At 42.0% G+C, this 71851-nt stretch overlaps 3 protein-coding genes across 6 annotated transcripts in view; 1 reads left to right on the forward strand and 2 right to left on the reverse strand.

Moving 5' to 3' along the window:
- Positions 1–773: 773 nt before the first annotated feature.
- Positions 774–37456, reverse strand: SUCLA2 (succinate-CoA ligase ADP-forming subunit beta). Its single transcript, XM_075919034.1, has 11 exons — positions 37298–37456; positions 33643–33826; positions 23116–23215; positions 22725–22887; positions 18512–18640; positions 17942–18080; positions 12530–12691; positions 12299–12441; positions 5361–5481; positions 3082–3170; positions 774–1572 (listed from the first exon to the last, which is right to left on the reverse strand). The coding sequence occupies exons 1-11, from the start codon at positions 37439–37441 to the stop codon at positions 1498–1500; spliced, it is 1449 nt and encodes a 482-aa protein (XP_075775149.1). The 5' UTR covers positions 37442–37456; the 3' UTR covers positions 774–1497.
- A 6448-nt stretch (positions 37457–43904) lies between these two features.
- Positions 43905–46799, forward strand: NUDT15 (nudix hydrolase 15). 4 transcript variants are annotated; one of them, XM_014573584.3, is made up of 3 exons: positions 43905–44180; positions 44361–44716; positions 45357–45496. In XM_014573584.3, exons 1-2 carry the CDS (start codon positions 44029–44031, stop codon positions 44707–44709), a joined length of 501 nt encoding a protein of 166 aa, XP_014429070.1. In that variant the 5' UTR covers positions 43905–44028; the 3' UTR covers positions 44710–44716; positions 45357–45496. The 4 variants fall into 4 exon arrangements, 3 of the variants coding, with proteins under 3 accessions (XP_014429070.1, XP_025040376.1, XP_014429071.1); XR_012900666.1 differs by having other exon boundaries at positions 43908–44180; positions 44361–45121; positions 45357–45490; XM_014573585.3 differs by having other exon boundaries at positions 43917–44180; positions 44361–44557; positions 45357–46799.
- A 13251-nt stretch (positions 46800–60050) lies between these two features.
- Positions 60051–71851, reverse strand: part of MED4 (mediator complex subunit 4) — a 21511-nt gene continuing 9710 nt past the window's right edge. The window contains exons 3-7 of the mRNA XM_075919036.1: positions 67808–67978; positions 66422–66479; positions 63518–63604; positions 62223–62354; positions 60051–60800 (exon numbers count right to left, since the gene is read on the reverse strand). Of these exons, the coding sequence (XP_075775151.1) occupies positions 60628–60800; positions 62223–62354; positions 63518–63604; positions 66422–66479; positions 67808–67978 (621 nt within the window). The 3' untranslated portion in view covers positions 60051–60627. The remainder of the gene's footprint in view (positions 60801–62222; positions 62355–63517; positions 63605–66421; positions 66480–67807; positions 67979–71851) is intronic.

Consider the following 71851-nt stretch of genomic DNA (forward strand, 5'->3'; position numbering starts at 1 on the left):
TAACTTCCAACCCACATAACACACATTTAATTGAGTTTAAGGATATTTTTTCAGTATTTTTATGCACCATAAAGTGGAATATATTTAAAGTGTAATGATGTAACAAACAGTAGCACAAGTGAATCTGCACAGCACAATCTCAGTAGGGGCTTCTGGACTCTACTGTAATAAAAAAAGCTTCCCCAGACAGTAAACCCAACCTCACTGAATACTGTATATTAAACCATCAAATGAAGATAGCAAGATACTAACTTATCTTGTCATTGTTCCAGATAACAAGTTAAAACAAACAAGATGAAAATTAGATTTTTAAATATATCAATTCAATGTGTGTTAGCAGCAGAGACAAAGGAATTATTTGCCCAAGTTCCGTTAGCTTTGTCACTTAAAACTGAAAAATGCCATTTTGCAAGGTAAGCAAATTGGCAAAAAACATGATATCCCATTGGTAGTTGTGTCCCATTTATCTTAAAAACAAATGCTTTCTAGTGCCTTCTTATCGTAGTGCCTTTCCTTAGAAGAAAAGCCAGACTGGGAAGAGCTGTATGTTCACTTTCAGTACAATACCATACACAAGATGATATGAAAACATCACCAAGTTCCCATAATCCTATATGCTGCAAAGCAATTACATGAAGGAGTACCAGAACGGAGTCAGACACACTATTTTATGGATTTGCAAAACTTTTGAGTATTAGTTTAAATCCTACTAATTCCTGCATGGGCTTACTTACTTTGGTGACTTATTAATCAAAATAGACAAAGGAAAAAGGTAATACTGATCTCTTGGAAGAGTTTATTAACTTACAACTGACATTCTAATTCTCTGTATGTCACTTTCGGAAAAATACTTTATTGTCCATATACAAAGCTGCATGATGCTTTTCAAGAAGCACCAGAAACCATGAAGATTTAAGTGCTACAGTATATTTTGTAGTGATTGTTCCAATGTCCCAATATTTAACTGGTCAGATCCAGAAAGTACTTCTAGAATATTGCTGGGTTTGTTCAAATGTATTTATGAATTACGCTAAAATCCATTCTTTATGTCTCAGTGTATAAAGGTCTCCAATAAAAACACCATTTCAATACATTCCTCCACATTATGAATGCTAGGGAATCTAGTCATGTTTATCTTGACAGAAGCCAATGTGAATATACAGCTAAAGTAACTTCATATTTTATTCAGTAGAAACGGTTTTCCAACAAAAAACTTTTGTTTTTGACAATAATGAATGAGTATATTTCAAGTGACATTCTGCAGCAGAAGCTGGAGGGCTGGGAGTGCAACTAAGAGATTACATATCAGCAATAGACACTTTAACATGAATTCTGACCATTCTGAATATTAACATGAAAGACCAGGTACTTTAAAGTTTGTGCACCTGTCAAACAATTAAATTCTCCACACACACACACACACAAAGAGGAAAAAAATCCACAGAACACAGTATTTCAGAGAATATAACACATTAGACACTTCCATGACACTTCAGATCAGATTGGCAACTGAAACTTAACGTCCACCTGAGCTTGCTTTGCTAAGGTCACTATTTCTGAAAGTTTCACAACCTGGGGGGGGGGGGGGGGGAGAAAGAGAGAGAGAGAAAGAAATATTAACACAGTTTAACAAATGACATTACTAAATTTTAGGAGTTCAACTAGACAGTCTGTTTTAGAAAGCAATGTCAGAAAGAGCTTGCCATAAAGAAAAAAATAGATTAACAGATTTAAGGCCAGATGAGACCATTGTAATTATATAGTATTTGTGAGAGACCACAGGAGTTTTCTGAATTTAATTCCTGTTTCAAGTCCAATACCTTTGGTGGAACTAAAGCATGTTTTTGGAAAAATATTTAAGATTCCAGATTTAAGAAATTTCCTGTCAGAGAATGCAACATAGTCTTTGCTAAATTGTTCCAATTGTTAATCGCTTCCTAGTTAAAATATGCAACTTACTTTTAGTCCACGTTTCTCGCTAAGATGTCAGGTGACGAGCATGGATTACTAATACATCTTGTTTATTTGTAGTTTTATAACTCTGTACAATCATGTGATCCTATTACTATCACCCTCATTTTCCCTCTTCCATTTGTTTGTTGCACCTACTTGCTGCATGTCCCAAGACAAAGTTCTTCAGAGAGCTAGGGATTTGTCTACAAAGAGTTGTGCCTGACAGTAGTATGTTCGGAACTCTTGTTCTGGAACAGAAGTGCTCTGTTAACAGTTTAGTTTAAACCATGTTGAAAGTGGATTAGGAAAAAAAGCCACTCCCATTGCAGAACAACAGAAAAACCACATATTGCACTTGAAAATTAATGCCCTTTGTTAATCCATGTGAATGGCTCAGAACAATAGGCCTCAATTCAACTGGATGCTTTAACACAAGTAAATATTCCACTGACAGACCTATTTCTGTTTATAAAATGGCACCAATCGCTGTGGATGGTGGATGTTTTACACAAATGCCATGCAGGTCTAAAACCCAAATTACCTGCTGCAGAAGTATTCTAGTGACAAACCATGGACTTGACCATCTTAACATTTCCACTGTGCCCTTAAACTCAGTGTTTTATGGATGTGGGTAACCAGTTTCTTCTCTCCAGAACTAGACTCATTCAGTAGTTCAACAGCAGAGGCTAACTCTAGAAATGATTCAGATTATACACTGATAGCTTCAAGGCTTTAAATATTTTATCCTAAGGTGGGTCTAGACAGCACCCTCTCTCTCGGAATAAGCTACGCAATTTCTAAATTGAAAAGAGCTTATTTTGAAATTTGGCACTGTGTACACAGTGCCAAATTTCAAAATAAAGCACTATTCCAACAAATCCCTTAGCCCTCATGGAACGAGGGATGCCAGAATAGCATGCCTGCTATTTCAGGAAATAGCGGGTACTTTTAAAGATGTGGCGTTGCTATTTCAGGATACTTTCAGTATCCCAAAGTAGCGCCGCAGTCTAGATGTACCCCTGGTCTACTGTTTGAAGGTGACTGGGGGAAGATAACTTTATGAAGACTTCATGTTAAACCATAGCATCTGTTTAGAAGAGTTATGCAAAAAAACTCTTTCTTGCTCACCATTTTAGCAGCTTCATCCAAGTCATCACAGGCAAGGATTTTGAGGCCACTAGCTGTTATTAAAGCTTTGGCATCATCAACTCGCGTACCTGAAGAAAGAGTAGTAGTTTTAAACATAATTCAGTACAGGTTGTACATCCCTTAACTGGGATTCCCTGGTCCTGCATGGATCAGAAAGCCCTGGAACAGGGAGGTCTGGTGGCAGGGCAGGAGCACTGTGGGGGCACCAGAAACTCAGCTGGGAGCCCCGTGGAGATGAGGGGAGGACAAGAAGCCTGGCAGGGAGTTTTGGCCCCAGCAGCCCTCTTTGGCCCCAGCAGCCAGGGAGCTCTAGTTTAACAGCATGCATGGAGCTCTGACCCCAGCAGCAACCAGGGAACTCTCGCCTCGGCCCCGGCCACAGCAGAGCTCCAGCCACTTTCTGGCTCTAGCCGCCAGGGAGCTCTGGCCCCTGCCACGGAGCCAAGTGGCTGCAAAGCTCTGTGCAGATGGCGCAGCTGTGACTCTGGTGCTCTGGCATCTAGAGAGCCCCAGGGGGGCCTCAGGCAGTAGTGAGGACAGGCTGGAGCCCTTGCCCGGTGACAGCATGGGTCATGAGGTGAGAGACCTTCCCTGGTCCAGCAAATCCCCTCATTCAGCACTAGTCATGTCCCGAGAGTGCCAGAACAGCGAGGTCCAACCTGTACAGATTATCAATTTCAACCAGAGATAATGTGTGCAGGTGGTGATCAAGTTCTCCAGGACCGATCTACCAAGATCTCAAAATTGAGATAATTCAGTATATATAAGGCGGCATTTTCAGTAGTAGCAAGTTAGATTTGTTTTTCTAAAATGTCAACTAAATACTTATAAAAAACCCAATAAGGTAAACAATGGGGATATAAGAAGTTGTTTAAAAAGATAACCATGTAACTGCTTTAAAAAACACTTTAGCTTAGCTTTATACTGCAGAGCCCATAGCAAAGCCTCCTTACTGAGAGCGAGGGCTGGCAAGGGCTGCCAGCCCCCTGGGAGGCGAAGGGAAGGCTTTGATGCAGACTCAGCAGCCACAGTGTGTAACCTATGGCAGGAGGCCTGGGGCTAGGCTGGGGCCAGGGCCACTCTCCCTCCCCGCAGAAAGGAACCCTGCCTGCAATGGGCCCTGCAGGGCTGGAGCGGCTCTCTGCCCAAAGTGGGCGGGGAGCTGCTCCATCCGCTATGGGTTAACTGCCACTGGTAAGTCTCACCCTTTAAGGTGAAGGTTACCAGTTAACCTTTTGCATCCCTAGTAAATGGGTAATATTTAATAGCGTCAATAAGAAAAACAGTGGATTTTAGTTAATACATATTATTTCTATTTACAAAATAGTCTTCTTTTACAAGCAATTTGGCTATGCGTTAACTGAACTGCTAAACACTGCGATTAAGTATTTCTCCAGTATCTAGAAGAATGGATGTAAGCGACTAGTCAACTATCCAATAAGTGTAAGCTTTTCAGATTGTCGAGTAGTGACTTGATTAGTCACTTCCCTCCCCCTTTCTGCCTCTGATAGCACCATCTACGCAGAGGGTAGGGGAGGTAGAGGCACAGCAGGGACTGAAGTGGATCCCCACTCATGCCGGTTCCCAGTGTGGCACTTCACCCTTTGAAATATAGTAAGAGCCCCACGTCTTGCTACATCTCAAAGATTGAAGTGCCGCAGTGGGAACACAGGGAGAGCAGGACTGCTTGAGTCCCCGCTCGCCCCATGCTCCCTGCGGCACCCCCTTGCTGCTTCAGCAGCACGGGGGTTGGACACGAGCCAGTGCTGGGGGGAGCCAGGCTTAAAAGCTGGTTCCCTCCAACCCCAGCTCCAGACTGCCACCCACCCCAGCCGTTCTCTACCCAAGGCAGAAGAGGAGGGATAGGGGAGGCTGCTGTAAAGCAGACCATGTCGGTAGGGGTCCCAGTGGGGAGCTGTGCTCCCCCTCCCCCACAGACAGGGGCTGCTGCCACCAAGTAGCCCCTGTTTGCAGTGACCAGGGCTGGCCACGAGTAGGGGCTGCTGGATTCAGCACAAGCCAGGACTGAGCAGTCCTGGCTCGTGCAGATTCTGCACCTCTGCATTTTAAATGTAGTAAGAGCCCAACGGCTCTTACTACATTTAAAATGCAGAACCACAGTGCAGGTGGCTCTGCATAGTAGTCCTATCGACTATACTGTTAACTCAGTAACTGCAATTTAACATCCCTACCAAGAAGTACTACTGACATACATAAATCCAAAGATTTAAATTTGAATAGTATTGAAGAGTGCTCACCTTGTAACCGAACAACAATAGGTATTTTTAGATCCAAATCCTTCACTGCCATAATGATACCTTGTGCAATAACATCACATCGCATGATGCCTCCAAAAATATTCACAAGAATAGCCAGTACCTATATAGAGAAGCATCCATGAAGAGTATACATTTCACGACAGAACACAGATCAATAAAACCACCCTACTCAAACATTATGAAGAATTTTAATAAGCAGCAAATAGATCATTGCATCAGATAAAAGGGATTCAGTTTGCTTAAATGGGCAACAAATCCATTCTAAAAATTCAAGTCTCAGAAATGGAATGCTAAGCACATGGTTTAATAAAGCTTTTGCTCTTCTTCTAGACATATTCAGCAGACAAGTTATTGGTCTCTAAAATAATGTAATCAGAATCCCATTTATCTGATCTAATTGGGACTGGGCACAGATCAGATAATTGAAGATTCAGATAATCCAGAGAACAGGAAATGTACCAACAGGAGAGATTGCCTATGTGCACTGTTAAGTTTATATGGCAAGCCAGATAATGGGAGCATGAGATAAATAGAGTTCTACTGTACCGTAAGGTATAGAATAGGAGGACAGGAAGGGATCTTGAAAAGTGACCTACTCCAGGTTCCTGCACATATGGCAGGACTAAGTTCTCTAGACTATCCCTGACAGATGTTTGTCTAATCTGCTGTTAAAAATCTCCAATAATGGAGATTCTACAATCTCCTCGGGCAATTTATTCCAATGCTTGACAATCCTAATAGTTAAAAAGATTTTCCTAATGTCCAACCTGAAATGCCCTTGCTGCAAATTGAAACCCACTGTTTCTTATCATAGCCTCAGGGGTTAAGGACAACAATTTTTCTCCCTTCTCCTTGTAACCACCTTTTATGATGTTCCCTTCTCAGTCTTCTCTTCACCAGAGTCAGACTCACTCCATTTTTCCAATCTTCCCATGTGTGTCATGTTTTCTAGTTCTTTTATAATTGTTGTGCTGTCTTCTGGACTTATCTACATCTTTCATTAAACATAGTACTCAAAACTCAACACAATACTGCAGTTGAGGCCTAATCAGCATGGAGTAGAGTGGAAGAATTACTTCTCGTGTCTTGCTTACAACACTCTGGCAAATATATGCCTCAATGATGCTTACCATTTAAGTTTCACAGAGCATCTTTGACTTATTTGTGTTTTTGGAAAGTTTCTCTATTTGCCCATTAATATACCAAGAGTTCCAGGGACAAATAACCATTCCCTTCATAAAGAATTAGCTTCTTGCAAATCAGGAGGTTTAACAAAATAAGAGGCAAACCAAAGGAAAACCTTTCAATCTCTTAACAAGAATTTAAGAATGACTGCACTATAACTTTTCTTGGTAGTCTTGCTCATAAAATTCTCTGAAGAATTTAGAGAAACAAAATAGATTAAATCTCAGCTATTAAAATCAATGTAATAACTGTTCCATTTCCCAACAGTTAGGCCTTCCAATTCAAAATAATCCTGCTAGAAGCATTCCCCAAACTAATACTTTGGCTTGTCACTTGTAAAATAAACTCTGTTGAAGGACTTACATTAGAAGAAAGGATGAACATGCTTTCCTAGACTGAAGGTCATTTAATTTACCACCATGTCTTTGTAGATTACATTTAATGTTAGAAGTTAGATTGCGAGTAAGAGGGTTGGGGTACAGAAAAATGAGAATAATTCTTCTCAAGCTCTATTATATAGTCTGTATGAAACAATGAGCAGTCCTTTGGCACCTCAGACTAACAAATTAGGTCATGAGCTTTCGTGGATTAAACCCATTCCATCAGATGGGTCTGTATGAAGCTACTGCAAATGGCCAGTTCAACAGGACAAAATGCCCAACTCAATAGAGAATGTGACAGTAAGTTTTCTAACAAGTTATTTTCAAATACTTCAGCATATTGCAATGTTCATTTTTACTTTCTTAGATAAAGGATAGAACAGCTACTATACTGGGGTTTTCAGCACCACAAAAGATGTTTTAACACAATATATAGGAGGGTAGAAGAAGCAAACAGGCAAAAAACTGAGTTTAGAACAAAAAGAAAAATTACAGTTTAAACAGTAGTTGCTTTTCTGCATTTTAGCCCCCTTTAAAAAAGTCATGCTCATTGAAACTGTTTTAAATTAATGAAAATTAAAAAGTTCAAATATTATCCCCTCAACCAAGCTCAGACAGTAACAAGCCCAGGGCTACATGGGGTTAAAAGTACTTTCAGACCTTGACTGCCTGTCTCAGAAGGAGAAAATGTGGGTGAGGCAATTATCTGTTACAAGAAGATTTATCTGGTGTTGCTCAGGTCCTTAACTTAATTAATTTTTAAATTTTTGTTTCTCTTCATTGAAATCATTGCTCTGGGATGGGGATAGAGATGAGAGGTTCAGTATCTGGGCTGCCCTGCAGAGAGAGGACTCTCTCAGCCCTCTCTCATGGCAGCAGCTTGGGGCCAGATGAGAAGTGCCTCTCCATGGCCACTACATCTTCAGCAGGCACAGCCAGGAGTGGGGTGCATGTCCACCAGCTGGGACAGGTCCAGATTCGTCTGCCTCCTTGCTCCCCAGGCAGAGTGAGGAACGCAACAAACTGTGCTCTTTCCCATCCTCACACCCTCCCTAAAGTGCGCCCCGGGGAGTGGGGTTCAGGACCGGGCAGGTCCTAGACAGAGAGGGGGTATCCGCAGCCAGTCCCTAGTGATTCTGTCTTTTGTGTATGGTTTTATGAGGGTTTGGTTGTTACATGAAAATGGGATATGCCTGGAATGGGATCACTTCACATAAAACCATATAGAAAAGACTCAGAATAACCAGGTAGGTGAAAAAGGGGCTGGCTAGGGGTGCTTACCTCCCCCAAGTGCCCTTAGGGAGGACAGGGAGCAGGCTAAAACTCTCCCCCCTAACTCCCCAATTCATACGGAAACATTGCTAGTTGTTCCCCTTGGTCAGATCTACCTTGATGTCATATCTGAGGACATTCCCATGCATGAGTTTTAAAACCGTAGTTATAGCCTGTTGTGAAGAGATTCCACAGAAGACAATTCTTTAAATTTTCAGATACTGAAATTAAATTTGCATTTAAATTTGCATACATTGAAATTAAAGTTTAAAGCCCTTCAAATGCTATGATCCTAGAGAACAAGATTAACAAAGAAAAATGGTAAGAATAGTGACCTTATTAGCAGTTAAATGGCAATCATTTAACACTTAAAACAAGAAAGTCTTTCTTCACAAAATTAAATTTACATTAGCAGCTCTGCATGCAAGTATAATTTCTCAACCAGCCAAATGTCTAAAATGTGTAGATTCTTTTGTTCTTTAAATGAATACCTCAAAATAATGTTGATTTTTACAAAAAATTAAATACCTGAAATTGTACTCCCAATAAATACTTCATAGGTAGGGATTTCCTGTAAACAGGGTGGTTGGGCAGTCACTTAGGAGAGATTCAAATACCACCCAATTATTAGCAGAGTGTCTTCAGCTAGATTTTTTTGTTTCTATTGGAGGTGCACATTTATACATGCCTCAGTGCACAACAATATTCTGCACTTGGATGGAAAAAATCCGTATATGGATGGAAAAGATTAGAAGGAACATTGTTTACAGAGATTATTACACCATGACTGCTTGGTCCTTGACCAAACATTATCTCAACGTGTGTAGAACATGCTCAAGGAGGAGGTTACACCAAGGATTTACTGAATATTGTTGATGAAATCATTCCATTGCTACTGGTCAACTTATATCAAGACTATAATCTCAACAGTTCTCATCAGGCAAAGTGTTTTTCAGGTTTAAAAGGAGACAAGCTTGAGCCAAGTCTACTACAGTTTAGTATGGTTCCTATCAATTCCTGCTGTGGAGTGCTTGAACAAACATGAAATTTTGGGATCCCTGCACATAGTGGTGACAGGCATTGGTATTTCAGCTTTTACCAAGGAACTGTTTTGACAGCAAGCCATCCAAGCACCAACCTGGGTAGTTACTAACCCATAGTATGTTGAACATTGAACTACCACTTGAGAGTTTACAACAATAAGTAGGCTATCGATGAACTTTCATAACAAGAATGTCGATGGAAAACACTTTGAAGAATCTTTCATCTGAAGAGCTATGCAGGAGTAATGTTACCTACTTTCTCTTGATTTTATAACCTCAGAAAGGAACAGAGAAGTGTTTTACCCAAAACTTTGATTTTAACATGACAGTGCACCAAGGTCGCTGGGTGGGAACTAAGAATCAATACTCCTATCATGCTTCAATCATTTGATTACACAAAGCTTGTCAGCTCTCATCTCTCCAGAGTTGGCTCAGCACCCCTTCCCCTACTAACTCACACCCATCTCAAGCTTTTAATGCACCACATATCACTGTATTAGTCTCCTTTTTTCTTACCACCAGCCTGCGCACTTCTGCTTCCTCTCCACCTCACCTATTGCCCAGGGATACATTACCTACCTTTTTCCCAGCTTCCTGCAACCTCCAACCCTTTGGAATCACTGATTTCTCACCACCTACAACCTTCCAGCTGTGCAACTGTCACTACCCATCTGATTTCTTCACTCAGCAACCCACAAAAGATTATGGGCTATATAGCTTAAATGTGATATTGTTCTTAACTGTAAGACTCTCTCCCTTCATATGTAAAGTGCCCCACTATTATACAGAATCACAACTTACATCCATTCTGTCTGCCAGCCTGCCCTTTTCACTGCAGCCTTAACCCTCAATGGAGATGGAACAAGCAAGCAGTGATACCATGGATACCAAGTACTATTTGTCAGCATGACTGATAATACAAAGTCAAAGGGGTACTTCATATGCAAAAGCACTAGTGACTCTCTTCAAGCTCTTCTCCATTGTACAGGAAGAGATGCAATCATCCAAAAAAAGATACTGATGAGTAATCATGGGCAATACTGCTCTGTGATCTCCCTTGAAATAGAGCACACTGATGGAATGATTTAATTCAGGAGGAAAAATCAGGATTGGGGGATTCAGGGAAAGAAGTTTGGAGGAAAGGGGATGAATAGAGTGATCTTTTAAAAAGTCTTCCATGGATGAGTATGGAGAAAATGTGAGCAAGAACTGAGTAGGTGAAGGCCTCGAATTTTAATTGAAAAGTTTTTAGTGCAGAGTATAAAATACATTCAGTTTTCCTTTGTGGTATTACTCCTATGCATCAGTAAGCATCTACCATTAGGGAAGTCTTAGAGTTCTTCCTCATGCTGCCCAAAATTATAGTCAGTTAATTTTAATTAACATTCTACTGAAATTTACATAATCCCAACATTGGTACAAAGATCCTGGAGCTCTTCAAAATAGTACTGGGACATTCATAACCTTCCAGACCAGCTATTAAAATGATTTTATTTTGAAATATTACTATGTCACCAAAAAGCACCTTAGAATCTTGAAGTATACCTACAAGTCAGAAAACAGCTGTTACAATTTAAGTCTGAAATTCTGCAACACTGTTGCACCACAGCATGGACCCAATAGAAAGTTTGGTACTCAAGAGACTGACAAGAGTCCTAACATCAGTGTTCCCTGTAAGCTGAGTGCTTAGGCAGCTGCCCAGGAGAGATTCAGGTGCTGCCCGGCTCATTAGCAGAGTGCCCACAGATGGCTACACCCCAGTAGTATGTGTTTCTATTGGTGGTGCACATCCACATATGCCTTTCTACACAACAAAATTTATTCTGCACATGGGTAGAACAACATAGAGGAAACATTACCTAACTCGGTACCATCATTCATTGTTTCAAATTCCTTTTAAAACAAGGAAATTCCTTATTAGCCTAATACAAATAAAGTAGAATTTCTTTAGCAATACCGAAATTATATAGTGTCATTGTAAAACAAGACAGCCTGGTTTGAAACCATTTAGTTTATTCAGCAAGGACAATTCAACAGCTTTAAGGATTTTTTAAAAAGGTAATAACAGCATTTCTGTACTTGCTCACAGTACTACAGATGTGATTTTCGAAAAAGAGGATCTAGTTACCATTTTATTCATTTGAGTCTGCTAAGTGTACATTCACTTAAAGAAAGCACACCAGAGCTGATACTGCAAAGATAATTAGAAGGTAAGTTGTTTACTGTTTATTCTGAATATATGTAAAAATGCATCTTCTCTATGTTTAAAATGCATCTAAATGACTTTAGGCAGCCCCTAGAGAATAATTTTTCTATTTAAATTTGCTATCTTTAACCTGCCTTCAAATTACATAGTTTTTATTTATTTGTTCATTCTTTTTTTATTCTAATTCTATTAGAAAGTTCTAATTTTATTTGTAAAGGAGTATTTTTAAATTCCCACTAAAAATTTACCTGCAAAGAAAGGAATTTAACAACCACCTCCTTTTAATAAAAAAGTCTTTATAAAAAAACCCTGAAAGTTTTCTTCAGAATAGGATTTGCTTCTTCTATTTCCTCCTTCCTGTCAGGGATATTAAAAGTTTTTGGTGTCCTCCACTGATTTTGCCAGTTAACTACTTAGGAAAAAAACTAAAGAACTATTGGGAATTACATCACAACTGTCTGAAATCTGTGCAATTGACAGATATTTTGAGAAAAGACTCTGTGAATGATTTAAATACAAACGATTGTCCCTTCAAGTGATGGCTAAAAGTTTTCCTATTTCAGTTCTCCTTTCTGCAGTCCTTTGGCAAAGAACAAGACTTACAATCCTGATGAGTAAGAAAATTAAGAAACTTGTAGGAAAAAAAACCTAACGTGTTTTTCAGGCCTTCTTTAACCATAGTAAAATAGTAAAGACAGCACAGCTCCCCCTTTTTGTAGCTCACCTTTACAAGCCATATCTATTAAAGAAAACAAAATATCCACTGTGCATGGTTATACAGCATTTATTATTTAAAAGTGCAGAATTCTGAAATACTGGTCCTTGTCTTACTTTTTTATCTGATGTAATTAGTTTAAAAGCTTCTGTTACTTGATGTACAGTAGCACCACCACCAACATCAAGGAAATTTGCTGGAGTGCCTCCATGTAGTTTAATTATATCCATTGTGGCCATAGCCAAGCCAGCACCATTCACTGCAAGAAAGATAGTTACATTTAAGAACTCCATTAGCAGCAGGTACATCAAAGGCATTTAAATATCTAGTGAGTAGAACATAGATACCTAGACAGCCTATGTTTCCCTCGAGTCCTATGTAGTTGAGGTCTGCTTTAGCAGCATCTCTGTCTCGCTCATCCTCTTGCGTCCAATCCTGCAGATCAAAGATTTTCTGCTGACGGTAGAATGAATTGCTATCAAAGTTTATCTTTGCGTCCATACACATCACTTGGAAAACAAAACAAAAAAATTAATGCCTTTAACTTTAAAAAGGTTAAATACTTCTTTGAAATACTTATTCTATTGTACATTAGGGAACCAAATAATTCTTTTTGGGGGTTTACATTCCTTCTCAGTCAGTCTTCACTGCATACATGCTAAGGCCAGAAGGGACTATTGTGATAATCTAGTCTGGCCTTCTGTAAAATACAAGCCACGGAATTGCCCCAAAAATATTTTCTACAACACATTAATTATTGAAAACTTCCTACCTGGATTTTAAATTTTTCAGTAGTAAAGCATCCACCATGAGCATTGGTAAGTTGTTCCACTTATGCCTTACCATTAATATATGCTTCGTTTCCAGTGTGAATTTGTCTAGCTTCAACTTCCAGACACTGGATTTTATTTCACCTGTCTGCTACACTACAGAGCAGTCTATTAAATTTCGTTTCTCCCCCCCCCCCACACACACACACACTATATATACACACATTCACACTAATCAAATCACTCCCTAACCTTCTCTTTGTTAATGATAGACTAAAGGAACTCAGTCTGTTTAGCTTAAGACATGTTTTCTAACTCTCTAATCATTCTCATGGTGAACCCTCTCCAACTGATCAACCTCTTTAAGCTGGACACAATACTCCAGCAGTGAACACAACAATGCCAAATACAGAGGTAAAATAACCTCTACTTCTCTAAAATTACTGTATTTATGCAACCAAAGATCACCATAGCCCTTTAGGCCACAGCATCACAGGGATCACATGTTCAACTGAGCATCATTACATCCCCCCAAAGCTTTTCCAGGGCCATGTTTCCCAGCATAAAGTCCCCCATTTTGTAAAAATGGCCTATATTCTTTCCTCCTAGCTGAGTACACTCATATGTATCCATATTCAAACAGCATGCTGTTTGCTTTTGTCCAATTTACTAAGGGTACATCAAAACTACATCCCTCTTTGTGTCCTTTAAAAAAAAAAAAAAAAAAAAAAAGAGGTTTATAGGATCTTTCGAAAAATGCTTTTCTTTTTGAAAGAACAATGTCTAGACCATAGTTTCACTTTCGAAATGGCTTTTTTTGAAAAAAAGCCATGATGCAATTATGCAAATGAAGCGTGAGAAATTCAAATCACAACTTCATTTGCAATTTCAATATGTCTAATTTACATACGTCTTTCGAAAGAGGGATGTAGTTTAAGTGATCCACAATTACTATCAGTGACTTCTCCTCTATTTACCACAACTCCAATTGTGTATGTCATCATTGATCCAAGTGTTAAAAAGCATCAGGCCAAAATAATAATCAATGCAAGACCATAATCCAATATATAAAGGAGAATGTTTGTAAGTTTGTGCACTAATAACTCAGACACTATAAGAGCTACCACAACCAAACTTTGCATGGGATAACCTTTTATCCAGGGGAAGGTATTAAGGTACTTTTGGACCTAATCGGGCCCAAGCTCAAGCTGTAAAAATCAAAAAGTGTGCTGCGCTGCAGGGGCCATCCTGCCCACCCTAGGTCCCATGCCCGCCGCCTGCGGTCCCCAGCACCATCTAGGACTCGCCCTCTCCCACCCATGAGGTTACATAAGCAACCCTCTTTCCCACCCTCTTCCCCCCCCCCACACACACACCCCGGGTGCGATCTGGGACGCCCCTCCTGCGTGTAACCTCCCCCCCTCCCGCTGGGGATAACACGGACCTATATTTTAATCCCTATAGAAATCAGTGCAACTTTTCTACCATTCAAAAAAAGTTAATGGACTACTGTTTTTCTACATTTTGTTCCTCCGGTTTCCCGAGCAACGTCGGGTAACTCCAGCTAGTAGGAACATATTTTAAGACCGATCAGTTAGCCAGTTTTTATTCTATTTTATGTGCCAAGTTAATTTTGTATTGCTCCACATTCAGTCAAAATGTCTTGTGGTACTAGAGTCAAATACCTTACAGAAGAATGTTAAGTATATTTCATCAACACTATTACCTTTATCAAAGTTGTATTCTCATGCAAAAAAAGTCATTAAGTTAATTTGACAGGAGCTATTTTCCATAAACCTATGTTGATTTCTATCAACTCAATTACCTTCTTTTAATTCCTGATTAATCTAGTCCTCTATCATTTATTCCATTATCTTGCCCAGGATCAATGTTAGACTGACAATCCTATAATTACCCAGGTCATTCTGTGTACCCTTTTCAAATATTGGCATAACACTAGTTTTCTTTCAGTCTTCTGCATTTTTCCACCTTTTATTGCAAATCAACATTAATGGTTCAGCAAGCTCTTAAAAACTCCTGGATGCAAAGTTCTGCTAAAAACACTTCATATAACTATTACAGGACTAGAAAATACCAGTATTACCTTACATTAATGGCACTACCTGACCTCTGGACTCCTAACTTGCAAGTACCTTTATGAGTATAAATGCATTTCTTGAAAGGGATTAACACAATACATGTTGCATTTGTAGTAAAGCTTGAACCTCTCTGGTTTGGGGCACACTGGCCCAGCAACGTCCATGATCTACAGATATTGCTGGAGCAGAGAGCCCCTGAACCAGAAAGCCCTATGAGTCTAGCAGCAGGCAGCAGAACCAAGAGCCTGATGCCCAGGCTGGCCCTGGGGGCAGTGGCAGCAGCCATGGAGTGGTGGCCCCAGGGCTGGCCGCAGAGCCAGGAGCCCAGCGCAACAGGGGAGAAGAGGAGCCCTGCATCTGGGAGGGGAGCTGAAAGATTCTACAAGAGTCCGGAGTCCATCAGAAGAGGAGCAGAATTGACCTGCCCTAGTCCAGCAAACTCTCTCATTCAGAAATGCTCAGATCCCAAGGGTGCTGGACCACTGAGGTGCAACCTGCAGTAACGTATCTAGAACAGTTAACACAAACTCACCAAAACAACTGTCCACCAAGCTAATCCTTCCATTGTGCCTTTGCATATCTTTAAAAAAAAAAAATCTACCCACTTAAATTAAATCTAAGAGCAAGAGCCTATGTGCTTCATCAAGCGAACATATTCTAAGGTTAAAAAAAAAATGTAGAAAATAATCCCAGCAGAACACCAAGGTAGTTTCACCCATAGATAGTGGAGGGACATTGGGGAATGTCCTATGGGAGGAGAAGAGATCCCAAGCCCTGGGAAAGCATGCTGTGACCAGCTGGGAGCTCCAGCCAGTCTTCCCCTGTGATGTAATCTTATCCTTAACCATGTACTAAGGAAGCTGACAAAAAGGAAACCCAACTATGCTAGGTCTAAGTTCATACTATGAGTACAGTGAGATTTTTTTTTTTATATATATAAATTCTTGTATAAAAAGTGCACTGAACTGCCAGTATAAAACTAGATATGCAAATTTGAACAGCAAGGATTAAGCTGAGACTAATTCTGAAAATGTTTAAAGGGGAACAGTAAGTATCTTTTGAAACCTGCTAACAAAACAAAAAAACAAAAAACAAACAAAAAAAACCAGTAGTGGTTGAAAGGCACTCCTAGTGTGTAGATGTATTTTCACCTCACTAGGGACGTTAACAGGTAATGGTTAACCAGTACATGGGGAGCAGCCCACACCCACCTCCATTTAATCAATTAATCAGTTAAATGTAAAATTTTAACCAGTTACCAGTTAATATCCCTACTTCCTTCAGCATCTAATACGAAGTCACTAGTATTTGGGATTGCTTAGATTTTGGATGTTAGCTTGAAAAAAAAAAAAAAAAAAAATCTTAGAAGGCCCAATTTTCAGAAAGGACCAAATTCTGAAAATTGCAAATTCAAATCGCTTCGAGTTAGGCGCACAAGAGTGCTGTCATTTCAGATCTTGACATCAAAGCCAAGAGGAATAAGATAAATGTGTAGTTAAGGAATTATATGAGCTTGGATTCTTTCCAAGAAGAAAAGCTATTATTGCACACAATTGAATGTAACTTCATTCTTGTTCTTCTTTCAGGACCACATTACCAAAGCTTATTATACCACAATGTCAATTTCCATCTGACTTAAATTGAATGTTAGGATGCATTTTGTATTAGCAGCATGGTCTATAGTTTTGTATGCTCTGATAATACAGGCTCATAGCACAAATATTTCACAAACTATCTTAAGTCCCACCTTATATGCAGTATGTGAATAGTAGTTATTTGAAAAAAATCCAAAAAAACCCAGAGAAATTTGAAGCCAGTCCCATAGTGTGCACAGAACTCACACCATGCACAGGGCTTCCAGAGTGCTAAATATGTTTGCAGATATTTATGTGCCATAGTCAGTTTTTACTACATTTTTCCAATGTACCACTTTAGTGTTACATCTCCTTACTGCAGTGGTCTACAACCTTTTTACACACAAGATCACTTTTTAAATCTCAGAACAGGCGAAGATCTACCGCCCCGCCCTCTCTATTCTCCTCCTGTCCGTCACTTGCTATCCCCAGCCCTTATTTACACACTCTGATAAACAGTTTATTTTTAAATTATGCGATACATTCAATTAAAATCACGTGTTTATAGTTATGAAATAAATGGTCTGTTTTTTATTCATGCTATTTAAATCTAAAATGAAGCATTTATAATTCTACATTTTGTGGGGACAGTACTGCGGCTGGGGGCAGGGTGCTGGGGGGGCAGGGGAGAGGGTTCTGCAGCAGAGGACAGTGCGCCAGTGGGGACCGAGTTCGGTGGCTGGGGACAGGGGAGTGGGGACAGCATTCGGTGGCTGGGGACAGCATTCTGTAGCTGGGGAGTGGGAGCTGGGGAGTGGGGGTGCCAGTGGGGGCGCCAGTGGGGGCAGAGAGTCCCCTGCATCTCCCTCCCCCCAGCATTCCCCCCCCAGGGAAACCAGCAGGTGCCTGCCCCAGGGCCAACTCCCCCCGCGCACGCCGGGAAACCCCCTGTGCACCTCCCGCAGGGCTGACTCACCACTCCTGTGCGGTGCAGGGGGCCGGCAGAGCAGCTAGCGCACTTCTGGAATTGCCGGAAGTGGCACTAAGCTGCGGGACTTCTGAAGCCGACACTACCTCTGAGGTAAGTAATGGGGCTTCTGGGGGGTGGGAGGGAAATGGGGGCGGGGTAGACAGGACGCCTTGCGAGCGACTGGTCGAGGCCTCGAGATCGACTAGTAGCTCGCAATCGACCTGTTGGTGACCATGGCCTTACTGCATATAGCTGTAGAAACTTTAGCAGAACCCTTATATCAAACACTGCTCCATAGATTCAATCTGCCCATCTAAAATAAAATTCTATAAAGAAGGTACTTTACCAATTCCTGATGCATCTTCTACCATAGGGTTTATTTCCACCATAGTGGCATCATATTTCATAAAGAGATTGTATATCTTGATCATATTATCTGCTGCTTCATCCACCAGGTTAGGGGGAAATCCCATTTTCTGGGCCAACTGAAAATAAAACAGAATATTCTGTTAATCAATTTATTATATTAGGCATTCAAATCTTGAATTATGGTTAAAAGTTAGGAACTTCACAGCTTATTTTTAACACAGCAATAGAAGTCTAGACAGCAGCTACAGATTTTTGTTTGCCCTGCAGGGAGTGGGGCTTATGGCTTGTAAGATCAATCAAGGCATTGATCCTACAAGGGACAGCGAAATTAAGGCTACGAAGCTATACACCAGCCTAATTTAAGTATCCATATATGGAGCTAGATTTACATTCCTTTCTGTAAATCGAAGACAATCCATTATAATATCTAGCATAAAATTGTTAGGAATTGTCAGTTCTTTCATCAGCCCCAAAGCTTTGTAAATATACTCAGTAAGTTTTATACAAGCAAAAAACTAAGATTGTATGGAAATGTACTCCATAGTACCCTAACAGCTTGTTCCTTTTTGATGCCTTCCATGATATCAATGGGTTCCTTAATTATTGCATCAGGATTCTCTGCAGCAACATCTTCAATGTTAACACCACCATGAGAACTGCCAATCAGTACAGGACCCTAAGGAAAGAGAAAATTTCAATGCAAGTGTTTTAAATATAATTCACTATATTACATCTTTCCACAAATATTTCAAAGAGCCTCTTGTTCTCAGTATGAGATTCTTTGCTTTTGGCAATCCATTAAAGTTGTCTTTTATTCTCTTACTGTTGCTATATTTTCATTCAGTATTACTTATACAAGCAGTTTAGTATATATGAGAACAGAAGAAATTTTCCAACTCTAAAACCATATATCAAAAGGAAGCTTCTCCTAAGTCAATACCATGACTTACAATATTGGCTTAAATTTAGGACAGAAAAATGCAGTTATACAATGATACATCACACCCAGTATATCCCATCTTCAGCTCATGCTGTCAGTGAACAGAGAACAACTTTAATTTTCTTCATAGTTTATCTCACTCCAACCTCTGAAGGTAAATCTAGGTCTGCACAGCCAGTTGTTGCACTCTATTCCTATTCACAACAGATCATAAGCCTTGACAATTATAACCCTCTCAGAAAGCTTGTCACAGTGCTTGATTGTTGAGTAAAATGAATTTAGAGAAGTTAATACTCTTTCACAAAATGTGTCAAAAAGCCACTTTCACAATTGACTCCTTGGTGCCTCTGAGATTAATGGGCATGAAGACAAAACAATCCCATGCCCCTGGAAGCAATCCATCAAGTTCAAGGTTGAGGAATCTTTGCTTATGAGTCAGCCAACATTCACATGCGGTATTGGTTGCATGCATAATGAGAGACTTCCACTTCCTGGACTAGTAAGTCAGTACTTCCCATGAGCACATTAATAGGGTTTAGCTCAGCGGTTCCCAAACACTGATCCACAGACTGGTGCCAGGCTGTGAATCGCTGGCTGCTAGGCCACAGAGGCTGCCGGAGCTGAAGCCAGCTGTTTGTGGCAGCTGTGGGGTGCGTACTGAGGTACACACAAATCCTCTGAGCTGCTGCACAGCAGACAGCTTCAACTCTGGCAGTCGCCAGGTGGCAAGCAGGTGAAGCTGGCTGTTCACAGAAGCCCCTTGGTGGACTGGTAACATTATGAATGAATATGCAAATAATATGCCTGTTTGCCGATCCACAGTATAAAAAAGGCTCGGAACCACTGGTTTAGCTAATAAATAACTGCAATTAAAGTTGCAAAGAGAGAGTGCTAGAACCATTTTTTAATACTGTGACAACTACATACTGAATGCAGCTGCAAGGAGAGCTACAAGTGCTTTAGAAAACTATTTCAGGCATAATTACAATTCAGTATCATTATATCCTAAAAGATAGTATTAGTTCTACTTAAGACATGGCAAGAACATTTCATTCCTTCAGCTGCTTCAGCCTGTAAGCATTTTATTTTTTTGAAACAATATTTGTTTATCAGAATCCTGACTTCTGGGTTTTGTTTTGTTTAATTCTTACTATTCTAGGAAAACATGTATGGTGTTAATTAATTGCTGAGAATCACCGATCACTAGCATAATTCTTGTCCAAAAAACAAGATTCCCAAGATTTATAAAGCAATAAACTAATTACCAATGAAACCCTGTCAACAGAGATTTGTTTTATCTATCAGTCATGAAAAAGGCCATCTACTTTGGTTAAACTAATTGTGGCTAAAACTTGTATGTTAAAAATCCTTGTTTGAACAATGTGAAATTTTTATAGGCTGAAATATAGCTATTTGTGGTATTTTAATGCCACCTTGTGGCATAAATGCAGTAAATATTTTAGCCATCTACTTGTCACTCTTACATAGAAATTAGAAAGCTCTGGATTAGAGATCTTAGTTAGCAGGTAACTGAATAGTGATGTAACCAGACAAAATATTATCGATTACATGACTATTCGATAGTCCCCTGGGGCAGGGCTAGCAGCCAGTGTATTCCAGCCCCACTCCCGGAGAGCCACCCTGCCATCTGACACTGCTGCCCCTCAAAGGCAGCAGCGCAAATTGGCAGGCAGAAGCTGGTCCATGAGGGGAATCAGTTTAAAAACCAATTCCCCACATAGACCAGCTCCAGCCTATGGCTCCATGCTGCTGCCTCGGATTCAGAGGCAATCGCGCGGGGCAGCAGCAACCCGTCCATGGGATAATGGGCAATCGCGCGGAGCAGCCTCTACGTGCAGACCCCACAGACAGGGCTTCTGCCACGGAGTAGCCTCTGTGCGCAGCAAGCCCGGGCCTCCATGGACAGAGGCTGCTCCACGGCACCCCGCCCTGCCGTTTCCCTGTGCTGCTGCAGCAGCAAGGAAGGAGGGCAATGGTTCCTGCCCCCCCCCCCCCAAGAGGGTGTGGGAAGGAATGCGTGTAGTCAACAGATTAACTGATAAACTTAGGCTCATCAGGTTAATCATGTAGTCGACTACACATTGAGATCCCTACTCTCAGATGTTGTGAAAAAGCAGCATAGACACTTTTAGATATTAAGATTGAAATGTTGAACAATTTTCCTATGGAAAGGAAGAGGATTCTAAATTTAAGAAAAAGAGCAGATACAGTAAGACAGACATTTACCAGTTCACCCACTTTTAGAATTTCTATGCAAGTCAGTTAATCAGAGAACAGATATTTCAAAACAAGTTCCTGTTACATTGTAAATGAGAGCGCGCTCTACAGAATTTACTGAACCATTCTTTCTGCAGGTTTTCTAGCACTGCCAGACCATTTGCTTCAGCTCTGAACTTCAATAAGTTGTACTTTGTAGGATGTGCTCCCAACAGAAATAAGCCTAGAAGAAAGGCATAACCTGGGGAGATGTTAGTTCAGGAGCAAACATCACCAAAAACAATTGGACAGCTCCACAGTTTACACAGGAGTCACCTGTAACCACACACATTTCTGACATCTCCAGGAGGTATCAGAAGTAACCCTAATATAAGAAATAAAGGAGCTTTGCTAGAAGCTAGAACAAACAAACTTCTTATAAATACTGCAATGGATTACTACCACAGAATTACATGTAACTCGTACTAAGCTAGTATACATTTTAAGTTTAATGCTCACACCATATCTAGAGTGCTTCTAAAATTTGAGTCAGTCTTCACTGTGGTGAACAACCCGTGGGTCGCGACCCCCAAATGGTCTTCCTGGGGGGCGTCGCGCGGACGCCAACAGCCAGGCCCAGCCCCTGGCCACCTGGAGCCAGCCATGGGGGTTGCTGCTGAAAAAAAGATTGTGCACCACTGTTCTAGAGTCTAGAAGCCATCTTCTTTCCTGGGATGAAGCCATGATGATTATTAATTTTGTTCACATATCAGATAACTTACGAAATTTCATGGCTCGTGAAGTGCTTAATAGACAAATCAACTGCACACATTTCCTCTATAAATTTAAAAATTGGGCACCTACAGAACCAGAGTCATACAGATTATTTCAAGGAATGCGTCAAAGTATTCAGATCTGAACTGAACAGGAAACGCCTTTAATAGTCATTATATAGTAAAGAAGAGGGAGAAATGTGACAAGCACTATATTAAAAATTACAGAATTAACCTTGGGATTTGGAGGAGTCCATTATATTAAAAATGCACATTTACTTACTATTTTTGAATGGTATGTAACTTCTTTAGGAGGAGGAGATATGCTAAATGTAATTCCTCCTGTTATCAGCAGTTTAAAAGTCAGGTCACTCACATGTCTAAACAGATATAGGAACTTTACTATGGACACAGATTTTTTAAAATTTTGGTCATCTTCTTGCTTTGCACTGCTTTAGAGAGCTGTGGCTGCATGTTTAAAATTAAGCCTTAACTGCTTAAAATTAAGTCTGGTAAAATTAAGGAGACAGAAATTAGATCATTTTGCTAACCACTGCAACTTTGCAGTTCAGAAACATCAGTATTGCAGACAACCAGTTGTGTAGCATTCCTTTCACTGCACTATACCACAGCAATTTACTTTGGTATCTGAAGTGTTAAGAAGCATGCAGAGGAAGGTCATGCTGCTAAACAGAAGGCTGAGTTCACAAACAGCTCTATAAATCAGTTTCAAACACAAATCTGACCCCTACGAAGGATGGCAGTAATATTCTTTCAATTCCAAGTATATAAAATTCATTTTAAGAATACTATTTCTATTAGTTACTCACTTGAAATGACCTTTCCATAGTTATTGCAAAATAATATTCTCTCCTGGGATATCTGCGCTCACAGATAAATACTTGATTGCATATCCTGCCCTTCTCTCCTGTCTGCTTGGTAAACAACTTCTTTCCAATCATTTTGGAGGAAATGTCTTTTGCTTCTTCTGGACTAGAATAAGAAAAGCTCAGAATGTGACAAGAGAAATGCTGGAGTAAAGAGAGCAGAATGAATTAATTTTAAGAGTTATGTATCTTCATTTACAGTAAAAATACATTCTTACCTAGTTTAGAACATCTTCATAGTCTACAAGGCATTTTAATCAAATTAAAATTCCAAGTCGTACAAATGGATTGAAGATATTCTCAATTTACCTGACAATTTAGAAATACAACTTACGAAAAAACTATTTTCACTCCGCCTTTGAGGCCACCTTCAAAGGTTCCTTTTCCTCTACCACCAGCTAAAACCTGAGCTTTTACCACAAGATCCTTTGTACCTAGAATTAAAAAAAAAAAAAAAAATACATATGCTAGAATTTGTTAATCATAACTCCTATATTAGTCAGTTTTTTAATATAGCAGAAAAGGCTAACGCTATTTATTTTCCTCACATAAGATAGAGCATATATAATTGAGATTAAAATAGCAGAACTCATTACTTTTATTCAATATTTTGTCTTCAACAGAAAAAAACCTCTACACACTGACAAACAAATCTAGGAGAGCTCCAACTCAAGAAAGATTCCAAAATCCAGCGTTCTAAGTTGTATTTATAAAATGTATGACTTGACTTTTGGTTAAATTAGTCACTATTCAATTATTTATATACATAATCTAATTGCTTAACTTTCTTTCATATCTCAGTACTATTTACATGATTAGATGTAACTTTTCAAACATAACTTTTCAAACCATCATTAATTAGCTATGATGTTCATGAGTATGCAAGAATGAACAATCATATGCATCTAGTCCATAGACTATCTTGCCTGTTAGTATACAGCTGAGATACTCTCTCAAGTTTGCTTCCAAATGAGTAGTGCTCTAGTAAACAACTAAGGCCCCAATCCAGCAGGCCATTTAAGCACATCCAGGCCTAAATGAATCTACCAGTTTGTGTGAGAAGAAGAACACAATACATAATATAACTTTTAGGCAGCAAAGCTTCTGAATTCAGACTTAATTATGTGTCTACACTACAGGCCACAGTTTATCAGTCAGGAGTACAAAGATGTGAACACTGACTCACATGCTTCTGTCAAAAGAAGCCCCTCATATAGATGCACTTACACTGGAAAAACTATACTGGCACAACCACACTAACAATTCTAGCTTGTTTTGTTCAGAGGGTGGGCAACTCTAGAAAAAGCTATATTACTAAACAATGCTTTGCCATAGTGCTAAATCCATGCTTGGAGCATTTGGTCATATACTTTACTTGCAGAGGGGTAGTCTAACTGGAAAAAACTTAAAAAAATAATGAATAGTCTAGTAGCACCTTAAAGACTAACAAAACATGTAGACAGTATCATGAGGTTTCTCGAGCAAAACCCACTTCCTCAGATGACATCTCCAGTCATGGAGACTGCACAAATTCCCTAGGCAATTTATTCCAGTGTTTAACCACCCTGACAGTTAGGAAGTTTTTCCTAATATCCAACCTAAATCTGCCTTGCTGCAATTTAAGACCATTGCTTCTTGTCCCTCCTCCTTGTAACACCCTTTTAGATACTTGAAAACTGATAATCATGTCCCTTCTCAGTCCTCTCTTTTCTAAACTAAACAATACCAATTCTTTCAGTCTTCCCTGATAGGTTAAGTTTTCTAGACCTTTAACCATTTTGTTGCTGTTCTCTGGACCTTCTCCAAACCTCTTGATAAGAACATATAATATATAAGAATGGCCATACTGTGTCAGACCAAAGGTCCATCTAGCTCAGTATCCTGTGTTTGAACAGTGGCCAATACCAGATGCCCAAGAGGAAGTGAACAGAAACAGGTAATCATCAAGCGATCCCTTTTCTATCATCCATTTCCAGCCCCTGACAGAAGCTAGGGACACCATTCCTACCCATCCCAGCTAATAGCCATTGATGCACCTAACCTCCATAGTTTTAGTTCTTTAACGCAGTTAAAATCCTGGTCTTCACAACATCCTCTGGCAAGGAGTTCTACAGGTTGACTGTGCACTACATGAAGAAAAACTTCCTTTTGTTTGATTTAATCCTGATACCTACTAATTTCATTTGGTGACCCATGGTTCTTAGCTTATGGGAACAAATAACTTTCCCTTATTCACTTTCTCCACACCAGTCATGGTTTTACAGACCTCTATCATATCCCCCCTTAGCCTCCTCTTTTCTAAAATGAAAAGTCCCAGTTTTTTTAATCTCTCTTCTTATGTGACTCTTTACAAATCCCTAATCATTTTTGCTGCCCACTTCTGAACCTTTTCCAATGCCAATATATCTTTTTTGAGATGCGGTGACAACAGAAGATGTGAGCATAGCATGGTTTTATATAGATGCAATAAAAATCTCAGTCTTATTCTCTATCCCTTTTTCAATGATTCCTAACATTCTGTTTGCTTTTTGAATGCTGCAGCACATTGGATAATTCTCTGAAAACATCTACTCACAGCAATTCCAAGATCTCTGTCTTGGGTAGTTATAGCTAAATTAGTTCCCATCATTTTCTATATATAGTCGGGATGATTTTTTCCAATGTGCATTAATTTACATTTATCACCATTAAATTTCATTTGGCATTTTGTTGCCCAATCACTTAGTTTTGTGAGATCATTTTGAAGCTCTTCAGTTTGCTTTGGTCTTAATTGTCTTGAACAGTTTCATATCATCTGCAAATTTTGCCACCTCACTGTTTACCCCTTTCTGTAGATCATGTATAAATAGGATAAGTCCCAGTAGATGTTGAACATAACTGGTTCCAAAACAGACCCTGTGGAACCTCACGTTATGCCCTTCCAGCATGACAATAAACCATTAATAAACTACTCTCTGAGAACAGTTATCCAGCCAGTTATGCACACCCTTTATAGTGGCCCCATCTAGGTTATATTTCCCTAGTTTATTGATAAGGTCATGTGAGACTGTATCAAATGCTTTAGTAAAGTCTAGGTATACCATATCCACCACTTCTCCCGTATCCACAAGACTTGTTATCCTATCAAAGATATCGGGTAACTGAACAGTCATGTAACCGCATGAGTTATCATCTGCTACATGACCATTTGATGGCTCCCAGGGACAGGGCCAGCAGCCAGTGCACTCCAGTCCTACAACTGGGGAACGCCCTGCGCTGCTGCCTCAGATACACAGGCAGCTGCCCAGGGTGGCAGCAGCTTCTGTCTGTGATTGTGCGAGCTCCCCGTGGACAGAGGCTGCTGTGGCAAGGGAGAGAAATTACTGCAAAGCTGTCTCTGTCCAAGGTGGCCTGGGCTGGCTTTTAAGCTTGCTGCCCCCGGCACCAGCTCCTGCTTACCCCACCTTGCTGTCTCCGATATATAAGCAGCGGAGGGGGAAGGGGTAGAATTTGTGTAGTCAACAAGATTAACCGATAAGCCTAGGCTTATCGCTTAATCATGTAGTTGACAACATGTTGACATCCCTACCTGCTACCTTACAACAAATTGGCTGTAACAGCTTTTGAAATTGTGCTAACCCAAGCTTTTGCTTATATCAAACAGGCCCACAATCAAAATTGAGTTCATGCATGGTATGTTAACAGGGCTCAAGTTAGATTATAACCAGGGTATTGCCCTGAGCTAACCACGCATTGAAAAGTCTTAATAGCCAATCCAGCACTTGAGAGTTATAAGCAACTCTATTTAAATATTCTGTCATTATAAATCTTTGGTATAAAATAATTGAAGATGTTTGCAAGTACATGTAGACTTACTGTGACCTTTACATCTTCACAACCCTCATTCCATTTTTATAGCTACTTAATACTGGAGGTCATGTAGATTACACAAAGGATTCTCGAACTTCATTGCACCATGACCCCTTTCTGACAACAAAAATTGCTATACAACCTCAGGAAGAAGAACTGAAGCGTAAGCCTAGCAGAGCCCCACCACAACAGGCAGAAGGGGGAAAGCCCAAGTCTCCTGAGCAGGGGAGAGGGGAGAAGCCAAAGACCCAGGGCTACACCCTTATGGGAGTGGCTTGTACTTCAGCCCAGGGCAGTGAGGTTCAGGTTTCATCTTTGGCCCTGGGCAGTGGGGCCAAGCTTTAGTCCTGGGCCCCAACAAGTTTAACATCAGTTGTGGTGACCTCTATACAACAGGGTACTAACGAATATTCCTGCTAATTTATTCAATCCATGTAAAGATTGTTTTCCATTTATATGTGGAATAAATTGTATGTGCACTGAGGCATGTGCAAATGTGCACCGCCACTAGAAACAAAAACACTAGCTGTGGGTGCTCTGCTCAGCAGCTGGGTATCATTTGAATCTCTCCTACAGCAACACACTAAACTAAGGATGTTAAGAAGCGGGTAACTGGCTAATTGTGTAGTCGATACAATTTTTATCCACTACACAATTAGTCGATAAGGGGAGGCACTCTGTCCCAGCTTGCACCGGGTGCAGGAGCCACCCCCGCTGTGGCTCTGCAGTTTAAATTTAGTAGGAGCTGGACATGCAGGCAGCTCAGGGGAAATAGGTACAAAGGTAGGACAAAGATACATACTTCTATGGCAGATATTCATAAAGCCACCCAAGAGGATGCTATCAGAAGTTTTTCTTATTACATTATGAAGATTGTGACAGAGGTATATTTGCCATTTTGATAACAGAAATACTGATACACATCAAAACTCTTCACATACTCAGTAACCAGAAGAGAAGATAATTGTGTAACTTTACCAAGTAACTCAGTAAGCGGTGTTAAGAAATAATCCAGTTTTCCAGATTACTGTGCTAGGCTTAAATCTGCAAAGTACGAGGCAGCTCTCTATAAAGGTTTTCAGGCATTGCTTTTAATTTACATACATATTTACTAACCTAATTTTCTCTAACTCAAAGATTTTCTGCATGTAAACAGAGAAATTTTGGATATCTAGAATTCTATTTTAACCCTCCGCCACTTTTTCTAGCCATCACCATGCCTACTAGAACATAAATCAATATCTCACTGACTAAAGCAAAGCCTGGTGCTAGCCAGAAAAAGATGGGGGAGCAGCTCCAGCTGTAAACATGCAAATTTTTTTGTCCTCCCCTAAGATGTTGGAAGGGTGAGGTTTGAAGAACAAGAAATGGATCTAGAGTCTGTATGCTCCACTTTACATGTATCAGCAGAAAACAAGCAGTTCAAACTTCAGTAACAATGTTTCTCCTTCTGAAACCCTGGCTAAAGAGAAAGGATTACTCACTAAAGCAAGGATTTTTTTGTTTTGTTATTGTTGTTTTATTAAAGTCTCTCTCTGAGCAGGATTAGATTCAGGAAAGCTGTCAGACTTGGATTCCGTAAATTTCCAACAAACGAGCAGATAAAATATATATTGAGGGAACAGAGTTTATTTGTCGTTAAAATTAAAAGAAAACTGTAGAATACACAATTATAATACAGCTATAAACTGAGTCATTTGTTATTGGTACGCATAACCTCTCTGTCTATTCTAAGTATAATGAGCCATTTCAAAATTCAACAGACCATAGAGATTTTCAAAGCAACTCAGGGGATTTAACGATGAGTGACATAAAACTCTCACTAGTATACAGGAGAAACATACAGACTGTAGCTCTACCTTCTCTTACCATGGAACACAAAATATCCTAATTCACTTAAACCACCAACCTGTTGAATTATTTCCAAGAAATAGCAAGAAATCTAAAGTATGAGTATAATTATAAGCATCAGTATTTTCTATTCCTCTAAGAACAAGACCTATTAAAAAGGAGATTTTATCTATTAAAAGTAATTCCTTTTATTTGCTTTAAGCAGCTATGAGCTAATCCAGCCCCGCCATCTAGGAGTATTTCAGGGAAAAAAAAGTAAGTCCAGCATTGACAAATTCTATTTCCTGTATTTCTATATCTTTAGTCCATTGCTTTAGGAGAATCCTGAGAAACTGGTTCACAACCACCAGGTCCTCGGACCGGGACCAGGCTGAAAACCTGTGGTGGCTCTCTGGGGTTGGGATACACCACCCAGTGTTTCCCCTCCTGTCTGGCTGTTGGGAGAGGTGTGCTCTGCCCCACCTCTCAGCCAACCAGCTCCAGGCAGGGGCAGGGAAGAGTAGTTCACTGTGCAGCGGGAGTCTATCACAGCAGCCTTAGAGCAACCATAACCCCGACAGCAGCACTCAGCTGGCAGGCGGAAGGCAGCACAAGGCTAGGTGAGGGGAACAGAGGAGGCACTGGGGGTTCTGGGGTTGGGGCTAGTGTGGGGGGCTCGGTGTGAATCTAATACTAGAACATCTGGTGATGGGGAGCTGGCACTGGGGAGTTTGGGATGGGAGCTGGCACTGGGGGCGCTAAGGGCAGGAGGCTGGCACAGGGAGGGAGTTTAGTGCATGAGATTCTAGAATCAATGGCTAGTGCTAGGGGGGTTGGGTGCAGGGGACTCCAGGGTCAGTGGCTGGCGTGGGGAGGGGAGAGGAGTGAGAGATAAGGGCTCTGGAGGCCAGGGCTTTTTATACTGTGGACTGACAAACCCATTCACAAACTTGGCAGACAAGTAACATTTTATTTGCATACAGACTGTTATTGAAAAGTAGGTAAGCTTAAATAATAGAAGATATGCTAGCCTTCTTTCTTCAGCTTGGCTTCCTCAACTTTCTGTTTTCTGCAGGCATTCACCACTCACTCCCTACAGGGACCAAATCAATTGAAAAATTGCAAGTATCCTACGAAAATAAAACAAGTGTACTCCAGTTCACTATTTAGAAGCACGGTTTTAGAAAATCCTGTTGGTTTGACCTATGTTTGCGCGACATCTTTTGCCCCAGGTTCACCACTCGTCATATGGTTATGATATATTTTGTATAAAGTATGCCCTGTAAATGACCATTTGCTGAATATTATCCCATTGAAACATCACTGAATGTAAAATTATGAGATTTTGCTATGCAATTGTTACCGAGAAGTATAACGCAAGACCCACAAATTCTCTCAGAGACAAAGGCACACTAGCAGACCAGCAAGGTGCTAACGGGCCATTATCTGCTTAGCTGGCTATTGACCAGCAGTGGGGAATAAATTTAAAAAATAAAATAAAATAACCTACTATATTTAATCAGAGACTGTTTGAATTTCATATGCACAGAGAATTGTTTGTCTACAACCCAGCAGGGGGAGAGGGTAATCTGAAAGAGAGGAGATAGAGAGACTGTGACCTCCACTTCATCAGTTCCCTCTTCCCGTCACTCTGCTCATGGCATCAATGAATAATTAAAGCACATTGTTCTGAAGGATGGGTTCCCAGCTGAAACAAAATCCAGCCTGTGAACTGTTACAGCCCACAGTGAGAGATTTGGCTTTTAAACTCATTCAGACAGTAGCTGCTTCCCCCCCCCCCCAATTTATTTTGCAACCAATTCTAACTTACACTTTATCTCTTGTAATCACATAAAGTATCTTTTTCTAGATAAAATTCTTGTTTTATATAAATAATTGTGATTGGGACTTTCTAAAGATGATTCTGCACAAGCCTTGTCATTACCCAATGTTGGAATGATGGACTTACTATTAGGCATGTAACAGTGTAATTTAAAGAATTAACCAATAAGCAGAAGCTTATTAACTGTACACGGCAGCTCTCAGTCCAACTCCCAGGGAACCAGATGCCACCTGCGCTGCTGACTCTATAATAAGAGCTCACAGCACAGGGTGGCAGACAGCACCTGAGAACGGGGCTGAAAGCCAGCTTAAAAGTTGGCTTCGAGCAGCTGCCACCCCACACTGCAGGCTCTAGAGTATAAAGCTTATACAGCAGAGCCAACAGTGCAGCCAGCTCCCTGGGAGTGGGGCTGGCAGCCAGCTTCTGGCATGCACTGGCTGCTGGCCCCATTCCTGGGAAGCTGGATGCACTGTGGGCTCTGCAATATAAGTTTTATACTACAGAACCCGCAGCATGAAACCTTGTAACTGCTAAGATTTTTTTTTTAATGGTTACACGGTGACCTAATTAACTGCTTTAAAACATCCCTACTCATTATGAGTTTAAACACTGTCCAGGAAAATACAGAGCAGTGCAAGACACATGTTTCTGCAGAATGAAGTTGGAACTGGGTATATGCAGGTATTGCCCTCTAATTTACGAGTAGCTAGCTATTAGTTCTCAATACTGCGTAGCTGGGAACAAAATACATGCTGGAAGTTGTGTATGAGCAAGTTAGGTATAGCTGTTCTGGCAGCAAAGTGGAGTAAGAGACTTCTCAGGCTGAAGACTTAATAAGGCACTACTGTTTAATTAGGGATGTAAAATATATTTAATTGTTTAACCCCGTGGTCCCCAACAATGCGCCCGCCAGGTGCTCGGGGCTGGCCTGGCCCCGGGCACATGGCGCACGGGCGCTTGCAGGGGGAGCGCGCTTGGCGGGGAGAGCGCCGGGCGCTCGGCACTCGGCCGGGGGGGGGGGGGGGGGGGAAGCGCCGGCTCCGGGCGCGCGGCACTCGGCGGGAGGGGGGGGGGGGAGGGGGAGAAGCGCCGGCTCCGGGCGCGCGGCACTCGGCGGGAGGGGGGTGGGGGAGAAGCGCCGGCTCCGGGCGCGCGGCCCTTGGAGGGGGCCCCGCCCCTGGTCCCCGCCCCCTGGCGCCCAGCGGGCAAACGGCCACGCCCCCTGGCGCCCGACAACCTAAAAAGGTTGGGGACCACTGGTTTAACCTATCAAACATAGTGTTTAACCAATTAAGGGGGGGAGCTCCAGCCTGGCCAAGTATGGGGGGGAAGGCTCCTGGGGGGGGGGGGGGGGACACCCTGTTCCCAGATACTGGCTAACCATTACCCAGTAAGCATCACTGTTAAGGGTGATGTTAACCAATTACCCGTTCACATCCCTATGTTTAATCATTTAAATTATACTGTGGGACACTGTACAGCCCCAGTAAATTGACTTATCTCCATTTCTTTTCACTTCTAATTCTGTACTTAATATACTTCCATGAAAGCCACAGTATAGCCTCCAAATGGCTTCCAAGTACTCTGATTTGAGAATTGAGCTTGTATTTTAAGAACATAAGAACAGCCATTCTGCAGCAGACGAAAGATCCTTGTAGCCCAGTATCCTGTCCTCTGACAGTGGCCAATAGCAGGTGCCCCAGAGGAAGAGAACAGAAACAGGTAATCATCAAGTGATCTCTCTCCCGTCATCCATTTCCAGCCCCTGACAAACAGGCTAGGGGCACCATTCCTATCCATTCTGGCTAATAAGTGTTGATAGACCTAACCTCCATGAATTTATCTAGCTCTTTTTTGAACCCTGTTCAAGTCCTAGTCTTCACAACATTCTCTGGCAAGGAGTTACACAAATTGACTGTGCCCTTCATCTAGGAAAACCCTTTTGTTTTAATCCTGCTTTCCATTTCATTTGATGACTCCTAGTTCTTATGTTATGGGAACAAGTAAATAACTTTTCCTTATTCACTTCTAAGCACCACATCAGACATCATTGTCCAAAGACACAAGCAATTACCTTCAAAGAAATATAGATTGAGGAACCATCTCTGCTGCAGCAAGTTGAACATTTATCTAGGCCTCCTAATTATGGTAGTGAAATCAGCAAATCTTTATCTGTATTAAACCCTGACTGACAAGTCTAAAGCATGATCTTTCAAATTAGAGAGCTTATTTCCTGTAAATTAATAGACAGTCATTGCTGAAACAATACAGAAGGAGATCAAGTTCAAACCAGAAATACGTACATCTACATATTTACCAGGAGACATGGATACATTCAAGATGTAAGTTAACGTGACATGAAAGTCAACCCAGAGAGAGCAAGCCAACAGAAAGTTACCATTAAAATAAACTATACCAATACATTTTTTACATCCACCAGCCTAGAAAGAGCTTAACATTTGATGATTCCTCACAAAATGAATGACCACACTGTACTAACAGAAAAGTAGCGAAGTTGCAGAGTTAAAAAACTGGTTCTCTTCAAACTCTGGAAATTCAGCACACCTTCCACTATAACAATTCTGACACAATAGCAGGTGATGGTGACTTTTGCATAAAAACCTGAAGCACATTGCCCTGCTAGAAGGGTAAGTTTTTGCCTTTACCCGCATCACAAAAATACTGCATGCAAATCTAGCAATACCCTCATGATCAGTGGGAAGCCTGGACCATCCATAAAAAGGCCATTCACCTATAATTGCTTTGACCCCCAACAACCTCTCCAGCCAGGTCTTCACTTGGATCTAGAAGGGGAAAAAGTTATGCTGCATTAACACTCAGGGAAGTTAGCAAGGGCCCATGGGGAAAATGCTGGACAAACATATGCCCTTGTCAACCACCTCACCCTAAAACATCCCAGCTATGGATGTTAAACTGTGTGAAGTGCCATCCCACAGAGTAGGGAGCAAGAAATAGAAGTGCCCCCCCCCCCCGTCCCCCTTTTCATGGATAAGGACTAAGATCCTCCCTCTGTGAGGATAAGCACATGATTTGATCCAGCAATACATCTCTCTATCATTAGGCCACCTGGCTGAAGTCACTGTTTTCATTGTTGCATTGTAGAATCTCAGGCTTTAGAAAGCTTCAATGAATAAAGCAAGATTTCAGCTACAAAATAATATTCAAGCAAGTTTTTTTTTCCTCCAGAGAGGAGGACAGGAAGCTTTCCTTAATAGAGGATACGTAGAACTAAGAATTGTCTTCCCAAGCAAAAAAGTAGTTACACCTTATATCAAAAGGTCCATGTCTACACAGTATACTTTCTCTTTAATGTTATACCTATTTCTTTTGCAATTTTGTAAGCTTCTTCTGGTGTCCTTGCAACTAGTCCATGTGGAACAGAAATACCAGCCTCTTGCAACAGTTCCATGCTCAGGTATTCGTGCAGTGACAGGCTCCTTTGTTGTTGCTGTTGCACCTGAAACCCATGGCTACTGAATAGTCCTGGACCTCCACCAAGTACCTAGGAAAGTTAAAGAAAGTGATTGTCTTTCAAACAGGGTGTCCTCTGTTTAAAATCACAAATTCTATATTAAACACACAAAAACCATGGAATTTGAAAAATGGATTTATGTGAAATGGTATGTTCTGATACAATAAGAACATTGCCCAATCAAATCCCATAGCATTAGCAAGCTTAACATGAAAGCATAAGAGTAATTTACAGTTGTCTTTAAACAATTACATTCTCATTTTAACATTTAGCATTTACATAAAAAGGAGCGAAGTTTGACAATTAGATTTAGACAGCAAAATTTATGCTCAAAGCTAAACGTTTACACTTTTCTGTATAATAGATAAATTAAGAGGAATAAGCAGCGGCTAAAAAGGGGCATTTTACATCAGTTGCAATAATTAAATGAACAGGTTGTATGAGTTTCACTGTTGATAAAGTGCATGTTAACAGGACTTAGTGTTGCTATCTTGGTCTCCAGATCATCATGAAAGCAGAAAAATCCAAATTTAACTGTATTAAATATCTTCAATATTTGATGTCATGTGTCAACAATAAGTCAGAGTAAGGATGGTTAAGTATCAGGTAACTGACTAATCAAATAGTCGATGCATTTTTGCATCGACTACAGTATTCGATTAGTTGATAGGGCTCCTACACCTTTGAAGTGTAGCAACATTGTTGCTACACTTCAAAGGTGAAAGCCCAGAAGCCTGGGTCAACTGCGGACGCCCCCAGCTGACAGCAGGTTCTGTGCAACGCTGCTGCTGTGAAGTACCCCTCTTTTCTCCCCCCTTTCCCTCCCCACTGCCTCTATCTGATAGAGGCAGCAAGGGGGAGCAGGGAGAGAGCAACTAGTCAACTATCCTGTTGACTATCCGATATTTGCTTATCGGACAGTCGACTAGTTGACTAATCCTTCACATCCCTAAACCAGAAGGCTGCATAGAAGGGAGGCCAGTTTCAAAAACATTTAAGCCAAGTAGAGAAAAATATGCCCAAGATTGAAACCAGCACTATTCCACTATCAACAGAGTCACTTCTTCAGGGAAGCTGACACACTGAGTTTCTGGACCAACACTAGTCAAAAACAAAAGGACACACAAAGCAAATGAGGATGAAATTCTGATCCTATTATACAACGCTGATAATGGTGCAATATGAATAAGACTCTGAAAAGCTATCCCAGGACACACAGAATAATTTTTCCCAATTTAAAGAATACACTTCAAGGCAGCACAAACCAAGTATTTGTGTTTACAATACAAAAGGGAATGGTTTCCAACAATATTAGAAAAAGGTGTTTTCTAAGCTGAAGTTTAGAATAGCACATTGTTTAACTTTTTGTACTTTTTTTTTCTTATTGAAGAAGTCGATGGGTTTTATTTATACACCAATTTGCAAAACTGGAGCCAAAGTTGCCCAAGTTGTCTGAAGCTGTCAATTTCAAAACTGTCTAAAGGGCAAGAAATGTTTGTTTTTAAGAGTCTCTTAAGTTAGACTAGTATCAGAGGGGTAGCCGTGTTAGTCTGAATCTGCAAAAGCGGCGAGGAGTCTTGTGGCACCTTATAGACTAACTGAAGTGTTGGAGCATAAGCTTTCGTGGGCAAAGACCCACTTCGTCAGATGCCACTTTTAATTTAGACTAAAGATGATATTAGCAACAATTACATTTAAATATGTTGATTTTTAACTGAAGACGGATCTTTAAAGGTCCTGGAATTTGAAGGGGCTTTTATATTTCCAATGCCCAAAAAAAGCAAACAAGGATTGACGAAATTCAGGCTTGACAAAGGAGAGCAAAACCTACTTAAATATCTCAAGAATCACTATCGTAACTGAACACTCTGTTCACTGCTCAACTTAATGGTGAGCTACTGTTTCTCAAACTAACCATCAAGCGCCCCTCGAAGATGCGGCCGTGTAATATGACATAAGGAACAGCAGCAGCCTCTCTCCATTTGTGGCAAGGGAAAGCCCAGACAACCCAACCGAACCGTTTGCCTCATTAGCCCATGTTTTGTTCTATATTAGCTTTCCTGCAGCTAGGCGAAGGGAAGCAAGAAGAGGCTGACTCATAGACTCATAGACTCATAGACTTTAAGGTCAGAAGGGACCATTATGATCATCTAGTCTGACCCCCTGCACAGTGCAGGCCACAGAATCTTGCCCACCCCTCTTAGAATAATCCTCTCACCTATGTCTCAGATATTGAAGCCTTCCAATACTTTGAAGGCCCCAACATGCAGAGAGTCCTTCAGCTGTGATCTATGCCCAATGCTACAGAGGAAGGCGAAAAACCTCCAGGGCCTCTGCCAATCTACCCTGGAGGAAAATTCCTTCCTGACCCCAAATATGGCGATCAGCTAAACCCTGAGCATGTGGGCAAGACTCACCAGCCAGACACCCAGAAAGTTCCCTATAGCAACTCCTATCATCCCTCCATTGACCTATTTCCAACTGGAAATGAATGGTCAATTAGTTACCAAGATCATGTTATTTCATCCAACCATCCCCTTATAGAATCAGAACTGGAAGAGACCTCAGAAGGTCGTCAAGACCAGCCCTCCGCTCTAGGCAGGACCAATCCCATCTAAATCAACCCGGCCAGGGCTTTGTCAAGCCGAGACTTAAACACCTCTAGGGATGGAGACTCCACTACTTCCCTAGGTAACCCATTCCAATGCTTCACTACCCTCCTAGTAAAATAGTTTTTCCTAATATCCAATCTGGACCTCTCCCACCACAACTTGAGACCATTGCTCCTTGTTCTGCCATCTGTCACTACTGAGAACAGCCTCTCTCCATCCTCTTTGGAACCTCCCTTCAGGAAGTTGAAGGCTGCTATCAAGTCCCCCCTCACTCTTCGCTTCTGCAGACTAAACAGACCCAAGTCCCTCAGCCTCTCCTCGTAGGTCATATGCTCCAGACCCCTAATCATTTTGGTTGCCCTCCGCTGGACCCTCTCCAAAACAAAACAAACGTTCACGTGAGCCGGCAGCTGGGAGAGGGAAGAAAGGGGAGCAGTGGCACCTACTGAAGCAACCGGCCCGCGGGACCGCAGATAAGCAGTTTGCACAAAGCTAAGAGGGCGACAGGGATGTCATCGCACGAGCGATGGGGCGCAGATACCAGCTGTTACTGAGCATCTGTCGCAGGTGGGAACGGCCCGGGGACAAGTGTCAACACTCCCCTCCCCCACCGACGCGCAGCCCGGACTCGGGTGCCCCTCGGGCCAGAGTCTCGTCCCAGGCCACCTGCCCCGGCTGCTCCCGCCTCTCATGAGCCGGACTTTGAGACCCCCCCCGTCAAGTGACGGGCCCCTCGGGGCCGACTCCTCCCGCCAGTGCCCGGGCCCGGCCAGCTCGGACGCAGGCGCGGGCGGAATGTCACAGCCCGTGACCCCGACCCGGCGCCCATCCCTCGCCCTAGCCAGGCCTTGCCCCGACTCGTCCCGCGCGCCCTGGCCACGGGGGTCACCTTGGCGGCGGCGGCCCCGAGCGACGCCCGGCTGCTGTTGTGCCTCAGCCCGGCCGACACTCGGCTGCAGATCATGGACGCCGCCATGGCCGCCGAACCCTTTCGGCTTCGCTCGCCACCGCGCAGGCGCGTCGCTGCGACCATAGAGCGCTAGAGGGAAGAAAAGGCCAGGGCTCCGCCTCTCTTGACACGGCGTTCCCCGAGGGCAACGCCCAGCGGGGAAACTCTATGGTCTCTCGGAGGCCCCCGAGCGCAGCGCTGCCCCCTACCGGGGAAACTAGCCACTGCATGAACCCGCCCGCCTGGGACCGACCCCCGCAGGAGCGAGCGGAGCGCTTGGGACGAGTCTCCCCCCCAGGGACGATGGCTTCACGGAGCCCTGACCCGAGGCCCACTGAAATCCGTGGAAAGCCCCCCAATGCTAGTTGCCAGGTGTCCTGTTACTGAGTGGAACGCTTGGTGGAAACGGGGCCCTTGCAGCTCCAGTCAGCACCTCCGACCAGGAGGTACCAGTGCGGTTGGCAGGGGCTGGCAGCATGGGCAGAGGCAGTGAATAATGAAGGCAAGGGAAGGCGATGCCTTCCCAAATGGCTATGAGGGGCCCCAGCCACCCACCCATGCCTGGTCCTTCCTACCTTCATGCAGGCTACTCTAGGGAGCCTGCTGACGCTGGAACCACCCAGAGCTGGGGACTCCTAGCACTGGGGCTGTGTTGCCACATGCTAGGGGAGAAAATAGAATGCCTTCAGTTGATGGGTTGCTGAGGCTTGCAGCTCGATGGGGTGGGGGTCGGGTCAGGCCAAGAAGGCTGGGACCATGGGACTACTGGACTTCTCCAGGGGCTAGACCTACTATAATCTTTCCATTATTTCCAGATAGTCTTGATTTAGTATATCACATATACCAGTAGCTATCTCTATAATGAAAGTTCATTATTTTTATTTTTTAAATTATTTTTTACCACCACCAGATTACTTGACTGTGGACTGTATACAATACACGCACACAAACACAAAAATAAAATCTCTGACAAAGAGTTTACAATCTAGGCAGGTAATTCTGCAAATACTTACATGTTTAACTTTATGTGAATAGTTCCATTAACAGATCTATGTAATAGACTAAATGCACTGGGAAATTCAGAGCTGAAAATAGTGTGCAAGTTACTTGGAAGGAGCATTTTTCTCTAAAAGTAAATGTGAATTAAGAAAGGGAAGTGGGTTGGCAAATTATGATGAGAAGGGCATTCCACATATAGCACTAAAGAAAAATGTACAGGGATCAGTTTGTTTCCATAAATTATGTATTCCAGTGCTAGATCTAAACTGAAGGAAAGAAGTATTGGAATTGTAATTAACTGATGCAGTTAGCAATTGAAAATGCACAATAGTAAAATAACAGGATGGATTGCATTTTTTGCCACAGGCAAGTCTAATGTGGATTAAATCAGCTTTTGCTATGGCAACTACCGTAGGGTACACAGTGACTGCTGCTTAATTGTTTTGCTGCTGGCACTCCACTGTACCTGATGTGCTGTCATTATCCATTAACATTTTGCTGAACTCAGTAGAATGCTAGGATGCTTCTGGTATTTCAGAACCTCAAAGAATGGTTCTATATTGATTGTATTTGTACTCATTACATGGTAATGTGTTGCCAAAATTTCAGCAAGGCACCCTCAAAAATTGTCCAGCTCAATAATATATACGGTAGGTTTTTGGTAAAATACTCTTCTTCCCTGAAAAAAACAAGAAGTCCAGACTCTTTCCCCACCAAAATCTATCAATCCTTCCAAAGCTGCTCCTCCCATATCAATGAACCCTTCACCATGACCTCTCACTAGGTGTCATTCTTCCCCATTATAAGTCAGTTTCTTAAAGTTTCAATAAGTCTTTTCTCAGAAGGGTAAGGGCAATGTACATAGGGAGACACAGGGTACTGGATATAGCACTCCCTTCTGGGGAAAGGTAGGAAATATAATAATAATAAACGAGTTTGGTAGTAGTACTCATGCTGGGAGGCAGTACTTGGAATATATATAAAGGAAGGACACAATATTGGGAATCTAAACCTGGGTTATATCTTGCCTTAGTCACTTAGTCATTATTGTGACCTTGGGCAAAAACTCTCCATGCCCCATCTGCAAAATGAGGCTAATAATATACATTCATCTTTGCTCAGGGCCTGGAGATTTTTGGAAGGTAAGCACTATTTAACTACAAATGAATCTTAGTCATGATAATGTCCCCCAAATGGATGATCCATGTGACGCTGAGGTGATCACTGACACATTCCACGTTCTAACATGCCTGGACACCATGGTGAGGAACCCTACAGAGAGTTTTGATTATTTTTTTTCAAAGTGACATTATTAAGGGCACAAGAGCAAATGTTTCCACTACATAGGAAAGATAAGAAGTCTCGCAAGAGACCATCCTGGCTTACCCAGGAGATCTTGAATGACCTAAAAATAAAAAAGGAGTCCTACAAAAAGTGGAAACTAGGTCAAATACAAAGGATAAATATAAACAAATAACAAATATGTGGGGGAATGGTAATTGGAGATGTGGATTTAACCATCAAAATTTACAATGAAGAGCTAGCGAGGGTAGATTGATTTGAATATCTTGAAAGCACAATAAGCCAATATGGTATGTGATCTGAGGAAATAAGAATAAGGATCAGCAGAGAAAACACCTCCTTTGGTAAACTTAGGAACATTTGGAAACTTAATACTGTATCCTTCCATACAAAACTAAGCATCTACTCAATTGTCATTGTAGTCATAGCAACCTATGGCAGTGAAACCTGGCAGCTTAACAAAACAGATACTCAGAAGTTAAATGTGTATTATCATAAGTGCTTGTGGAGAATATTAAGAGGAAGCTATGAAGAAAGAAAAATGAACGATGAGGGTCAGAAAAATGGCTAAAGCAAGGTCTCTGTCTCAAATAATTGGTAAGAGAAGACATCGATGGCTACAGTATGTGTTACTAATGGATCATAACTAATTACCAATTATGGGTTTCAGTTGGAAGCCAAAAAATCCAACACAAAAGAGGGGGTAGACTTAGGATGACATGGAAATGCACAATTATCAATGACCTAAAAAAATTTAATTTGAAATGGGAGGAGTTAGGTCATATGGCAGCTGATAAGCAAGCATGGAAAATGTTGGTAGCTCAATGTGCTGAAAAGCATGGGACGGTCTAAGGATGTACGGGCAAAATTAGAAAGGCAAAGGCACAAAATGAGCTCAAACTAGGCTGCTCCTGCCAACCAGGCCCTCCAGTTAACCAAAAAAGGGCAGGGTGAGATGACAAAGTTTGCAAATGAGAAAAAATTACTCAAGAGAGTTAAATCCAAACCAGACTGCGGTGAGCTGCAAAAGGATCTATCAAAAATGGGTGAATGGGAAACAAAATAGCAGATGAAATTTGGTGTTGATAAATGCAGAGTAATGCACATTGGAAAACATCATTCCAATCATAGATACAAAGTCTTGGGGTCTAAATTAGCTGCTAGCACTAAGAAAGAGATCTAGGAGTCATTGTGGATCGTTTTCTGAAAACATCTGCTCAATGGGCAGCAACGGTCAAAAAAGCTAACCAAATGTTAGGAAGCATTAGGAAAAGGTTAAAAAAGAAAACTGTATCACCACTAAGGGTGAGGCTTACCAGTTAATCATTTACATCCCTAATTCATAGTTGAAGAACTTGCAGTCATGTAACTGGCAACATTCAGGGCTTCTATACCATCAAAAGTACAGAGGTTTTAGCCAATTTATCTTCTGAAAAAGAACGTCTCCAACTAAAAAGGACAAGATTATACAATGAATTGCTGCATACAGCATCAGCTGTGTTTGTTAATGCTGAAATATCACTGAAACCAAGAACTGAAGCAGAATCCTCCTTTTGACCAGTGCCTCAACTGGACCACACTGAGAATGCCACACTCAGGGCAGACTGCAAGTAACATGGTGGACACCCCCCCAAATAATGGTGATTTATTTTATAAATAAATTCCAAACAAGTGCCAAAATAGTTTCTGTAGCATTACACTGGTTAACAAGACAGCAGTTTAGGCATTCCAGCTTTTGGTTCCCATCCCGATAATCTGGTTTTATAGGATGAGAGGTTAGTGAAAAGCCAGTTCACTGTTCATGAAGTTCTACCAATCTCAAAGGATCAGACAGATCCTACCCACATATTATACCATCAGCCAATCCTTAGTAACTAAAAATTTATTAACAAAAGACAAAGTTATCAAACAGCTGAGTAAAACAGGTACACCAAACTTGCTCCTTTGATCAGTAGTTACATTGTTGACATCTTCAGCGCTGAGAAGCCTTTAATCACGGGTGGAGAACCTCAGGTCCAAGGGCCAGATGTGGTTCCCGTCTTGCTTGGATCTGGCCCCTGCAGCTCAGAAGCTCCCCCAGTATTGAGGAACTCACGCTGGCACTCTAGCCCACCTGCTGCCCCACCATGGGCCTGGAGCACACAAAATCTACTAGGCTGGGCCCCCCCAGGCTCTGGTGTGTGAGAGGAATGTGGGGAGTGTCTTTCTCCTCAGTCAGGAGCCAGGTCAGTGAGGGTTTGTTTTGGGTTTTTTGCTTCTCACTTGTGTGTGATCCCGAACTGATTTTTCTGTGGGTCAGTGGCCCCAACTCAAAAAAGGTTCCCCACCCCTGCTTTAAACGGTTTCCTCTGAAACCTATGGCTATGTCTACACTGTAGCCTCTTGTGCAAAAACATATGCAAATGAGGCAAAGCATAGATTATCGCCACACCTCATTTGCATAATTAATTAGTCTCCGTTTTTGCACAAGAGGCTTTTGCACAAAAAGGACCCATCTATACAGCTCCTTTTTGCGCAAAAAACCCCTCTTGCACAAGAGCCATTCTTCTGCATTTGAAAAAGAATGGCTCTTTCGCAAGATGGGGGTTTTGCGCAAAAACAGAGCCTAATTAATTATGCAAATGAGGCATGGTGATATTCCACACTTTATCTCATTTGCATATTTTTCTGCCAAACGGGGAGCCTATGTGTTTCTGGGAATGAGTGACAAGGAATGGCTCACTTGATAGTCACTCATTCTGTTCATTCTCCATGGGGCACCTTACCTAGCATAGCCATTCTTATATACTCAAGGGAAAACAGCAGTTCTTTCATGGTCTCTGGATTTCAAATGTAATCATCAGGTCAACGAATGACTAGCCCAGTATTTTTCAAAGTGTTCCATGGGCTCACTTTGGGTAAGCCACTAATGGGTCCATGCCATTTTGTTTACCATAGCCATGGAGTCTCATAGCTCCAATTGGTTCCACTTCTTTTCCAGCAAAGCAGAGCTGTGGGAAGCAGGGTGGCCCGTGGCTCCCCTTGGCTGGAGCAGCAAACACGGGGCTATCACATTTCATTAGTAAAAGGCAACACAGTCTTCAGAAATGAACACTGTGTTTCATCAGACACCACTCTTTCAAGTTCCCGCAATGAATCTGGTGTCAAGTTGCCACACACGCATTTCTCCTTCAGCAAAGCTGTGGTAATATTGAAAGTACTATTCATGCTACTGAACAGCAGCAAAGCAGCTGTTCCACCTAGATGCCACAGGGTCTAGTGCCATTGTTGATCTGGGAACTTCTTTCCTGAGGTCATTTAAGGGCTTCATCTTCCTGCCCCCCCCTCCCCCCCACCATATAAAACATTTGTGAAAAAGCTGATGGGGGCAAAGTAGTGCATAGTTCAAAATGGCACCACAAACCCTAGATACTAGACAAAAGGTTCCTAGTTCTAGTGTGGGTTGGGGGACAAATCAGGTAAAAAGCCAGGCCTAGCAGGGGGGAAGGGAGAATCTGACCAAGAAGACAGACCCTAGCAATAGCTTATGGTTTGAAGCCAGTTTCATGATGTGGGGATCCTGATGTTCCCCCCCCTCCCCTTGGTGGCAGCAGCACAGAGCAGGGCATGGCCTAGGGTTGCCAGGTGTCCAGTATCAGCCGGGCTTCCTTCTGGGTAAAAAACCCAGAAAATACTCGCCATGTAAAAAGTATTTTCTGTTTTTCTTAGACAGAAGGCAGCTTGGGACATTCTCCCCCTGCCACATCTGGGGACTTTAAAGGCATCATGACCCTTTCTTTTGTGCGGGTGGTTGGGGGTGGGGTTCTTCAACAACTGTAGTCCCCGTGGTTGGTTGGTTTTTTGTTTGGTTTTTTTGCTCACCCAATTTTTTTCCCACCATGTTCGGTATTTTTTGTGAAACTATCAGGCAACCCTAGCAGGGCCATGCATCCACTCTTTGGTCTATGTACCCCGAGGTATTGGAACAAGGGGCCCGCAGCGCCAGGTACAACTCCCTCAATGGTGAGTGTCTGACGGGACGATTCTGGCCTGGACGGCACCTGCCTCCCGCCTCGCCGACCTCAGGAACCACAGCAAGGCCTGTTCCCCACTCTCCCGAGCTCGCGCCCGTGGCTTCACACAAGGCCACATTGCGCATGTGCGCAGCACTCGCGAGCGTTTCAAATCGGCCCCTTCCAACCTCGCTCTCCGCGCGTGCGCAGTTTCGAAACTGCCGGCAAATTCCAGTCTACTGCGGGACCTTCCAGGATTGGAAGAGCTTGGCGGTACGTCACTTCCTGACTGCTTGGCATAGGCTCTGAGCGGCGCGAGGCAACCGGAGCGAGCGCTTTGCCATCACGTGGCCTTGACTCGCTGTCGCCGGTGACAGTATGGAGGATGGCCGGGAGCAGGCGCGGCCCGGGGTCGGCGTGGGGGTGGTGATTACCAGCCCCCACCACCCTGATTGCGTCCTCCTGGGTAAGAGGAAAGGCGCCGTCGGGAACGGCACGTACCAGCTCCCCGGAGGGCACTTGGAATTCGGGTAGGAGCCACGCGCCGTCCCGCCCCTCCCCCCTTCCCGCAGCCGCACTCGCGGCCGCGCGCTAGGCTAGCGGTGGGGTCGCGCGCTGCCCTTGGGTGCCTGGCGCGTTGGTTCCGTCCCACCCCGCGCGGGCCGGGGCTGCGGCGCCGAGCTCTGAGCCGCCCCCTCCCCCGGCCGCAGGGAGAGCCTGGCGCAGTGCGCCCGCAGGGAGAGCCTGGAGGAGGCCGCGCTGCACCTGAAGAACGTGCGCTTCGCCTCGGCCGTGAACTCGGTCAGCGCCCCGCAGCGGTACCACTACGTCACCGTCCTGATGAAGGGGGAGGTGGACACGGAGCGCGAGCCCGAGCCCAGCAACCGCGAGCCGGAGAAGAACGAGAGTAAGAGGGGCCGGGAGCGGTACCCGGCACCAGGGCAGCGCCCCCTCCCCAGCCCCGCGCCAGCTCCCGCCCCTCCCCGCAGCAGGGGAAAGGCCGGGACCCGCCAACGCCGGGACTGGCCCCGGGCGGGAGGGGGGTGGAGCGGAACCTGACCAGTCGGTAAATAAACCGTTTTCGGGCTACGGGCAGGAGCGACTTCCGGAAAGCAGGTGTTGAGAGGCCGGCCGGTGGCATCAGGCCCAGCCGGCGGAGAGGGTGTTATTGCCCCAGGAGATGGGGTAGCTCCTCTGCGCCGTTTCCGCTACAAACACCAGATCCAAAGCGAATCCCATGCATAACTGTGTCCAAAAACCCTTTAGGATAGATACCCCCAGGCTGAGACCCTGAGCACGAGGGCCGATTAAAAGGAAAATAAAATCTGGCATGATCCATCTCAATAACATGTTGCCACTGAAGACGGTAGTACTGTAGTAAAGGAGGGCAGTCTGCCTGTTCACACAAGCCCTCATCTTTGTCCCTACCAGAGAACTGTACCAACACACTGGTCCTGTGGGTGAGTAGGAGGTAAATTATGTCCTTCCTGAATCACTTCCTTTTAAAAAAAAAAAAAAAAACCTCAATAAAAGGACAAGATGCACACACCTCAGGAAATTCTGTGGATTTCTTATGCCATTTTTTCAGATTTTGATGTTGCATGTATATTGCAGTTTTTACCCCTGTCCTTGTAAATATATTGGAATGGTGCCTTCTCTAGTTGTTTTATGGGCTTTTACACTTTTCCCTCTCTTTTTCTGTACAGGTTGGGAATGGGTTAAATGGGAAGAATTTCCTCCACTAGATCAACTATTCTGGCCTTTACGCTGTTTAAAGGAACAAGGTTACAATCCTTTTACAGAAGACTTTAATCATCTCAGGGGATACACAGGAAATCACCACTAGATGGCATAGTAAATTCATTTTATAGTGTGTATAATAAGTGTTTGTTCTTACAAAGAAACCTGTTTCCATATGTAAAAGACAGGGATATCTTGTTCCCTCCGCTAGCATTCTGTCCTTACCAAAGTCAGAAAGTTGTTGCAGAGCCTTTTCCTTCTTCAACATCAAGCATCTGTAACAGTCGTTGTCCTTGTATCCCATTATTTATTTATTTATTTATTTATTGAACTAATCAATATTAGACATGTTCTCTAATTTAAAACAATCAAGTATCTTATTTTAAAAGATCCTACATATGTTAGAATGGTAGCATCTATCCCATAAACTTTAATATATAGATAGTATGTCCCCTTGATATCTGTGGAACTGCTCAGATAAAACTAGTGATAAGGGAAAGCTGCAAAGAAATACAGCTTTTCCTTTTATTTGTCGTCTTGTTCTTCATTAAAGTGAAGGTTTGTTTGCTTCCACCCTGCAGTCGTGCCCACAAAAGATCATGATAATATATGTATGTACATATGTGTGTGTGTTAGTCTCTGAGGTACTACAGGACCACTTGTGTTTAGGGTTTTTAGGTTGCAGATTAATAGGGTTACATCCCCCTAAGACTTTTAAACCTGCAGTCATAGTTATAAACACAACTTCTAGACCTTAACAACAGCCTCACACCAGCCTCTGTTATTTTAAATGATGCCACCAACCTCTCCATAGGCAGATTTTATTTCGTTTGGTCATGCTGAGTGCCTTGTACTGGCTGCAGAAACGTGCTAAGTGCTGAAAGAGGAAGCGGGAATATAATGATTTTCAGGAATGGGTGAAAGTTCTAGAATCCTACATGGTAAGTCTTTTTGGTATGAAACTTGAGTTGTTTGAGTTCGCTCTGCTATAAAACATTAACTCATAAACAAATTGTATGTCCTGCTAATCTTCCTTTGATGCCTATGCATAAAGTTGTATGTGTAAAAAGTTGTATGTGCCTGTTAGCACAATGTTAATAGTAAAGTAGAATTCTTAATGTTGCTGAACATGTTGACTTAAAAATATCAGATTTAGCATGAAAATTTTAAAAAAGCAAGACAGTGCAGACAGACTTTCTTTGAGATTTATGGTTGTAGCAGCATTTTTTAAAGAAAATTTTCAGTGCGCTGTATTTGTGTTTCGTAAACTTTCTTAGACCACGGAACACCAAACAATAATATTTTATGTGGAACACCTATGAAAATTTTCTTCCAAAAAAAATTGTTGTCAGACAAAAACAAAGAAGTAACACAAACCAAGAAAACAAAGAAGTAACACAAACAAAGAAGAGGTTGCGGCACACCTGCGAGTTGTTCGCGAAACACCAGTGTTCTGTGGAACATAGTTTAAGAAACACCGCTATACTTACTGTTGTGAATTATGCTGCTGCATAATTCTCAGAAATGCTAGAATGCTATAGCATATTGATAAGTCTTGTTCATAAACATGACCGTTCCTACTGGATGGACTACTAATACTTCATTCATTGGATAAGGAGTGCAGCCACCATTAAACTGGACAAAAGCTATGGCTTTTAGTGTTCATCTAACTTCTCATCATGAAGTGGTGTGACACTCGAAATTTAAATGAATTGGCAGTGTGTAACACTGCAAAAGGCAAATATTTAATATGCACAGAATTAAAGATTTCCATTATTTTATCAGAAAAATCAGAATTCAGATTGGGCCAAATCCTGGTCCCACTGAAGTCAATGGAATTTTTTTCTGTTGACTATGAGGAGACTGGGATTTTACAGAATTATGATTTAAAACATCTGGTGGCTAAAACTTCTTATAAATAGTTCAGTTGTTCTTCAAGCAACATTTTAAAAATATATTTTGTATTCAGAAAGAGGGGGAAGGTTAAGGACAATAACATTGGTTGTTTCACTTGCATAGAATGTATGTAGAGGAAGAATGACAAGATGTTAGGGTACAATGCATTATAATTTCCTACTGAGAAATACTTTTTTTAAATGTGCTACTTAACTGTGCAACCTCTTGTGGAAAAGATGTATATTCCATAAAATATATTGTTAAAAATATAATATTCCATAAACTATATTATAAACATTATTGCTAAAAATCGTTTTTAAATTTGACTCATCATACTTCATACTGCAGTGTATTTTGTGCAAGTTATTTTTCTTTGTAAGAGGTTACTTAAGGTTATCTTCCTGAAGGTAACACTTCATGTACACTGTGAGGGTGCTTTCAAATTATCCCAACCACACGTTAAACAAGACTATCAGAACATGCGACAGGTTTACCGTCCTTCCATCTAATGGTACTAAAGGAAGAGATTAATTTAATTTAGTTTCTGGGAGACACCAAACACGAATGTGAAGGAATAGGCCTAACTTTAAAATGTTTATTGCAAGATAAAACAATTTTATACATATGGATTAATTTATTGGTATTTTTTGTCTGTGTTGCTAATGAACAGAGATCGATATGGTAAAATGTTGGGCACAAAATAACACATGTCCAGTTGAAATCTGTCAAAACTGTGGTGTTGCACTCATACTCACACAAGAGACTAGATGTAGGCTGCATCTAGTTTTTTCTTTGCCTAGTTTTACTGTAACACTTCAGCCAGCAAAAGGTATATTCCCATCTTAGTCTTGGGACATGTATAATTCCATGGGCAAGTTAATGTAAGGGAGCTGTTGTTATAATTCTGTAGAATAATGTAACTTCAGTGGTGTCACCCTCTGCAACATGGTGGAGGGAGACTGCTTCAATTTGCTTTGCCATCACGGATCAAAACGAGTAGCAGTTCAGTGGTATTATCAGCTTTCTTTGGCCAAAAAAGTGCAGAGACACTGGTTAAGGCATCAGTATCTAGTCAGAAATTATGGAATCCACTCCAAATGTTATTAGCTAACATACCTTACTTAACAGTTAATTACAGCATCCAAGTAACATATTACAACATCCATACGTTACTCCTAAATTTGCTTAGTATTCTGTGATTCCCCTGCAGAAGTGGAACTGTAGAGCTGCTGGCTACCAGTAGGAGCTGTTAAACTCACTCAGCTGGCAGTGATTGAAGTGACCAGCCTGTCAGGGATATAGGTATTCTGCACATTTTGGCTGCCAGGCTTCATCATGCTCCTAGGGATGGGGTCCAGATCTGGCAAAAATTGGGAAATGGTGTGGTTCCTCCCTGTTCCCCAGCAGGATAGTAAAGAAGCTGGTGGGAGTGAAGGCTTTGGGGTTTCAGGTGTCTGAGCTGGGGCTGCCCCACAACTTGGGGTGGAGGATGGGGTGGCTGGAATTTTGGGAACCCTGTGGCTGGGCTCAGAAAGGAATAGAAGTGAAGGTGTCTAGGCTGGGGGGTGCCCCTAGCTGGGCTCTGGAGGAAGAGTAGTGCAGGTTTCTGGAGTCCCCACTCAAGGCCTCCCCTCCACCCCACTGGAACTGGGGGAATCTTTGTGTTTATTGTTGACATACTTACTGACACGTATTTTGAAATTACAAAATAATTGAAACTAAAGCGACTTATACTGTTGTTTTGACAAATAAAATATGCAGAATTTTAAAATACCGTGTGCAGAAGTTCTGACTTTTTTTGTGCAGAATTCCTCTGGGAGTATTATTTTTGCTTTAGTCTTGGTCACTGTTTTAAGTGTAAAACTATAATAAAAGCCAAAAAGATGTTTGAAGAGCTGCTATCCAAAAACTCAAAGTAATAGCACAATGTTTAAGTATATCAGAAGCAGGAAGCCTGCTAAACAACCAGTGGGGCCCCTGAACAATTGAGATGCTAAAGGAGCACTCAGATGATAGTCATTGTGGAGAAACTAAACAAATTCTTTGCTTCGGTATTCATGGCTGAGGATATTGGGGAGATTCCCAAACCTGAGCCATTCTTTTTAGGTGACAAATCTGAAGAATTGTCCCATATTGAGGTGTCATTAGAGGAGGTTTTGGAACAAATTGATAAATGGAACTGTAACAAGTCACTGGGACCAGATGGCATTCACCCACGCATTCTGAAAGAAATCAAATGTGAAATTGCAGAACTATTAACTGTGGTTGGTTAACCTATCCTTTAAATCACCGTCTCTACCTAATGACTGGGAGAGAGCTAATGTGATGCCAATATTTAAAAAGGGCTCTAGTGGTGATCCTGGCAATTACAGACCAGTAAGTCTAACATTAGTATCCAGCAAATTAGTTGAAACTATAGTAAAGAATAAAATTGTCAGACACATAAATGAACACAATTTGTTGGGAGAAAGTCAACATGGTTTCTGTAAGGGGAAATCATGCCTTACTAATCTACTAGCGTTCTTTGAGGGGGTCGTCAAACACATGGACAAGGGGGAATCCAGTAAATATAGTGTACTTAGATTTCCAGAAAGCCTTTGACAAGGTCCATCACCAAAGGCTCTTAAGTAAAGTATGTTGCCATAGGATAAGAGGAAAGGTCCTCTCATGGATTGATAACTGGTTAAAAGACAGGAAACAAGAGTAGGAATAAATGGTAAGTTTTCAGAATGGGGAGAAGTAACTAGTGATGTCCCCCAAAGATCCGTCCTGGGACCAATCCTGTTTAACTTATTTATCCCTTTCTCCAGATCATTTATAAACAGTGAGGTGGCAAAATTTGCGATGATGCTAAACTGCTCAAGACAGCTAAGACCAAAGCAGATTGAAGAGCTTAAAAAAGATCTCACAAAACTAAGTGGCTGGGAAACAAAATGGCAAATTAAATTTAATGTTGCTAATATTACCCCAAGTTTCATTGGAGACCACCCCAGAGTTACACTCATAGATTTATTAAATGAGGAATTAAAATCCACTATCGGCTTAAACTCAAGGGGATTGAGCTGTCATTGAATGCCACTATAGGTTTAAATTCAAGGGGTGCGTCTAGATTGGCAAGATTTTGTGCAAAAGAAGCTGCTTTTGCGCAAAAACTTGCCAGCTGTCTACACTGGCCGCTTGAATTTGTGCAAGAGCACTGACTTTGTAATGTACAAAATCAGCACTTCTTGCACAAATACTTTCCTGCTCCCGCTCAGGGATAAGCCCTCTTGCGCAAGAGGGCCAGTGTAGACAGGCACCTTAATTTTTTGTGCAAGAAAGGCCGATGGCTAAAATGGCTATCGGAACTTTCTTGCACAAAAGCGCATCTAGCTTGGCATGGATGCTTTTGCACAAAAGCATCCTGGCCAATCTTGACATGCTTTTGAGGAAATATTTTTAACGGAAAACCGTTCAAAGTATTTCCACAAAATCATGCCAGTCTAGACACAGCCAAGGGGAAGAGTTATCACACACAAACATTCATTCTCACATAGGCACACAAATTCATGCCCTCAGGCACTCATACACTTGCACAGGCAAAAGCTTGCAGAGTGAGCCAAGGCATATTGATTGCAGAGGTTTGCCTCTAGCCATGGATCCCAACTGTGATCAGATGGGAAAGAGGGCTTCTGCCATGTGTTCTCTCCGTTTATTGGAACTGGGCAGCTCCTGTCATGCACACAGGGTCTTTCCTCTGCTTGGTCACCAACGAGCATGCCCAGACCTCCCTTGATCTGGCTCCTTTGTAAAGCAGAGGTGTCTCTCTGATTGCAAACAGTGGCTCCTGGCTCCACATGTGTAGCTTTGCTGTTTTCCTGCCCAGACACACTCATAGCCTCCATTCACATGCACATTCTTATTACAGGGTGGAATGCACCTTAGAGCAAGTTACAAGCAAAGTGGCTGAAAGTTACAAAGAAACAATTACAAAGCTCAATGGTTACAAAGATACCTTCCAAAGCACAGCAACTGACTGAGAACAATTTCCATCTTAATCATCAGTAATAAAGTGGCTTAGAAGACAACTCCTCCCTTTCCTTTCCCTCCCTTCTCTTCCTCTCCCCGCTCCCCCCATGTTCACAGCAATGCAGTCAGCAGCAGGTTTTGTCATCTAAGTTGTGTGATGGCAGGAGCTTATGGTTTAATGCATTTCAAGAAAATGTAATAGCTGGGGTGGGACTGTCTTGTAAACTTATATGCTTGCATAAGTCTAATCTTAACTCACATGACTATTAGGAATCTTAGTTCATAAGAATCATGCTGGCAAAAATAAAAAATAAACCCAACTATACATACATATACAATATGATGGGGACTAATTTAGCTATGACTACTGAAGAGATTTTAGAGTCATTGTGGATAGTTCTCTGAAAACATCCACTCAATGTGCAGCAGCAGTCAAAAAAGCAAACAATGTTAGGAATCATTTAAAAAGGGATAGAGACTAAAATGAAGAATATCATATTGCCTCTATTATAAAACCACAGTACTCCCACATCTTGAATATTGTGTACACATGTGATCACCTCATCTTAAAAAAGATATTGGCATTGGAAAAGGTTTAGAAAAGAGCAACAAAAAATATCAGGGGCTTGAAATGTGTCCCCTATGAAGAGATAAAAAGACTGGGACTTTTCACCTTAGAAAAGAGGAGACTGGGGGGATATGGTAGACATCTATAAAGCCATGACTCGTGTGGGAAAAGTGCACGAGGAAAAGTTATTTACTTGTTCCCATAATCTAAGAACTAGGGTTCACCAAATTAAAAGGTAGCAGAATTAAAACCCAAAAAAGGAAGTTTTTCTTCAGGCAGCACACACTCAGCCTGTGGAACTCCTTGCCAGAGGATGTTGTGAAGACTAGGACTTATACAGGGTTCAAAAAAGAACTAAATACATTCATGGAGGTTAGGTCCATCAATGGCTATTAGCCAGGATGGGTAGGAATGGTGTCCCCAGCTTCTGTTTGTCAGAGGCTGGAAATAGATGACAGTAAGCAAGTTGTGCAAAATTTGCCATTGTATCTGAAATCCTCATGTTCAAGTGCATGCGTGAAAGGCAGGTTTCCAACACATCCATGATAACTGGGACTTATGTTTAATGTACCATTACCGGTGGCTGTTCATTCCAAAACCCATAATACAGTTCTCATGCAGCTTTTGCACAGCATTGGCTCCTCCATTGATCAAAACCAAGTATTTCCTTTAAAGGCTGCAGTTGCAGCTTTGGTTGGCACCACATGGAACTGAATGAAGGATTCTATATTTCCCCTCAGCCTCATGAGGGATAAGATTATCGCTTGTGCTCCCAATATCTTAAGAGTTCCCTGAAGAAAAATGCAGATGGCAAAAGTATTTTTCATGCTATAGTTACACTCTGCTATTACGGCAAGGATTAACATGATGTGTCTAGCAGTGGTTCCCAAGATAGAGTCTACACTAATTAAAAGTTACCATCTGATGAATAGCTACCATTGCAGTCATGAGAGAAAGTGACTTTCAAATGGTACCTAGTTTGACCCATTTGGGATGCCATTGCATTATCAAAAGACTTGGAGCTGGGAGTCCCCATCCCCTACCAGCCCCACGTTACAGAGGAAACACCACTGAAATTATGATTTGCTACATTATCAGATTATACCTCCTTTATGTTTCCATCATTAATTTGCTCAGCAGATGGAATTTCACTCCAGTGTGCTCCTAGACGCTCTCTTTTGTTCTAGACTGATTAGTTCTTAATGTACAGTTTTCAGTCAACACAAGCTGATCCTTTAACAGAGTAGCCAACAAATCAGAAAAGTAAATGCTCTATTTATGGGCGGGGGTCTTACTTTCTCAGTGTTCAGAACCTTGCTTGTCAGCTGCAAATACCAAAGTTCCAAAACTGTTCTGCTTGTTTGGGTAATAGTAGCACTCCACACAGCCCATCCTCTCAAATAGTCAGCTCTTCATTTTCCCTACCTTGTGTAAACACAAGGTAGTCAGACTTTGGTAGACACAATATATGTGGTAATTGTCCCTGGGTGACAAGGAGAAGCTTTTGGTAAGTGGGTACATGATTTCCTAGGTTCTTTACCCCATATGCCATGGGCCCAATTTTATTTCCACCTACAGATTCTGGCTCAGACAGCCTACCATAGGTGAGGCTTTCTCTCTGGAAAGAAGTCTGAAAAGGTCAGCAGTATTATTTCCAGAAACTTGGGATAGCCATTGTTTACTGGATGATTTGAAAGAAGGTAGTTGAGTCATTTTTTAGTCATGGTCCCATCAATAAATTCTTAGGATTGTCTGCTAAAGGCTTCAGTATGATTCAACTATATCAGGGTTACATGCAACACTGTAGGACCAGTTTATGCGCCAATCTTCATCTTGAGCCCCTTCTTTAATAGTGCCCTGCTTCTGTCTCTACTCTCTTTTCCTCCTCCTGTATGCCATCTAAGGGCAAGGATATGTCTTCACTGCAAAGTTAGCCCAGATTAGACTCTCTCTGCTGTGATCAGTCTCTACTGCAAACCCCTACCTGGATAGATGCACTTACTTACTCTTTCTGCCATAGGCAATGACCCATGGGAGCACTGATGGAAAAAAATGAGTGGCCACTGGTGGGCAATCAGCTCCTCTCCCTCTCTTCCAGCATCTGACACCCCCAAGATCAGCTATTCAACAGCAGGCACTTGGGAGATGGGTGGGGCAGGAGCAGAAGGAGGGTAGGGAAAAATGGGGGGGGGTGGAGACTTAGGAGAAGGAATGGAGTGAGGGCAGGCCCTGAGGCAGAGAAGGGGTTGAGGAAGTAAGTGCCTCTGGTTTTTGCATTCACCCACCCATGTGTATCTGAAGACAGTCCCTGGGTCTCTGTGCTGAGGTGCTTTAGGACTCTTTTTCAATGGGTGGGAGAACTTTTTTAATTAACAAGGTGGGTGAGTGAGGTAATTTCTTTCATTGGATCAACTTCTGTTGAAGAGAGAGACAAGTTATTGAGCTGTGTAGAGCTCTTCTTCAGGTCTGGGAAAGGCACTCAGGCTCACCGCTAAATAAAACATCAAATATAGTTTAGCATAAGTAGTTGGTGCACATTCTAAAGCAGGCATGTCCAAAGTCCGGCCCGCGGGCCAAATGCGGCCCGCGGTCGGATTTAATACGGCCCCCCGCTTCTCCCGGCTCCCCGGTGCTTTTTTTAACTGGCGTGCTCAGCGCGCCGCTTCGGGCCGCCACCGCCGCGGTCCCAAACCCTGCCCCTGCACTCCGCTTTGGGGCTGAGAGTGCAGGGACAGCCCCCGCTTCCTCCCCCTCTCCTGGCTCCCCGGCGCTCCTCTGACTGGCGCCGCTTCCGGCCGTGCCGCCGCCGTCCATGGCGGCCGCTGCGGTCCTAAAGTCCACCATGTAGGGCACGTCCGCAGCCCCGCTCCCCCGCTTGGCTACGGGTTCACCCTGCCCCCGGGCCGCCGTGAGGCCAGCGTGCCCTGCGCTCTCCGCCCCCCTCTGACCCTGCAAGCCCTCTACCTTGGGGCTGAGAGTGCAGGGACGGACTCCGCAGCTGCTGAGATCAGGGACGGACTCCGCAGCTGCTGAGATCAGGGACTGCCTTTGAACCAGACCTAGCCTATGTACTGCAGTCCAGATCTCAGTTTCACCCTTCACATTAGTGTAGGCAAGTTTTTTTTTCAATTGAGATGAATACATTGTAAAATCTCAGTTAATGTCAGTTGGTCTAAATCAGTTATAAATATATTTGGACACAACATGTATAGTTGGTGTTATGTCGTTTGCCGTTTGCAATAAACTTTGCATAAAATAGTTAATTTGCATTTAATTTTAATGGTTCAAAGAATGTCAGGCAAAATGGTCGGCCCTCACGCATGTTCACTTCATCAAATCTGGCCCTCTTTGAAAAAAGTTTGGACACCCCTGTTCTAAAGGGACCATTCATCTTTACTGTGCTAAACTATGTCTGAGCTTGTATTTAGTTGTGAGGCACTCAGGCTGGGTGTACACTAGCACTTGTCAGTATAACTTTTATATAGCTCAGAAGTGTGAAAAAAATCCACACCTTTGAGAAACATAAGTTACACCAGAAGTGCTAGTATGGACAGCAGTACGAGGGCAGGAGACATGGCAAGGCTGCCACCACTCATTGTGGGAGATTTGATTTATGTCCATGGGAGAGTTGTATTGGTACAGCTGTGCTGCTGCAGACATGGCTTGATTGTCTCTCCTAGACTTGAAGAGTAGCTCAAAAAGTTCTCACCAACAGAAGTTGGTTTAATAAAAGATACCTCATCCGCCTTGTTTAATATCCTGGGACAGATACAACTACAATAATATTGCATATAGAGAACGTGTTTGTCCTTCAGGGAGAATTACAGAAAGGGCACAAAGGACTGTCACCAGCACTCAAGTGATTTGACCTGCATCTTCACTGTGAAGTGAGCAGATTCAATCTGAGGCAAAGTAGAGCTTAGGCTCTAACCTACACCCTCAGCTAAGATAGCAATTGGCTGAAATCACCTTTATACCCAGGTAGCCTATGGGAATAGTAGGGGTTTTAGGCTAAAACACATGTAAGAGCTCAGCCCAACTGTGCAATGAAGATATACCCTAAATTTGACCATCTTGCTTCCTGTCTCTATTTCCCATCCTCAGCTTCACACTGCAAACCATTTCAGTTCTTGTCTGTGCAGTTTTCCCTGGGGAATGCTATGGGAAACTAGTAGGACTGATACAAGTATCAAGAAAACTAAACCTGGACAGCTGAGGGAAAGGGAATTAGGATGCTGAAATAGAGAAATAGGTTTTTCTTTCTGAGAAGAGAACTGTTTGGACTTCAAAGTCATTTCTACTTCTTTCCCACAGTACATCAGCTGCTGAGAGCACTCTAAAAGCAAGTTATTCAGTTTCTGAAATACAAGCAGCAAATAACTTAGTGATCAAGATGTTAGAGCACCCTGTAGTCTCAGGTGGGAGGAGTAAGTGAAACCTCTACTGGGGCTGGCTTTCCTCATTACATTAGTCAAGAGTCTGAGAATCAGATGGTGACATTATATTTGTTATGGAGGAAACTAAGGTCTGAGGAGCATCCGTTTTCAGCCTTGAAATGTTTTCCCTAAATGTTGGGAATGAGTGACTGAGGAAAGGGGTATTCTAACAGGACTATGCAGAATGAAAAAATTGGAACAGACTGTCAAACTAGGATCCTTGATTAATTGCTGTTAACTCGTGATTAACAAAAAAAAATGTGATAAAGTATCATTTCAATTGCACTATTAAACAATAGAATACCAAATAAAATGTACTACATTTTGGATGTTTTCCTATAATTTTCAAATACATTGATTTAAATTACAATGCAGAAAACAAAGTGTACAGTGTTCATTTTATATTATCTTTGGTTACAAATATTTTAATTATAAAAATATGCAAAATAGTACTTTTAATTCACCTCAGTTACTGTAGTGTGATCTATCATAAAAATGCTTCTTAGAAATGGAGGGAGCTTTTGGTTACATAACTGCATTCAAAAATAAAACAATGTAAAATTTTAGAGCCTACAAGTTCACTCAGTCCTCTTGTTCAGCTAATCACTAAGGCTACGTCTACACTGTGTCGTGAGAATCACAGGTCCGATGATGCATACCCAAGGGGGGAAGGACAGAACCAGCTGGACTGTTTTAGCAAATAAAAAATATTTATTTATAACAGTGATTAATTTATAGTATTTATTCTAAGATTTTTAATAGACCGTGTCAATAATGAATTTACAGTATTTATTATATTCTATGATTTCTAGTTAAACGTGTCAGAGATATAAGGATGGGAATGGCAAGGGGAATAGTCTCTATTCTAAACATATCCAGCTACACTAATTAAATAACAGTGATAACTACAAACTCTATGTACTACCCAAAACAACTACAACACTAAGCTTATACAACAAGAAAAAAAATCAAATCATACATACCAACTTACACAGTACACGGAACATTTCAAAGATATCGGTTCAGTTGCGAACGCCTTGGTTACGCCTGAGAGTCGGGGGAGGTGGCTAGTCAGTTGATCAGGCCGGCAGCACTTTGAAGTATACGGGAAGGCACTCGCATGGTGGTACATGTGTTGCGAAGACCTCCTCGAGCGAACTGTGCGATGGGTATTTATCCCCAAGTCTGCACATCGTTTTCCAGCACTTGCATTTTACTATATATGGCCCAACGGTCATCAAGTGGGGGGTCTGTGTCCCAGGGGTTGGGCCGAAACTGTGCAGGTTTCATGCAACCAGGTAAGCCCTGCAGTTCTCACGCCAAGGTGACGGGTGGGAGAGTCTGAGGCTATTTTCCCCTTTTTACACCTTCTCTTTTTCTAAAGGCAATGGTATGCAGGAAGGATGTGGCCGGTTTCTCCAGAGGAGTACTGCAGCCCACTATAGCAAAAGCAGCCTGGCCAAACTTTTTAGGCTATGTCTAGACTGCAGGCTTCTTTCAAAAGCATCTTTCAAAAGAGCCTCTTTCGAAAGATCGCGTCTAGACTGCAGGTGGATCTTTCGAAAGAGAAATCCGCTTTTTCGAAAGAGAGCACCCAGCGAGTCTGGATGCTCTCTTTCGAAGACGGCCTCTTTACATTGAAGAACGCCTTCTTTCAAAAGAGGAGCTTTCGAAAGAAGGCGTTCTTCCTCGTGAAATGAGGTTTACCGCCATCGAAAGAAAAGCCGCGTTCTTTCGAAATAATTTCGAAAGAACGCGGCTTGAGTCTGGACACGGGAAGTTTTTTCGGGAAAAGGCTACTTTTCCCGAAAAAACCCCTGAGTCTGGACACGGCCTTACTGGGGGGCAGTTTTTTCTCTAACACACTGCAGGCTTCTTGTGCAAGAACAGCCATTCTTGCGCAAAAACATGCGGAGCATCTACACTGCAAGTGCATTCTTGCACAAGTAAATTTACAGTAAAGCGTTAGAACAGAGGGCTTCTTGCGCAAGAGTTATTCCTCCCCCCTGAGGAATAAGCCCTCTTGCGCAAGAAGGCAGTGTGGACAGGCAACAGGGGTTTCTTGCGCAAGAAACCCCTATGGCCAAAATGGCCATCAGAGCTTTCTTGCGCAAGAGAGTGTCCACACTGCCATGGACACTCTCGTGCAAAAGCACATCTCTTGCACAAAAGCACATGGCAGTGTGGACACGCTCTTGCGCAAGACCTTTTGCGCAAAAAAGTTCTTGCGCAAGAAGCCTGCAGTGTAGATGTAGCCTAAAAGAACAAGTTTGGAGTTCGCTCAGCTCTAGTTCTTGTTCAGCCAATCACTAAGGGTATGTCTACACGACGGGATAAGGTTGAATTAAGATACGCAACATCAGCTACATTAATTGCATAGCTAAATTCAAAATACCTTATCTTAACTTTTGGCACTGTCTATACAGCAGGAAGTCAAAAGGAGAACATTCTCCCTTCGACTTCCCTTACTCCTCAAGGAAGCAGGACTACCGGCATAGATTGGAGTGTCCCTCTCAGTTCGAATTGGTATGTTTTCACTAGACCCACTAATCTGAACCCTGGAAGATCGACAGCAGCATCTTTGATCTTCTCTGTAATGTAGACATACCCTCAGAGAAACAACCTTACTCTTGATTGGAACTCTTTTCTTATGCCTGAATATTTGTACCTGCCTCTGGAATTTCCACTACATGCATCTGACGAAAGGGGTCTTTGCCCACGAAAGCTTATGCTCCAATAAATCTGTTAGTCTATAAGAACCCCACACGTGTTGTTTGCTTTAAGAATACTTTCGCGATTTGACAGAAATGCAAAGAAGGTATCCATGTGAGATTTCTAAGACAGCTATAGCACTAGACTAATCATGTCTAGACTACGGGGTTTTTCTGGGATACCAGAGATATCCCAGAAAAACTGTGCCGTGTCCAGGGAATGCGTCTGCTATACCACTTTTTTTTTTTTTTTTTTTTTTTGGCAGAAGAGCAGACGCACTCTTTTGGAAACCCTGTCGTCCTCCTCCCACGAGGAAGAAGGGCTCTTCCAAAAGAGGGTTTTTTCCTGAAATTTGGCCCAGTGTAGAAAGGCAAAATTTTGGAAAAGCCTCTTCCAAAAAATAAAGCTATCTGAAAAAGGTACACAAATTGCAGAGTGCAATTTGCATACCTTTTTCCGATAAAGCTCCGCAGTGTAGACATAGCCTCAATGCTTAAGAATCTGAAATGCCTTCCAAAAATCTGAGAGGGGCAAGGTGTGGGAGTATGCTTTCAAAAGTATTAAAAGGGCAACACTCCAATGTGGAAACTACAAAACCGAAAGCACCATAAAAAAGTCAATCTTTTGCTGGTAGCAGTAATTTTTTGTACATAATTCCATATTTTTAAGCTCAATTTTCATGATAAAGAGATTGCACAACATTACTTGCATTGGGTGAATTGAAAAATATGTTTTACAGTGTAAATATTTGTAATAAAGTGAACACTGTACACTTTGTATTGCATTGTAATTGAAATCAATATACTTGAAATGTAGAAAATATCAACAAATATTTACATAAATGGTATTCTTTTGTTTAATAATTTTTAAATCATGTGATTAATAATGAAGCCCTAATCAAAATTTCAGAGAACCATGAATGAGGGTCAATAGAAACTGTTTGTTCTCTCATAACAACTATATAGGGGTTTCTTTCTGTGCAAACATGATAGGCAGAGAAGCTAGTCCAAGATTAAATTCTGCAAGTTGAAATATAAAAGTACATCAAAGTTGATTTTTTTATTTATAACAAATTCACTATATAGTACAATAATTACAAAAATACTTTTGTATAACAGCTTGTCACACCACATTTTTGTTCTCATAATACACAAGATGACCAAACACTTGAGTTCTGGCAGTAGCTAACAAAGGAGCCAACCTTTAAAATCTACACAGCTGTACACATTTGTACGCCTTAAGAGAAAGGCTATTATCAAAAGAATGAAATTATTAACAAACATCCCAGGAGATTCCCCTTACAGCTTCCTTCCAGAAACATATTTTGTCTAATGCATAGTAAAAAATATAGTTTACAAAGAACAATCATTGGAAATCTGGCAAAACTCTGTCCAGCAAAAAGTTACCACCAGTTTTTGCTTGTTTTAATTGAGCACCTTGTGGATAGAGCAACAAAGAGGTCACCATTTTAAAACCATCATCCTAGATGTAAACTGGCTTTGTCACAGTGAAGCCACTGTATCCAGCTGGCATTTCAGCTTTTGATGAACAGCATCCAACCTGCCTTCACCAGAGGAAAGAAGTCTATTTGGTTGGAATGGTGTCCCTTTTCAGTACTTAATCCGAGTCACTACTACTGCTTGAGGAGTCTGTTGACATAACTTCTACATCATCTTCATTTTCTTTATTATGCCCTGGAGGCTCCAGCATAAAGTCATTGCTATGATTTGGAGGTAGCATGTTCATTGAGATATCACTCGACTGCCAGGGATATTGAGGGGCAAGCACATCTGAAAAATAAATATATAAATACAGTGCTTTGATAGCATAATCATTAGATGAATATCAGCCTTTAAATAGACAAGCCCATGCATCTGCAAAGAGGCACAGCTGTGTATACTGTTAAACATTTTCAAAAGTTTCATTTTCAGTACCAAGCTCTTCTCTTGTAAAAGTCTCTTGTAAATGAACCATTCTACTACAGTAAGGCCTGCTCCATCAGAGGGGGGCAGTCCCCCTCCCCCCCAAGCAACATGAGCTGAGGCCACGTTGCTTCGATTCCCTCACCATTGCCAGTGAATGCAGAGGGGCTGGACTCCTCTGAGAGTCCCAGGCCCTCCCCCACCACCTCACTAGTCCACCCAGATGCCCAGAGACTCTGGCCCCAATTGGCTATTGGTCAGCTGCTTCCCCCTTCTATCCAAGACTTTTTGGGGGACATGTGCCTCCCTCATGTCATCTCTGCACTGAGAAATGAGTGAATGTTATCATCTGCATTTCACCTTTCTGGAAAGAGGTGAACAATTTGCCCAAGACTTCACTGCTAGGTTAAGGACTGAATTTGTGGTTTCTAAGCTAGTATTTATATAAATACAGTTTCTCTAGAACAGCTGCAATAAGAAACTTTTGCTTTTAGATGTGTCCTACCTTAAGCTTAACTTTTGAAAACAAGCTTTTCATAACTACAAACAGTTGGACAGACAACAACTGAAAGACTTTTTTTTAATCCAATATCGAAGTTTTGTTCTCCTGTAATCAACTTTTGGAAGGGTAAAAACCACCCATCACCCTGCATAACTAATCCACTGCATTCTACATTCACAGTTTCTAGCCATTTCAATTTTAATCCTTAATTCTCACACTTAACCGCACAATATTTAAATTGTTTTGTCAATAACAAGTTATCTTTAGTAGTAAATATGAGTTCACCAGTTGTAGATCTGGATCTTTTAAATACATGTGATTAGTCTATTGATAATAGACCACAAATTAAAGAAGTGAGAAAAATCTTCTGATTCATACATATCTCAACTTCCTTTTTGTGATTCAAAACAACATATTCGTTTTCATTGCTAAGAAACCTGTAATTTGCTCTGAAAAATTTCCATATTTTAGGTGTATGATTTTAAAAGAATCATTTTTCCCATTGATTTGCCAATATGATTCAATTATCTCAATTTGATTTAGCAGTGTTACAAATAAAATAGAATACTTTTTATCTTGTTCTTATATATCACCAGGCCAGCCTTTCAAACTGCTTACTTTGTTTAACAATCCCTTACTGCCAGGGAACCGTGTTATCCAGAATTTTTAGCTGTTTTTGTTCTAACTTGATATCACTAAGGGATATTTTGGAGGGAATTAAATTCATAGTTGTTATGGTTATGGTATTTCTTGTATTCATTGCATACACATCTAAATCCTTCCATTACCTGGCAATCTGCCCGCTGCAAGCGCATCCCCTGGCAAGTGTCCATTAACTCCATTAGTGGACGGATTGTTCATCTGACCCAATAGGCCACTCCTCATCTCCAAATCTGTAGGATATGGCCTGCGTGGGTCCCCTTAAAAACAAATTGTTTTTATATTATTAGAACAAAGCTAACATCTGCAAGATAACTATCAGCTATTTAGTGCTAATCTTTTCCTGTAATGCTTTTTGAACAGAAAACTGTGTTGATTGTTTACATCAGCAATGGGAAGCACACCTGTTCTGTAAGCAATTAAATCCAAATATATTCTCCATTTACATTTGTTTTCTCAAGCTCAGCAAAAAAAGTAGTACACAAGAAACTCACTTTAAACGATATACAGGTTGAACCTCTCCAGTCTGGCACACACTGATCCAGCAACATCTATGGTCCAGCATGATTTTAGTTAGCCAGATGTCCACTTATCATGAGTGTGGCCTAGTCTCCCGCAGTCCCATGGAGTTTGTTTACAGCCACTAGCCCTGTCTCTCAGTGTTCTGTGCTGTTATTTAGTTCTAATTTACCCCTAAATATCATCTAAGAGCCTAGTAAACAGTGGAAGTGTTGGTAATGCTGTTAAACAATATTGACCTCCAGTGGTCTGACAAATTCTCTGGTGCAGCACTTGTCAGGTCCTGAGGGTGCCAGACTAGAGAGGTTCAACCTGTATCTCTGTTCACATTGCTACTATTAGCAAGACTTCATTTCAGTTCTTGGCCTTGCTCTTTAGAAAAGTACATATTCTGATCTGCTGCAGGAGGGCTAGTTCTAGATACTGAGACCCATCACTGAATATTTCTGTATAGTTTCCACGTTCCGTGATTAAAGCTGTAGTCTCAGAGGAACATGACTGGAGAGAGAGAGTCGTTAGTATATCTTGTTCAGACCCATTAATGGCTGTAATTAGGACCAAGACCCTGAATTGGGCCTCACAGAAAACAGGGACCCAATGGAGGACATTCAGTAGCAACTTATTAAGGGAATCCAGGAGCTGTGGATTTTATGGCTATCCAAAGGGACATACAAAATTTCCACTACATTTTACTCCAAGGTATTCAACAAGGGAATAAAAGATACTAGTATCTTAGGCCAAAAAATACTTTTTAATAATGGAAAACTCTATAAAATCCAAGCAAATATTAAATGGTGATCATTAATCATAGCTCCTATATTGTAATCAAAGGACATTTCCATGTCATGCCATCAATGAAAGTATGACAGACTCAAGCAGCTAATTTTTCAAACGTGACATTTACCTGGTACCCATGTCAAAGGAGCACAAACAGCATTGCTGGCACTAATTCTGTGGGCATATTTAATTATTTCTTCAGATGAAACAGCACCTGTGAAAGGGGAAAAGAAGTTAACATGGGAAAAGCACGGGAAAATACACTCAAGAGGGTGCCTGACTTGGTAATTTTAGATTAATTAACACTTTGATAATTCCAAAGAGAAAGCAACAATGTAATATTTTAGCATAACCTCAAGGATATCTCCAATATGCAGGCACTGCATAGGATTGCAATCAACTGGCCAATCCTGGAAAGTCTCCCAGTCAAGCACGATTAGCACTCAGCAGGCTCCCTACTTGCCTCGGCCCCATGCTGCCAGCCCCATGCATATGGTGGGGAAGCAGCATGAAGAACCCTGGATGAATAAAATGTTTACCAGCAGACAGAAACCAATATCCACTGATCCTCAGAGCTCATAAGAGGTGCTGCAACCAAAGGAGAGGTTGCTGAACTCAGGAACCAACACCATGCACTGACAGCTCTCCCAGCTGTGTGACTGTACCGCCACCAGCCTAATGCCAGTTGCCTCTCCTATCTAGGGTTGTAGAGCCCCAGTGGTGGCAGGGCTAGGAGGAGCTGCCAGTGCAGGATGCTGGCTCCTGAGAGCGGTGGCACTGGGCTCCTCACCTTTGGCTGCAAAGTTTCTGGGGAGCAGAGTTCTGCTGAGCAATGTATATCAATGTCTGTCTGCAGGTAGAGATTTGTATCCACGCAGAGCTCTAGAATGGGGCCAGATCAGGCACAGAGCCTGCCTCAGCTTTGCTGCACCAATGACCTAGAGTTGCCAACGGTAAATGTCACCTTGCAGGAGCCTGCACCACAACACTCAACCTCCTCCCAGAGCCATCACCACAATCCCCAGCCCTGAGCCGCCTCTCAGAGCCAGCATTCATACTCCGCTGCACCCTAATTCCTCTTCCAAACCCTTGCCCCAGCCCAGTACAAGTGACTGAGTATAGCAGACAGCGAGAGACCGGGCAAGTGGGGAGAAATGAAGAAATGGAGTTAGTGAGGCTTTGGAGAAGGAGCAAGGTAGATCTTGGGTTACCCTTGAAGTTCAAAAGTGATCTTGGGCATAAAAAAAGATGGGGACCACTGGCATAGAGGATAGTGCCACAGTTCAGGGCAACTGTACCTCTATGACCAGCAAGGAAAGCCCACTCAAGGCTTCATGCTTCTTTGGCCATCATCTCACTCAACTCTCTCCCTTTGACCAGGGTATCTCCAATTAGAACAGTTCCCAGCCATTACTATATTATTCCCAACTGGGAGAGGTTGCCTAACCAGCTCTATTTGCTTTCTTTTCAGATACTAACAACAGAGTAATTGGCTGAGTTTTAAGATATCACACAGTTCTTCCTATGCATGCCTATGTTATTGTTAAAAGTACCACAGAGAAAACATTAATAACAATAAAAGAGCCTATCCCCACACTAATAAGCTTACCAGAGATCACCCCAACCCTAACAGGGGCTCCGATAGGAGCAGTCCTTCAATACCCAACCCAAGGGATTTCCTTGTGGTTTCAAGTTCATCAGAGCTTCATTTCAAAAGAAGCACAGTCTTACGGGGCCTCAGTAGGCCAAGTCTTTCCAATCCTTCCCTAAGCAAAGTGGCCCTCCGCAGACCAGAGGTCCTGTCCATCTCCTAAATCAGGAAGAAGGCCATAAGCTGTTTTAAACCAGGCTGTTTATCAAAAAAAAATCCTTTTCTTGTCTCTTGTTCCCTGGGGAATCCAGTTTAAACTAGTATATGTGCACATATAGGAATGGCATTAGCATCCCCCTCCTTCTCCTAGAGCAGTTATATACAATTCCACAATAACACGTGCACCATTGCATTTTTAATACAATGAACACCCCAAGGGATTCAATCTAATTCAATAACATTTATCATACTTCCAGAAGGTTTGCCCAGGACATTGAGTTTTTCAGCCTTGTGAGGCAGACTAATTTTGAAGTCTACTTTGTAAAGTACATTGATATCTACTCATAAGAAAAGGCTGTGCAAGAGCTAGGTGAGTCTTTCGTAGGAGACTTTTAGGATCCACACACAAACTGATTCTAAGATACAAAGGCATTTTTGTAATAGTAGGGACTTGCCCTAGTGTAGTTAACTAAAATTCTCTTCCCTTTTCTCTTACCATCATGCACTGTGCATGTGCCAGACAGGAGTCACTCTCCACTCCGTAAATGGCTTTGTTTTGAGCAATGTATATATTATGAAATGCCCTGAGATCATTTTGGGTGAAAATCACAAATAATTATAAATATTCTGTTAATAGCTATAAAATACCTTCCCACCTCTTTTGTACAAATGACTACCATAGTCATGGACATGCTGTAACTGATTTTCCTAGATATCTAGTATATTGGCAGGGAGTCTTGAGGGCAAGAAATAACTTTTAGTAAGTAGCATTGTTAACATCCGTTTAAAAAAAAAGTAATGGTCTGCCCTTCCCCTCAAAAAAAAGTTAGATACAAACCATAGGCCAGCATATTAGGTAAGTGCCTTGTGTCACAAACTAAGCTAATTTTAATGAACTCTGAAGGAAATGTATTTTGAGCTAGACCCTAAAACTACAATGTTATGTTCCCCAAAAGCAGACCACATCCTCTCCAAAATAAAACCCACTCCAGTCCAGTTTTACAAAACCTTTTATAAGATTTAGAGATCCCAAATTAAATTGAAATCCCTTACACCCATGTAGCATTTTACACAGATTTTTAATTTATACAGATTCTTAAACTGTTACATGATACAATTTTAAAAAATCAACTTACATGCGTACATAGAACTTTAGATAAATTACTGCAAGCTATATAGTTTCAAAGCCTCATAATAGTTTAATAAACTACTGATACTCACCCTTTCTTGCTTTTTCTATTGATTTTAGTTTTTCCTTTGCTTGATAAACAGCTGTTGCCTAGTTATTCAAGAAAAAATATTCTTCAATGATTCATTAACTTATAACCTTAGGTTCAGTTAAAGAGGCCCTGAAAAATTTATCCACTTATGCTATTAAAATTTCCTCTAAAATGAAAGTCAAATCAACATTTTATTATATGAATGTTTGCAAAATATACAAGTGTTTTAAATAAAGATTGTCTTGCTATGTAAGCACAGTAATGTTTCTAGAATGTCAGAGAAATTAACTAACTACCAGCCAATATCAGTTGTGATGCCCACATATAGCCATTGGTTTCGCTAGTCCAAGTTGCTCAAAGGGTTGCCTGTTTTCTCAAAGGGGGAGGGGCAGGCTAAATGTGAAGTACAGGCAGTCCCCAGGTTACGCAGATCCGACTTATGTCGGATCCGTACTTACGAACGGGGCTTTTCTTGCCCCAGAGGACGCGGGCGGCGGGGACCGCCCAGACACGCCGCGGTCCCGCCGCCCATGTCCTCCGGGGCGAGAAAAGCTGCTCCGCGACTCCCTGGACTGCTGGGCCCCCCCAGCAGACCAGGCTTTTCTCGCGGACGCCTGTGGTAGAGCAGCTGGGGCGCTGCCAGTTGGTCCTGCAGCACCGCTCCTCGGTGCTACTGGACCAACCTGGCAGCACCCTAGCTGCTCTGCCCCAGGCATCCTGATTCAGCCGCTGCAGCCCCCCAGCTGCTCTGTCCCAGGCATCCAGATTCAGCTGCTATTGAAACTGATCAGCGGCTGATTCCAGGAAGCCCAGGGCAGAGCAACTCTGCCTCAGGCTTCCTGTAGTCAGCCGCTGGTCAGTTTCAGCAGCGGCTGAATCTGGACGCCAGTTCCGACTTACGTACAAATTCAACTTAAGAACAAACCTACAGTCCCTATCTTGTACGTAACCCGGGGACTGCCTGTACAACATTCATTTCTCCTTCTACTCTTTCCTTATTTAACCAGCACCTGTATTCAGTAGTTTGATTTTGCACATTTTACCTATTCAGTATTTACAATAGGAGTTATTTTCACCTCAAATATTTCAAATAATGAAAACAAGGGGTAAGGTGGAGTGTAAAATTATTATGAAAGGAGAGTAATATAGGCTGGATGAAAATTACCATTATGGCATTTCCAAAAAGCAAGAGAGAGCACCTCAGTAACTTTTACTTAACTTTATCTATTAAAAGCATAATTCCCAAGCTTTCAAGAAGAATTCATGCATTTAATCTTCTTAAATTAAAAATAAATGTTTTTTCCAGAACTATGTGCTATGCACAACCATCCTTTATTGCCTTCCCAAACAACAACTCTCAAAGCAAACACTTCATCTATATATTTACCAGTATATGCTCTGCTTCCTTCAGTTGTTTTTGTAGCTGCTGAATATCACTGTCCCGCTTCTCGACTACTTTTTCTAATAGCTGCATTTCATGATGGATTTTCCCCTGATCGAGTGCCAGTTTCATTAATTCCTGAAACTCTCCATCTCTCTGGATCAGCAACTCCAGGATCTGTCATAACAATTGTTTTATGAAACTTATTTATCTTGATTAATTATAAAATCCACAGCTACACTATGAAGAAGTATCCAGTGCTAGGAGAAACAACAGAAATCAGATCTGAGATATTTATTCTGATTTGGTTGAATTCTCTAAAACAAAACATTTAACATAAAATGAAGTTTTCAACTCTTCTACGCTGCAAGATAACCTACAATCCAGACTGACCAAACTGCAATCTGAGTATACGTCAAGTACATGTGCTAAAAGTACAAACACTGTATTTGTTTGTAGCAAAGCTGGTATGTTGGAGGATTTTATTGATGAATGCAGACAAGAACTTTCCATTCATCTGTCAAGGTAGATACAAGTTTCAATATTAAATTTGAACACGCAGACATGAAACATATCTGTTTCTTGGGTACCAGAGAAGCTACTAATTTGACTCAGTTTAGCAAAATTAGGTCATCCCAACCCACATCACTGTTGGATTTGTCTTGCTGAGACTGCTGCCTAACACATGGAAATAAGAACCAAAAAGATGCCAATTTTCCTCATTCAGTTAATAAATAATTAATTCTTAATATTAGTTATGAACCTTTCAGCTCCAGCACTGTTAATTATGACACTGCCCAATACATCACTCAAAGCCCTGGCCATACTAGTTCATCACCCCTGGGTATTAACTAGAATGTCCTAAATAAAAAAAATACTTTACATATAGCAAACTGACATAACAAGTACACTCAAGCCACAGTGAAGCTGCCAATTTTGGACACTGAGATTGAAAGAGGTATCTTCAATAGCTGTGCAACTGAAACAGTTTGTGGCAAGCAAATCACTTTTGAAAGTGGAGGAGTCTGTGTTTTATGCAGGAAAATCTCTGTAGATCTGGGATGTGGTCCTTTCATTACTACCGGCCCCATTCTACCCCCTCAACCTCTCACGCACAAAGAACAGTTACCTCCACATTCTATTGCAGTTATTTTTCTCCCCTAATTTTCGAAGACTCATCCTGCCATGATTGTTAGCCTTAATTGTAAACTGGTATGTCCTCCTATTGCACTAAGAAGTGTTTTTATAGACATAAGGCCAGAAGCCATAGGAGCACAGACATCACAGTGCTGGTAAGTAGAACTGAAACAATAGTTTAATGTTTCTATAAATAGGTTTCACACACATGTAGTTTAGTGCTGCCTAAACCAAATCTAGCAAGTGTAATGCATTTATTTTTTGTCCAAAACTATAAGATTTATTTTAGAAATACAAGGAAGTGTCACATGAAAATAATGGCCCATTTGGGTAGAATAGGGGAGTCAAGACCACATTTTTCCCAAACCTATCAACAGTGCTCCTTCAGTCAATATTACTGTGCCTATTCCCATGGACAACTTCCTGGGCTACCTCTGTGGCACTCCTAAATTCTGTTGATTCAGAAGCTCAGATTCACAGCTCTGACTCCCTGTGCCACTCCAGATGGAGTAAGTTATTCTGCTGCCACCAAAGAAAAGAGGAAGTTTCTATAACCAAACTAGAAGTTGCTATGTTCTCAAATGTCATGTGGTATGATTAGCCCTCTCACTAAACATGGTGTATGCTGGAATGCAGAATCATCTTCTCTTTTCAGAAGGGTTACTTTGCAAGACATTGTAGTATGGGCATCTAATAGCTGGCCTCATCTAAAGCACAGATGTAATCCACAAACTACACTCAAGTATCCACTAAGTGAAGGTATATTCTCCGTGAATCTTCTAGCTGTGTCTCTTTACTCTTTTGATAAAGTCCTTACTTATGTTCGGCACCACACACTCAATACAAAGCAGTCTGTTCTGCTTCATGCATCTACACAATTTTGAGTGAAATTCTGCTTACAAAATCTTTATCACAGTCAAGGATGTTCAACGTTTAGAGAGCACAGCAGGAGTTTCAGAACACAAATTGAATTAATGGGGTCTTCCATTAGAAATTCATCTTTGAATTTGTAAGAGTGAAAGCCTGATGTTGAAGCTAGTGCAAGAGAATAAGTTACAGTAGATAATAAGAGAAAGATTAATTGTAAATTACTGAAACTAGTACTACATATGTTCACATTTAATCTTTGCTGTTTTCAGTCTCAATTTCCCCTTAGAGAAAAGTCTTCTGAAACTGTCAGCTACCTTAGGTGGCCTGTTTTAAGTAATCAGGAAAGAGAAAGTATAATTAATTCTCCTTCCTGTATGTACTAGGGATTTATTTTCTTAAAAAGATATCAAATAATTGGACAATTCATCACACACACAAATCCATGCTCAAGCCACAGAGGGAGAGAACTAGCTGAGATTTTGATAAAGTGCTAGACGGAGAGTGAATGAAGATCATCAGGACAAAGGATCACAAAAGGAAATAGCTGGCTACAATTTTCTTCAGAACTCTCCAGACATGCACTCAACAAGCCATCTAATAAGCTTCTTGACCAGAATATTCATACTTTTCGCCACCAGTGCTCAAGGAACATGCAGGAGTTAGCAAGAAGCTGCTCTACAGCCCTTGGAGTACCTACAACCAGTGTTCCCACTAAGCTGCATGCCTGTGCACTACAAATTTTAGGTCTGCCCATGTCATTTTAAGAGCCATGCAGCACTGCTCACTGCTCAACCTTCCTGCTGGAAAGGAAGGTGAATAGTGGCGGCAGCCAGTGGCCTGGTGGATTCCTGGTAGTGGCGGCTCCCCTTTTACTCTGCCTGGAGCTGGGGATGTGTGAGGTGTGCGGTTCCAGTGAGGCTGTGCGAGCTGGAACAGGCATCGTGCAGCTGCCGCTTTACTCCAGCTGGAGCTGGGGCCGCACGCAGGGACCATGACCGTATTACTAAAAATAGCACCGCGGGTGGCCTCTGCTCCAGTCCCAGCACGCAGTCCTACCCCAGGAGCGGCTGGGGCTGGGATTGTGGTACTAAAAATAGTACCGTGGCCCCGGCTCCAGCCCCCGCAAACTGCTTTCCACGTTGAAGGCAGAAATTTAGGGAAGAAGTAAGGGGATAACTAAGGGGAAGGTGGATGAGGAGAGGGAAGGGGCTTGTGCTGAGAGGAGAGGAGGAGGCCAGGGCAGGAGAAGAAAGGGGCAAGCACCAAAGGGCAGGGTGGAGGAGACACAAATGCCAGGGCAGACACCTGGAGGGGAGGGACAAGTACCAGAGGTGAGGCAGGGCAGGTGGGTTGAGGGAGGTGTTAGGAGAGGGGATGGAGAAGGGTAGCTACAGATGATCAGAGTGGGGCTAGAGGAAGAGTGGGAACACGGGGAAGAGAAGGGCTGGTGCAGGCGTCATGGAGGATGGGGAGGAGGCAGGTCCACAAAGGGCTAAGGGGAGTGAGAAGGGCAGGAGCCAGAACAGCAGAGGAGGGTGATGGGCAGGTAGCAGCACCAAGTATCAGGGGAGCAGATGGGGCGAGGGGAGGGTGGGAGACATGGCAGCAGAGGGAAAAGGGAGACATTTATAAGATATTTATTAATAACTTGGGTGCCACAGTGGCACACATCTGAACAAGCCCACATGAACTCAGTACTGGTGCACAAGACAAAACTCGCTCTGCTCATGGGTGGAAAATCTTAGAGGGAACACTGCCTACAGCCACAGCAGGAGACTGAATCAAGCCCTGAACATGCAAAATACTGAAGAGTCTGTTAAATCACTGCTCTCACATTTCATAGGATTTCAGTCCTATTGAACACAACCAGCATTTCACTAATTCAGGGCAAAGTCCTTGCCTCTCTGATGGTGAGAAAGGTAAGGGGTGTTATCACTGAGTTTCCTGGAAGCAGGATTGGGCTCTTACCACTAAACTTTGAAAGTAGCAGTGTTGATAAAAATTTCCAACCTCAGTTAGCCTGAATGCTAGACTAAATAGGGA

This window comes from Pelodiscus sinensis, chromosome 1, assembly GCF_049634645.1.
Source record: "Pelodiscus sinensis isolate JC-2024 chromosome 1, ASM4963464v1, whole genome shotgun sequence".
Taxonomy (NCBI): Eukaryota; Metazoa; Chordata; order Testudines; family Trionychidae; genus Pelodiscus; species Pelodiscus sinensis.

What these genes read in the sequence shown, in the direction of transcription:
- SUCLA2 (XM_075919034.1), bottom strand. Translation starts at nt 37,441, where the DNA reads ATGGTCGCAGCGACGCGCCTGCGCGGTGGCGAGCGAAGCCGAAAGGGT. An exon ending in CTATGGAAAGGTCATTTCAA is followed by an intron (nt 18,641 to 22,724) that starts GTGAGTAACTAA and finishes CTCTTTCCTTAG; the next exon opens with GGTCCTGTACTGATTGGCAG. An exon ending in TAATTACATCAGATAAAAAA is followed by an intron (nt 5,482 to 12,298) that starts GTAAGACAAGGA and finishes TTCTCTATATAG; the next exon opens with GTACTGGCTATTCTTGTGAA.
- NUDT15 (XM_014573584.3), top strand. Translation starts at nt 44,029, where the DNA reads ATGGAGGATGGCCGGGAGCAGGCGCGGCCCGGGGTCGGCGTGGGGGTG. An exon ending in GGAGGGCACTTGGAATTCGG is followed by an intron (nt 44,181 to 44,360) that starts GTAGGAGCCACG and finishes CCCCGGCCGCAG; the next exon opens with GGAGAGCCTGGCGCAGTGCG.